We start from the raw sequence: 52065 nt of genomic DNA on the forward strand, positions 1-52065 counted from the left end.
GAAATTTACTTTCACAAGAAAGCGTAGGGAAGACGGAGGGACTAAGAAGGAAGGTAGGGAGATCGAATAATCGATGATCAGATAGTTGAGAATCATGAGAATACGACATCTCTACATGTCTATTCATCTTTATCTGAAATTTATCGGCGGTAGGCATCTTATAACTTTAATGCAGCCAGATTGCCTTCACTATAGACAAATTCTCATCAGAGTCATGAAGGCTAAAAGCAGACATGAAGATGCTGATTACAAGCTTGCACATTTATAGATTTGATTTTTTTTTTCATTTTATTTGTTGTAACCGGAAATGCAATTAATGCTTCAATTGAAAAAATATATATTACACACTTTAAAAAAAAATATTCTATAAAAACACCATGATTAAGTTTTGGTTTTGAAAAATGTCAGATGTAATTAAAAAAAATTATTTCTCTACGTGTCAGTTATTAGTATATTAAAAATCATGAAATTTAAAATTTAAATTAAAAAAAACTAATAAAACGAATATAAATAAAAGTATAACTACACGTATCACTTCTACTCCTTGCATAAATCATGTTTAAACATATTTTTCTTGTAACATCATCCATCTCTCATTTAGAGAGTAGTGTCTTCCTGATCAATCTTAGTAATCTATCAATTATTTGTCTTACTTTTGACTTTCGTTCCTCCTCCCCAGATTCTCAGCGTTGCTTCCATTCATGAAAAGCCTTTATATACATATGGAGATCATCTGCAGAATTCCTTGCAGAAAGCGGAAAAAGAGAGAGAATTTCTGCTTTTCTCTAATGGCTGCTTCTTGTGGCTTTCCCGATATATTTTGCTGGGTTCAGAACCTTCCGCCAATCTCTAGAAAAAACTCCATGTCTCTATGCATATTTTCTTCAAGTCCATCCCAACCTTCTCTCAATCTCTCCATAACAAAAAATAACCAATATTCTCCAAACCTCTCTTTAGCTATCATTGCAGATTTCAGTCCCCCCATCTCTCTTTGGACTTCAAAACCTTTCAAGCTCAGCTCCAACTCCATAAAACTGGTAGATGAGGAAACCATGTTCGACCTCTTGGTCAATTTTATTGAAGATGTCCTTCGTTATGGCTCAAACAAGAACAGCTCCTTCCTCGATTTCCTTAAACTGGACTCTGTCTCCAACTTTGAAGACATATTCAATTTCACGTTTCTCACTCTATTATTCCTCGTTTGCATCTATGAAGCACCTGCGGATCTACGTTCCGAATGTCTAAATACTCTTAAGAATCACCTAGCAAATTGTCGGTCAAGACAGGCAACAAAGTTGCTCATGAAACTCTTGGGCTCTAATCTAGAAGAGCAATGGATGCGGTCCATAAACCTTGCAATTACTAGTTGGAATACAGAACTCCAAGCCACCCACCACTCACTCAAAGCACCATCACCTCTGTTTTCTTATGCACTTTCAACCTTCGGGCTGTGGAAGGTTCAATTATACTGTCCAGTCAAAGCCATGGATATCGAAAATTCGAGCAACCCTTCTGCCGATGAGCGATTGCAATTTTCTCTGACTTTCCACCAACTTGAAGGCGTTGTCCAGTTCAATTACAAAGTAGTGATTCAAGAGATGTGGGTCGACGTTATGGTGAACACTGATAACATACGGTACGATAAATTCTATTGTCTATTTCAATTATTATTGTCAGAAAAAAAAGACGGTAGAACAGCTAGATATCATGCTTCTTAATTCATCGAGATCAAGCTCTAATTAAGTTTTTTATTTTTCGTTTTTTTTTTTTACAAGCTCAAAATCTCTTTCTTTTCTGACAGGTGTGACGTTATTAGACTTGTGAATGAAACCCTCATGAATGAACGGGGAGTTGGAGCTTCCGAAAAACACTTTCCCTCGCGAATTTCTTTGCAACTTACTCCAATTCGTCAAACCAAGATACTGAGCCTTTCAGTGAGTAAGTCATCTGAGAATCCAGCAATAGAGTTCGGCTACGAAAGAGGTATAGAAGCCGGATTCGAACCGCAAAACACATACTTGGGGCTCAAGGTATCAGCTGGAGAGACCACGACTATGAATCTGAAGCCATGGAAGTTCGAAGAATCCGTTGATGGCTATAGTGCAAACTTGAATTGGTTTCTCCATGATCCCATGGATGGAAGAGAAGTATTCTCTTCCAAGCCTTCAAAGCTTGCATTACTCAATCCCAAGGCTTGGTTTAGAGACCGATACTCGAGCGCATACCGGCCATTCAATAGGCAAGGAGGAGTAATTTTTGCTGGGGATGAGTATGGGAATAGAGTGTGCTGGAAGGTGGACAAAAGTGCCGTAGGAAGGAGCATGGAGTGGGAACTAAGAGGGTGGATTTGGTTAACTTACTGGCCTAACAAATATAAAACATTTTATAACGAGACCAGGAGGCTGGAATTTAGAGAAATCCTTGATCTTACCATTGCTTAATTAGCTAAGAAAAACTACAAGAAATTGGCCAACTTAATTTCTAGCTTTCGGGCTTCTAGCTACTTGGCAAATGGAACTCATGATATCTTGCCATATTTTGGATCGCTTTCTATCTTGTAGTGCTTATATTTAGCCCGCCAAGACTTCCCAAGGGTCCATTAATTGCGTCATTTTGTCAAAAAAATTGGCTCCAAAGTTCATTTAGGACCGTTTGAATGGTAAAATGAATGAAATGGTTGTGAATGAAAGTTAAAAATTGAATAAAATGTTGTTAGAATATTATTTTTTAATAGTATTATTATTTTGAGATTTGAAAATGTTGAATTGTATTATATTTTGTGTGTAAATTTAAAAAAATTATAATAATGAAAAAAGATGAGATGAAATCATTTCTATATTTAAACGAACCCTTATTAAGAAAATGCGACTCCTCGTTTGTATTCACAACTCATCTCAACTCATGTCACTACTATTTACTATTATTCAGTAACTTTAACTCACAAATCTCACTACTATTCACAATCTATTTCAACTCATCTTTGTATGGATATTCTATTATGGAAACTTATCATGAATCTCCCTACTAATTTAGAAAAATTTCCTTCTTTATTTTAGGGGGTTAAAATTTATGACACATTTCAAATGACTGTATATTTAATTGATTAAGATATAAATTCATTTAAAATATACATTATCAACGTGTGTAATTCAAAAGATCAAAATGTATGTCAAATTTCAAGGCCTCGACTTTATTGATTTTGACATAATAAAAAATATTGGAAGATATATTTTTAAGTTCCAACCAAAATAATAAAACAAAGTAGTTTACTCCTTCCTAGAAGTGTTTCTCTTTCATAAATACCCCTATTTGAAAAAATGTTTAGGTGTCGTTTAGATTTAAAGATGAATTAAGATGAGTTATGAATAATAATAAAATATATTATAAATAATAATAAAATTTTTAAATTAAAATTAATAAATAATAATAAAATAAATTAAAATAAATTAAAAATATAAATCTCTCTATTTACGATGGCCCGCTTCGTAGCCATAAAACGCCGTAAAATCTTGTTGTAAAGCCCAGAGGATAATGTCTAGCCAACGTAGCCCTACAGGTGTACCCAACAAAACCTCCACGCAAAGACCGACAAATCATAAGAGCCACGTAAGACGACGGTATAATACAAGAATAATATTAGAGAAAAGTTATTGTAATAATATATATTTTGCACTCATTGTATAATTATTTCTAATTGATCGTTCACGATATTCATTTAGAGATATGTGATTCAGATGATATCACATTATGTATGTAAAATAAATATTTTTAATAGTAATTTTTATCTATATTTATTCGTACAGTAAACCCCGCGTACGTTAGCGAGTACGAGCACCAGAACGTGGAGGGTGGTGTGGGGGCGGACATTTCGAAGCTCAACCTCTGCCAAGTTCCAACTGCACTAAACCAACCAACCTATCTCACAATAAAACGCCATTTCCGTCTTCTCGATTTTGCCCCCATAATTCCCTATATATCCCCCTCTTTTGTTTCGATTCCTTCATTTCCTTCTTCGTTTTCGTTTCCTCCTCTCGTTTTCGATTCCCTTCGTTTTGATTCGGTTTCTCTTCCATGGAGTCTGCCGCTCTTCTCCGATCCTTTCACTGTAACTCTCTCTCTCTCTCTCTCTCTCTGTGCGCGCATGTGCGTGGGTGTGTGAGGTTTGCTTGATTTGAGCTTGGACTTGGTTTTCTTGTTCGATTTCGACTCTGTTTGGTTCGTTGGCAAAATGAGAGTAAGCGGAATTGGATAATATTGTCAATTTTGAGAGAAAAAGTATTGATTTCAAAGCATATGTCTGTGCTAATTTTCTTGAAACTTTTCTCGCAATCATTATATTTGTTCATAAAATGAGAGTAAGCGGAATTGAATAATTTCTTGCATTGCTTTATTTATTATTACTGGTCGTATGAGCTTAGCCATGTTTATATGTTAGATACAGAGTTTTTTTTTTTTTGGTCCGAGGGATTTGTTCCATTTATTTCAATACAACACATCTCATCTTATCTAATCATTACAACTTTCCAAAACTTCTACACAAAATAAAATAATTAATTCAACTTTTTTAAATCCCAAAATAATAATAATATTAAAAAATATATTTTAATAATATTTTATTCAAATTTTATCTTTTATATCAACTCATTTAATCTCATTTACGAAAACAAACAATGTTAGTGTAATTTTTTAGGATCTTTGACGTTGGAATTTGTCTCAATTTTGAATCTAACAGTGAATTATTTGTTTTTTCTTGAGCTAAGTGGATCGGAATTAACAAAAAGTCCTTTTAAAAAAACTGAGGTAAAATAGGTTTACGTTACTGCGATTAGATGAATTTATTGGCACCCTTGCGGTTATGATTTTTAACCTGTGAATTGATGGAGGGGTTCTGGTTGCAAAGTTAAACATCATAACAGGACGAGAGATGGGATACAGGTACACTCGTAGTGAGTAGTTGTAGAGTTGTTCTGAATCAGAAGCAAATGTCTGATTTAGGTGACAAACTGTGGGCGTATTTTGCAGCTGCATTTAGTGATGAAAGAAATTGCTTTCATGTTTATTTTGAAGGGATTGGGCACCTATGAATTTCTTAGATCCCACGGTGGAGTTTTTGAGATACTAACCATTTTTTTAATTAAATTGTTCAGAATTTTCCTATTTAAGAACTTTTTTTGGAGAACTTGATACAGAAGACTTTCTTCATATGTTCTATTAAGAAGATTGAGTGCCACCTTGACATAGGTAACGGGCTATGTTTGAATGATGAGATGATCTTAGGTGATCTATGAATAATAGTGAAAAAGTAATGAATAGTAGTAAAAAAGTAGTGAATAGTTTGTAAATAGTAGTGAAGTAGTCTGAGGTGATCTCAAATCACCTCACTAACCAACATAGCTAATTGGTAACTTTCTCCAAACACTCTTAGGTGTGGCTCTTGTACATGTCCCTTGTATGTGCACTTGCGGAAAACTCTTTGCCGAGGCCTGTGCACCCTCGGGATTAATTGGGATGCTGTTCCCGAATACCTGGTGCCAATAAAAAAAATGTCCCTTGTACTTGGTTTTGCCTATTTTCAATAAAATTCTTATTTATTGATAAAAATTAAAAAAAAAAAAATCTCCAAACGTAATATAAATAATATGAATAAATCCTTTAGAATTAGGTACCATTAGGCATTAGCTATTCTAAATAATAGGAATGAATCCTTTAGAATTACGTACTATTAGGCATTAGTTGCAAACTTTTAAGAGTAATGTTAAATACAAATCTCAAATCTAGGATGCGCAAGTCTCGTGCAATCTCTTTGAAAAAAAGGGGGACCCACCATAAAAAGTGGATTTTCAGGTGAGTCCTACTTTTTTTGCAAATGGTCTGTATGAGGTTTGCAAGCCCTAGGCTTGCACAAATCATTTTCCTTTCAGAAAAGTATCTTTTGGTGCCTGAAATGTGACTTGTCTCAAACAAGGCTGAAAATATTATTTTATTTTATTATTTTTTTCTGCACTCAAATGCTTATAGGGTTCTGTTGAATTCCAGGTTCTGTTGTTGGAACTACTTCACACGTGTGCTCTTCACTTGAGAAGCCTAGTCTGCTACGCATATATAATGCTAGCTGGCCTATTTCAAGTAAATCATGCATTCAAGGATCAACAATTAGTGGGAAGCCCTTTGTTTCATCAACGAAGCGGAAGGGAATGGTTGTATCATCTGTGAAGACATCTGAAGCTACAGAAACATCTAAGTCCGATGGTGAGATCACTTCTCATGCCAGAAATACTGTAGAGTGAATCAGTAGCCTTGAAATATATATATTTTTTTTCCCTGGTTGTTGCAGACATGAGACATGAGATGAAGTTAAGTTTTAGCAGTTGCATTTTCAGATACAGAAATCATGCTTGTTTCTTGGTTTATACATGGCACGACAAATATATAGTGCTTCCTCATTGGTGTTTGTTGTTAAGCTTTGAAGAAGGGAGAGAAAAATTAGAGAATGAGTGCCAATATGTTCGTTTTTTAATTTGGATTTTGGCAAATGCTTGGTTGAGAGAACCATATGTCATTTTTTATCATCTCAATTCATTCATTATACATTCTGCTTTGCATGAATATTTGTTATTGTCTGAACGTAATTGCACTGTGTTACTACTAAGAGAATCTATCATCGAGAAATGTAGTTGCATTTGGGATTTTATTCTTCTTCAAACACGATGCTGCAGTTCTGCATATTGATATTCATAAAATTTGTGAAACGAGATGATTTCAATATTGTTTTGTACATGCATATGGGTTTCTAATATATAAATTTTTTATCTAAGTTTACCTTTTGTCTTTGCATACTAAAACTGAGTGGCTATGATGCGACAGTTTCTTCACATAGTGTTATTCAAGGCTCATTGGAGAAGAAGGCTCCACTCAGTGCTACTTTTCCTAATGGATTTGAGGTGAGAATATCTCTTTGAATCTTACAACTTTTTTGCTCCATATGTTTATCTGTGATGTGGTACTGTTGGCTAATGACAGATCTTCTGAAACTAGCTATTTTCGTTGGGAAAACATGTTTTTTCATTATTTCTAAGCTGACCAAAAGATTTGGAAAAGGTCACTTTCCTTAATTGCTATATGATGACCTCCTATATTGTGATCTCTATTCTTGCACATACCATGATAGTCTGAAAAGCAACGGTACTCTTCATCCTAAATCTTGTTGCCCTCAGTTATATGGCACATGAAGAATAACATTTCTCTGGTCTAAATCTCCTACTTATGATTTTTTCCATGGCCGAGTTCTGACTCATGCAAATCTTTGACACTCAGAAAACACATACGCTCAGGGCTCACCCTATTTTGATTTTACTCAAACTATGTTCATGGGTTTTTCCCTTAGTATGTATCTCTTGGTTGGGCCTGGCATTATTCTGGTTAATGTTGCTTTGGAATCTTGCTACCTTCATGTTTTGCATTCTTTCCTTCTGTTTGAATATATATCAGTTGTATACTGTTTTAAAACTATCAGGCACTGGTACTAGAAGTCTGTGATGAGACAGAAGTTGCTGAGCTGAAACTAAAGGTGAAATTTAATACCCTTGTTTAAATAGCTGACATTTCTTTCTTTCTTCCTTCTTCTTCTTAATATTTTTTGGGCGATGCTGTAGTTGAAAAGTACATTAAACCGGTAAGTGTCAGAAAGGTGGTGGCAACTCAATATCCTATGAGGAAGTTTTATAGGCTCCTTTAAACAAGCAATGGGCATTGTGCATGAAGCTTGTGTGGGAGGGCAATATAATTAATGCATCTATGATTTTACGTCAAATCCTTTTACTGATACATCAGAGTCAAGTTGGAAATCAGTTACCCGCTTGTCTGTTACATACTTCGATGAATTGGAACTAAAGCCCGCTTATTGAACAGTACTTTGACTTGTGCCCATTGGCCTCATATTTGGCATAAATCACAATTCATTTTGATGGCTCTTTGTCCTTTATATATGGAAATGAGTGCTAAATGTAAAGATAACTATAACAACAAGATCATGATTCAATCTCCTGGTAAAATATTAAAAAAAAAAAAAAAAAAAATCTCCTGGTAAATTTGAACAAATTACAAATGACCCTCTAATATGACCACAGAACATCGGCGGTTGCATGAATGTTTAAGATGTTTACTGCATTATCTAATTAGAAAAATTGGATATATGTTGATGTTTGATAGGTTGGAGATTTTGAAATGCATCTGAAGCGGAACATTGGAGCCACAGCAGCTCCTATGTCCGGAATGTCACCAATTACACCACCACCTGTTCCAACTAAACCCATGGTTGAATCAGCACCTGTAGCCCCACCACCATCACCATCAAAGGCTCCTAGTCCATTTACAAATGTGCCCGTGGAGAAGTCTTCAAAGTTACTAGCATTGGAGGCTTCTGGATCAAGTGGATATGTCCTAGTATCATCCCCAACAGTATGTGGTGTGCATATGCTGTGTGGACCACTTTTAATGTTTTCATTTTTGGGATAACTTATCTGCCATCACTTTTTCCTGTTAGGTTGGCTCATTTAGAAGGGGCAGAACGGTGAAAGGGAAGAAGCAACCTCCTATATGTAAAGAGGTAGTTATGCATGCATGGATTTTGTCTGCCAAACATTTCTGTATACGTCCTTTTCAAATTTATATGTAGCCACTAGTGTAAGAAACACCACATTGGCTTCGAAACCTAAATTGTTTCTCTTAATTCTGGGATTTACAGGGTGATGTAATAAAGGAAGGACAAGTAATTGGATATTTGGATCAGTTTGGCACTGAACTTCCTGTGAAGGTGAATACTCTTTTCATTTTTAATTTTGGTGATTTCTTCTTGATGAGTTCTTATAATGGTGATTTCTTACTGGCATGTTGAGCAGTCAGATAAGGCTGGAGAAATCTTAAAGCTCCTCTTTGATGATGGAGGTAAAAAAATGTCTCTGTTCTTGCTATTTATGACTCGATTTATTTTTCTCTTGAATTGCTTCATGTAAAAGGGGAACCGCTTAGGTAGCCCAGCCGGATATGAGCATGTTCACTGCAAGATAAATTTCTTCTAATTTATAGTCTCTAATTACTCTGAAAATTATAGATGATTGTGAACAACGAAGATGAAAGTTATATCTGTTGAAAATGATTCATATGGTATTAAAATCCCAAGGGGTTGGCCCAAGTGGTGAAAGCCTTGGTCTTGAGATATCACTCCCTTCAAGGTCTAATGTTCAACACCTCATAGCTGCAAACAATTCTTTAGGGCCACACCCCCTGGTGAAAAATCAGCGATTTAACTAGTTCCGTGTAGGAAAACTTCCGAGGGTGCGGTGCATGGGACCGGGGCTTACTCTGCAGGGTTGGGTCCGAAGGGCCCTGCCTTGGAGAGGTTCCCTGACATTAAAAAAAAAAAAAAAATATATATATATATATATATAGTGTTAATCTTTCTAGGATATATCCCATCATGATAAATTCCTTCTTTCCTTTCTCGGCTAACTTGTGCATCTTTTGTCCATGCTTAATATGTGAATCAATACCATTCTCAGTGCAGCCATAGAGGTTTTGCAAGGTTCAATGCAATTCTTGAGTAATAATGTCCATTAAAGTTACTTACCCATAAATAATGGACATTAACTCAGTCAGTGGTGTATAATTTTTTCATGTCATTCCGATCAAAAATATCTTTAGGCCAGCCAAGCCCCTTGTTGCAGTCTCATCATACAGTTAGGGTCAGAGAAATGAAAATAGAACTTCTATCATTTAGGATCTGAAATAGCTGTCTTAAAAAAGAAGTGAAGACTGTTTTGAACTAAGAAGTTCGTACTTGGGTTCTAGTTGATGGGGGAGTTTGTAACATGAGCAGCAGCTATAATGACTTTCTTAGTGAGTGTGAATTTTGGCCTATGAAGTTCATTCTTAAGTTATGGTACATTGATTGATGGATGTGGTCTGTAAGGGCCGTTTGGATCCCAAACCCATCTCAACTTATCTTATCTAATCATTATAACTTTCTCAAATTCCAACACAAAATATAATAAACAATTCAATTTTTTTAAATTTTTAAATAATAATAATATTAAAAAATAATATTCTAACAATATTTTATTCAACTTTCAACTTTCATCTCAACCTAACTCAACTCGTCTTATCTAATCATAACTTGAGCTAGCTATAATGATTTTCTTCAAGAGTTTGATTTCAACTGTGTATGGTTTGCAGAAGCTGTTGGCTACGGAGACCCTCTAATTGCTCTTTTACCGTCGTTTCATGGTATCCAGTGAGCTCTCCCCAATCCGTGGCTATTCCCAGATAATCATTGTTGTTGGAGAGATGTGAGGATTGAAGTTTTTTTTTTTTTTTGGTTGTCCTGGAGTCATGTTATTCTTTCCATCTTTTGCGTCTTTACCTCGACTGAAGTAGGGGACTCTAGTGTAGTAGGTGCTGTGTTCTTGATATTTCTTGCAGTTGAATTGGCTGTAGATTCGGGAACAATTATTTTAAGCATTAGGTATTGAGAAATGGTTTGTTCTGTCAGGACAATATTCCACACACCGTTTAAGGTGTAGTTGTTTGTTGGTTATGGTTAAGCTGGAGATGTTTGTTGCATATTGAGGCAGATCGGACAGCTTATAAACCATGAGGATGTTTGATTAAGAGCAGATTTGGACCCTGTGACGAGGAACCCGAACCAACACGAGGGTCAAAGACCTAAACAGATGAAACCATCTATCTCTATTTCCAACGTGCCTGCCAACAGCATTATCTGCTAGGGAAATTGCCCATAAATATTCAAGATGCCAATGTTAGCTTAGCTAATGGTGGAGATCACATTTAAATTGAAAAGGGCCGAACGGACTATATATGAGTTGTATAGAATGGGAGTGAAGCATTCAACGTATGTAAGGATATTGATGACAATCAAGCAAACCACTGGCAAGTATAACGCAATGAAGTGTTATTGAACTCAATGATGCAAATATGATACAAACGACACTTTTTATGTGATAGTTAGTCGTCACACGTTAGGAAACACCAGCCATTCAATACCGTGACGGTATAAAGTCTCATCTTATCAAGACCAATACACACAAATATATATATATATATATTAATTAATAAGATTCACACGTATTTTACCAATTTATGTGACCAAGAATTTTACAAATAGGCAGGCCACTGCGCACTTCCAAGACTCCAACCAGAAATAAGAATAAATAAAAGAATTTTATATATTATATTATCATCTTATTAAATATAATGTGATATATTTATTATTATTAAATAATTATTTATTATATATTTTATTATTATTTAATAACGATAAATATATCACGTATTATTTAATATAATTAAAATAAGCTGTGAGCGTGATTTATAGTATTACTCGTAAATAAATAACACTTTTAACACTTTGTCCGAGGTTGATCAATCTCTCTCTCTCTCTCTCTCGTAATTTTTTCAGCGAAATGAAGCCCCACGCTCACAGAGGCTTGGGCACTCCACCATCGCCACTACATAAAAGCTCTAGTCTCCGCCCCTCATGTGCTCCGCCTCTCGAACTTCTTCGCCACCGAGTTTTCCGCCAATATCCAACCGAGAAACGCCGCCACTTAATACTCTCAGTTACAGACCCCCAATATTCATGTACCGCACCCGCCCGGCGCCACGTCTTACTCGCTCCCTTTCTAACCGCCGGCGGTTGGGTTCTGCGGGCGGCGCTCGCGCGTGCGGAAGACAAGCCTCAGGACTCCTCCACACCGGAGAAATCACCCGTGTCTCCGACGGTTGTGGAGAAGAAGGAGGATATCATTGTTTCGAGGATTTACGATGCGACGGTGATCGGAGAACCTACAGCCGTGGGGAAGGATAAGAGTAAGGTGTGGGAGAAGTTGATGAATGCGAGGATTGTGTATTTGGGAGAAGCAGAGCACGTGCCGATCCGAGACGACAAGGACTTGGAGCTTGATATTGTGAGGAATTTGACAAAACGGTGCACAGAGTCTGATAGGCCCATATCTTTAGCTCTGGAGGCATTTCCCTGTGATATGCAGGAGCAGCTTAATCAGTATATGGATAAAAGGTCTTCTTAAAACCATATTCTATGCATACATACACACGCACGTAAATACGTATATTTTTCTCTATTAATCAATGACTCTACATATCAGTCATGCTCGCTTTCATGGTTTGTGGTTCTTAACCACGTTTAGCGGTCTTATGTTTGAGCAATTTTGATGAATTGTTGGAGTAATTTCCATATCGAATCATGCATGAATGTGATGAGGCCTGTACTTGATGGCAGGATAGATGGAGAAACATTGAAGTCTTATACATCACACTGGCCACCTCAAAGCTGGCAGGAGTATCAGCCTCTTCTAAGCTACTGTCGTGATAATGGAATACGCCTCGTTGCTTGCGGTACTCCGCTCAAGGTACTCCTACATCTTTTCACATAATTCAATTGGCACCTTGCTAAGTCGTTCCTTCTACTCTATAGGTAGGGAACATGTATCATATGTAATAGGAAATAAAGTAATCTAGTGTCAACTCAATGCAAGTTAACTCCGTATGACCCTTTTTCAGTACAGTATCATGGAATGGTGCACTTTCCTGTGGTGGATCCAATGATCTAATTTTTAGATACATATCTTTTGCAATTGAAGGAGTAGACTGTTTGCTCATCTTTCTTTACTATAGTAATTTTCTTCCACCAGTTTCAATTTCTATCATTTTATTATTTCAACTTATGCATTAGTTTATGTAGTAACTGTGGAGCACACGCACATTATTCTGATATTAACAGGTTTTAAGAATTGTCCAAGCGGATGGAATTCGCAGGCTTTCTAAGGCTGATCGTAGATTATATACTCCTCCAGCTGGCTCGGGCTTTGTTTCGGGCTTCACTTCCGTCTCACGCAGATCACCAATTGATATGAATTCACCAAGTCTATCTGTCCCTTTTGGGCCAAGTTCGTACCTATCTGCACAAGCAAGAGTAGTTGAGGAATATACAATGGCCCAGATAATTTTACAGAACATAGTGGATGGAGGAGCCACTGGGATGCTAGTGGTCATAACAGGTGCAAGCCACATTATGTTTGGATCTAGGGGAACGGGGGTGCCAGCAAGAATTTCAAAAAAGATGCAAAAGAAAAATCAAGTGGTTATATTACTTGATCCTGAAAGGCAACAAATACGGAGAGAGGGGGAGGTTCCTGTTGCTGATTTCTTGTGGTATTCTGCTGCTAGACCCTGCAGTAGAAATTGTTTTGATCGTGCTGAGATTGCTCGAGTAATGAATGCAGCAGGCAGGAGGCGAGATGCCCTTCCTCAGGTTAGCTGTTTTCATCATAATATTTGCGTTCTTTTTGGATGTATTGCAAAACTTAAAATCTAAGTCCTGGAATTTGAACTGTTTTTTCTAGTGGACTGGTCAGTTGATGAATTTTGTATCTCTTTAAAGATTTCTTAAGTTTCTGAAGAATTTGAACCCCGTTCTCTAAAGAGTTGCGGGTTTTAATCAGTCTCCTTGTGGACATATTGATCTGGATATAACAATCCTGTGTATCTTTACATTCATCTATGGTGGATGGAATTTGAAAATGCAGTGGGTTTGTTGCTTGAAAATTAGGAATGGTTTTATGTAAGGATCATCTCCCTAAATAATCTTTCTTTGTCTCATAGATGATAATGTTGACATGCTTTTCAGGACCTTCAAAAGGGACTTGATCTTGGTTTAGTATCACCAGAGGTACTACAGAACTTCTTTGATATGGAGAAATATCCCCTGATTTCAGAACTTACTCACCGTTTCCAGGTATTTGAGTTTGTGAAATGAAACCGTTTTTGGTATTTTGTCATGAATTTACTTTCCATGTTATATTGTAGAACTATGGATATCATAGGAACATACAATTGTTTATTATCACTGTGGAGAAAAAAAAAATGTTGGTAGAAGGAAGACATCCATATAGACACTCAGGTTGACCATGGCTCATCCTGGATGCAGGGTTTCAGGGAAAGATTGTTGGCAGATCCCAAGTTCTTGCATAGATTAGCTATAGAGGAAGCTATATCTATAACAACTACTCTCCTAGCACAGTATGAGAGGCGCAAAGAAAATTTCTTTGAAGAGCTTGACTATGTCATCACGGATACTGTACGAGGATCTGTTGTCGATTTCTTTACAGTTTGGCTTCCTGCTCCAACTCTATCGTTCCTTTCATATGCTGATGAGATGAAGGTGCCTGACAGCATGGACACTTTGCAAGGTCTCCTTGGCTACATCCCTGATAATGCATTTCAAAAGAATATTGTCGGGAAGGACTGGAATCTCAGTCATAGAGTTGCATCAGTGCTTTTTGGTGGTTTGAAACTTGCTAGTGTTGGGTTTATTTCCAGTATTGGAGCTGTAGCTGCCTCAAATGTGTTGTTTGTGTTTCGTAGATTTCTTAATCCAGCTCTGATTGCTAATCAGGGCAACAAAAGATCCCCAGTACTCAAAACAGCTGTTGTATATGGATGCTTTCTTGGAACATCAGCAAATCTTCGTTATCAGGTAGAGAGAGTACTCATTTTAGATTCTTGTACTCATCAATCATATTTTAGCATTGTTATTGCAAATCTCGTGCTGATTTAAAGACTATATAGTAGTAATGATATATCTTCATTTATCTTCTTTTTAAATACTAAATGTAACCTAGAGTATAGTTCCTTAGCAACGATAGCTTTTGTAAAGGCATTTAAAGACATTGCTTCCTTTTGATTGGCCTGATACATCGTCCTTACATTAGATATGTTTTCTTAAAAAATAACTGAGATAATTTTTTTCAAATCAATCATGAATTCAGTAAAGATGAGTAAAATGCATATGGTTGACTTTTTCATTAGGACGTAGGAGGGACTTATCTAATTATAATCTGGCTTTTGGCATGTATCTCTTTTAAACCCCAACGGAAGGCCCAAGCCACATGGCTTATAGTCCAAAATGACTAGTCAATGATACAATTAGAACCCCATTAGAACATTATAAAGAACGGGAACTCTCCTTCTTAAACAATGTGGGTATCACAATCTCTCAATCTCACATTTCTGGTTGAGATAGATTTTGATACCATTTATAACGCTCCAATAGAAGGCTCAAGCCATATAACCTATACTCTATTGGTTATATGACCTATACTTCCTTGGAACTCCATTGGAATATTATAAAAAGTAAAAACTTCTCATTCCCAATTAATGTGGGATCTCATACACTATCTACCCTTATCACTTATCAGAATGGGGTTATCACAATCTCTCCCCCTTATATTCCCGACATCTTTGTCAAGCTAGTCCATCGTAGGTGGCACGGCTCAAGTCTCACACTTATGGTTGTGATAGGATCTAATATTATTTGTAACGCCCTCAATGTAAAGCTGAAGGCACATGACCTATACTCCAAAATGACTAGTCAATAATACAATTGAAGTTCTATTGGAACATTATAAAGAGCAATAACTTTTTCTTCCTGAGCAATGTGGGTCATACACCATCTACTCTCACTTATCAGAATGGGGTATCACAGGTTTCATGCTTTGTCATGTATGTTCTCTGCAGTAACTTAACACCTTTTTTGTTAACAATGACCATTGTCAAGAATAGACTACCTTTTAAAATTAATTCATGCTAGCTTGTACGTGTATTCTTTGCTTTCCCTCTCTCCCTCCTCTGAATCCTTTCTTTTGATTTATTATTTCAAAAATTGTTAAAGCCTAAATGTGCACCATTGGCCATGGGTTGTGTGTGCCATTACATCCTCTTAACTGGCTCCTTGGTATTTCAAGTTTCAACCGATGCTGTGAATGCCCAATATTTATGCCACAACATTAAAAGATGTGACTGTTGTATCTTATTGTTTATCAGTTTTCTTGATGCAGATTATTGCTGGAATAGTGGAGCATAGAATTTCTGATGAATTTTCTTCTCATATTTTACTTGTGAATATGCTATCTTTTGTTGCTCGGACAATCAACTCTTACTGGGGAACTCAGGTTAGAATCATCTAAATATTTTATACAGTCTAGTGTTTGTTTTTACCATTCGTTTCATTTATTTCTCCAAATTTTGGATGGATCATATGAAGTTAAAACAACTTCATAATTCTTTATGAGAACCAATAAAAAAAACTTCATTACGGTACTTGTCACAAGAGAGGAAAGCCTGCTATGAAATTTTTCATGTTTGGTTCATGTAAAATTTTGTTTAATAAGTGAATTTATTTTTGGGTTTTGATGCATGCGCAATGAGCTTGGTTTTTGTTTGCTTTGGTGCTCATGCCTCCTACTCTGATACTGCACAGTGCACTGTTATTTTAGTCGTTATATCTTTCCTGCCAGACCCTCACCCACCAATACCACAAGTACCGTAATCTAATTGAGTAAATTTTGTGTCTAGTATAGGGTTGACGTTGTCTCTTAATTTCATTCTGCAGCAATGGGTTGATCTTGCACGGTTTACTGGACTGCAAGCTCGGAAGAGTGGAGCACCCGCTTTTGAAATATCAGATTCTCCTAATCATGCTGCATTGGGATGTGGCATCACGGAAGACGCCACTGTTGATGAAATTAAGAATCAATAAGGTGAAAAATCTGACTTCAAAATTTCATTTTAATTTCCATTCCATTCTTTAAAAGCGGTGAAGGTAGATCTGAGAGAGAGAGAATTATGGTCTTTAGGCTAAATCGGTCAACATCGTTCTTTCAATTTTGGTGAATACAAGGGCAGGATTTTTAATTCTGTTTAGGGGAAAATCTCAGTTTGGACCGAACAAATACACTTGGACGAGTTGAATAAGTGTTCTATGATAACAATGATCAATTCAAAATTTCAATAGATGCAAATTTAACAGAGCAAACATGATCAAACAAATAAAAAATATAAAGTAACAAATAAACAGTTTTTATTGCGATTATGCAGTGATTGGTGTATTATTGACTCAACGGCATTTCAAACTAAGCTTTCTATGTATCTTTTTGGTGGAACGAAAAAAAGAAAATAAAAAGAAAAAGAAAGTCCTCTCACGAGCGTTTAGACTTTTAAAACAATATATTTGAAACGTTAAAACATCGTTAATACGTCACAAATCTGCGACGAGAGTAGTTCTCATGAGCGTTTAGAATCATTCAATCCTGTTCCTCCTCCCCCATCTTCTCTAGCAGCTTCTGTTTGACTTTATTGAGAGCGAGTTCAAGGTTTTGAAGCTGCATGATTAGGAGATTCTTGGTCAAATCTACTAATGATAGTGAAGGATTGATTGTATCAAAAATCATTTAAAAAAAAAAAAAATAGGCAAGAATGGTCCATACCTCTTGTTGGGCAAACCGATTATGTACGAATAACCCGCTAAACAGATCAAAACTATCTCTCACGGTGCTTTCTTTCTGCATATAGCATAATGTTAGTGTGTTTCTGCGTATAGTAGAACTAGAAGCGATTGAACATACCTTACCAGTTGAACAAGTGCCTCGAAGCCCTTTGTGTCTATGCTTGTAGACTGGATCTCCATTTCTGACAGAATCCTGTCAAATTGGAAAGCTTCATGACAGCCTATTTTATTTACCAGGAAGTTGAGAAATGCGATTAGTTGGGCTCTTTTACCTGCCAATGGTGTGAGTTATAAACTGGCTCCTAGCGGCCACTTTATCATGTTCTTGGCAAGACATCTCCAGCATTCTGCAACCCTGATGTGTAGTCATGTTGTTACACAATGTTCAATGGGGTTCAAGAGTCAACAACGGCCGTGAAAGAAAAAGATTTGAAACAAGAATTTTCATATCCTAGAGTATTTAGTAGTGTGAGAGAGATAAATACATGATATTCGATTAGAAAGTTGCTGGGGATAGAGAAAGTTGCAGCAGTCATCAGAGAATGAAGCAAACATTAAAAAGATGCTGGAGTTGGCATATGTATTTGGATGATGAATCAATTGGGACGGCAAAATTATATGGTGGAGAATATATAATAAATTACTTGTTCATGTTTTGTATTGTTGAAATCGAAGGACAAGCTTATGTTGGTGGTCCATTTAATATATACAAAATAAAATGAAAAAAGAAAAGCTGATGGTGACCGATATGCCTTTAATTTCTTATGTTGGTGGACCATTTAATATATACAAAATAAAATGAAAAAATAAAAGCTGATGGTAACAGATATGCCTTCAATTTCTCATGTGGGGTCTTTAAACTTTAGTCAGGTGTCGCTGGGGTGATTATTTTTCTGCCCATCAAAGGAAGTACTTGGAGCTAATTAATCTGGATTAACTTCGTGATCAGATATATGTATGTATATGCGTGTGAATAATATTCATGCATGCATGTATATATAGAGAATAATAATGATGGTATGAATCTGTATAATTCTATTAATTTCAGTTGGATAATAAATTATAAACGTTTGAGAGAGGAAGGATAAATAGTAAATACTTATAGAATAGAGAGTAGTAGCGTTACCTCGCTTTGAAAAATATGGAGAAAGCTTGAGCAGATACCTTCATCTCTGATTCGAACTCTGTCGTACATGAAGTTTAGGCCTTTCCAACCATCTTTCCCGCTCTGCGGACCAAACATTGGGTGAGTGCAAAGCACGTCCGACTCCTCTGGCACTACCTATTAAATTATGCATATAGAACATACTTGTTTGTATTAACGTTGGGAAATATTTAAAGAAGAAATTAACGAGTTTGATAATTAAAAAAAGAAAGAAAGGAAGAAAGAAATCGGGGTCCGGGGTATTAATTAATTAATAGATGTATGTACTCGCAATAGAACGTTTCTTGGGTGCTCTTTGACCGAGAGTACATCGGCGAAAAGTGTTGGCCGTTTCATACGATCTAGAGGCATTGACCGGACAACCTCTGTTAGAGAGAGGATCGAGGTGCAAATCAGGACTACGTCGTTTTCTGCTTCAAAAAACGCACCTATGTCCCTGATGAGGAAGTGCTTAGAATATTTAGCATACCAAAACATTACGCCTATCAAGTATCAATACTTAACTTATTAATCGATCTGTGTACTAGTTTGGATGTACACTTGTATTTACCTGAAGAAGGAGATACCCATATGGGCACAGAGCTGAGAGTAATCAGTACGAGAAGTTGCCCGTAGAAGGTGGCCTTGTCTGATCATGGTCTTTCCCAGAAACTGCCCGAACGGTCCGAAGCCTACTATGCCTATTCTCAGAGTCCTTGAAGCCACATCAGAGTGCTCAGATGAAACAGACATAAGTGGAATGTGAGAGAGAGAGAGAGAGAGAGAGAGACAGAGACAGAGACAGAGATGCCCCCCTTGGAAGAGAGATGTGGGTTTATGTACTTTAACTTTGGGTCCCTCCAGCATTTTGTCATTGCATCCCTTTTTAAATTGGAAGTCATTCGTAGTAATCTGGATCACTGACTCCCAGCTGAAACTTTTAGCCATTCGTTTTTGGGGGCCCATTTGGAAGCTCCTCAACCCTTTTATGCTACTTACTCGGAAAAAAATTAAAAAAAAAAAAAAGAGAGAAAAGGAAACAACAAAAAAAAGAGTTATAAAGAGTTATAACTCCATTTTCAATGATACTGGTAAAGGAGGGGAAAAAAGAGAGTCTGAATTCTCCTCCAATCTACTAATTTCTTCTAGCTAATTGCGTGGGCGTTGGCAATGAAAATTTAATAAATCTTAATTGTGACTTTACACATGAAACTTGCATGGCATTTGTTTTCAGGTCATTTATTGTGGGCAGATTTTTTCAGAGGCAAGTATGTTAAGAGCAATCATTTATCTCTTTTGGCGCCAAATAAGGGTTCTCGTTTTTGGAGGTCTATTGTTAAGAGTATTCTTAATTTTCTTAATAACTCTAAGTGGCGTGTGGGAGAGGGTAATCTCTCTTTTTGGTATGATAATTGGGAGGAGGGTGGTCCGTTCAATATCCAATTTATAGTGATTGAGCAACCTTTTATAAAAGTTAAAGAGTTGTACATTGATAATGGTTGGAATGTTCCTCTCCTGGAAAGGTTTGTGGGTCAACAAAAAGCTACGGAATTGCTTCAGTTCTTGGCGAGGCGTAAAGAGGGACAAGATGTGTTAATCTGGAGGAAGGAGAATGATAGTAATTTTAGTACTAAAAGTGACTAGGATTGTATTAGGGTTCAGACGACCCCTTTACCCTGGGCCTATTGGATTTGGCACAATAACCTTTCTAGGAAAATCTCTATTATGATGTGGAAGGCTTCTAATAATTGCTTGAATGTGAATGAAAAGATTAAAATGGCAGGGATCCTTTTGGTGTCTAAATGTAATTGTTGTTCTTTGGGTCAGATTGAGGATCTTAATCATGTTCTTTGTTCTGGTAATTTTGCTAGACAGATTTGGCACATGGCTTCTGTTCAGTTAAGTGTGCATATGGGTGAGTTCGGAACTTGGAAGGAGTAAATTAATTTTTGGTTTTGCCGTGTTGGTAAATCGTCTCAAGTTCGGACCATTTTTGGCCTCCTTCCCTCTATTATCTCTTGGAAGTTGTGGAAAAGGCGTTGCAAAACCAAGTATGAAGATAAGTTTGCTACAATTGAGTCTGTTTGGCATGTTATTAATTGTTGGATCCGTAGAATTATGCAATTAAATATGAAAGCTTTGAGGCTTCCTAGCCAAGATGTCACCATTCTTAAGAGACTAGATATTTTGATTTCGATTCCTAAAGTAAAGAAGGTTTCTGTGGTGAATTGGATCCCGCCCCAACAGAACTGGGTTAAACTTAATATTGATGGGAGCAGTTTGGAAAATCCTGGTCCGGCTGGGGTAGGGGGTGTCATTCGTGATGTTAGAGGTAAGATGCATGCTACTTTTTCCACCTCCTTAGGACAGGGTTCCAATAATTTCGCTGAATTAAAGAGTTTGCTGGAAGGTGTCAGGAGGTGTTGTCATCTGGGTTTTCGTCGGGTTTAGATTGAGACAGATTCTCAAATTCTTGTTAACTGGATTAAAAATGGAGAGTGTAATATCTGGTATCTTGAGGATTATTGGGATGAAATTCAAGTTTGTCTTGGTTGTTTGGAGTATAGTGTGAGTCATGTTTTTCGTGAAGGTAATGCGGTGGCAGATTTTCTTGCTAAACAGGGAGCTGGGGGTCTGAATATGGATTGGACTGAAGATAGAGTTTCTCTACCCAGCAAGTTAAGAGGTCTTCTTCGGATGGATAGACTTGGTCTTCCTTATTTGAGGATATCTTAGTGAGGTATGTTTTATTTGCTTTTGTTTTCATTGTTATTTCACTAGCTATCTGCTTGCGCTGGTGTTTTTTTGCAGGTTGTTTATATTTTTTTATAGGCTTATTTTTTTTCTGGTCTTTATGTTGTTTTTGGCACCTTGTAATTTTGGTTTCATGTCTATGATTTTTTAGGCTTGGGTTTTGGTCTTTCTTGCATATCTGTAAACTCCCAGATTTCTAGTTGTAACCATGGTTTTTCTCCGCTATAAGTGAGGATTATCAATAAAATTGTGGTACCGTCCTCTTTCCAAAAAAATAAAAAAACCTTCCATAATTCATTTACAAGGAAATTCTTGTATATATGTCAAACTACAGTAAAAAAAATTAATCAAAAAAGAAAAATAGTAAAAAGAGGACTAGTAATATATAGACGTTAAACGACAGCTCGATCGATGGAGGATCTATCCATGGTAATTCTCCATGACCCTCTTTCTGGTTCATCAAGTGGAACGTCATGAATTAGTAATTGGTTTCTATCAGTACCGATGGAATGTTGCATCAACTTCCCAGTCCCCATTCTTTGCTGTTGTATCACCAAGACTGATGATGTGCACCTAAGATCCGGCGAAGCAAGCATATCGCCGATGATCCCAAGCTCGGGGCACTCACACCACTCACCAAGTGCTGTGATAAGAGGGGACGGTTGATGGTTCCTCCCCACTAGTATTAAATCAAAGCAATCTACCATCTCTTTTATTGATACAGAAAGGGCTAACCCATCTCTCACCACTTCTTCTACAACCACAAATCGTTCGTTCCCCACATTAGCTTGACGGTATTCATCGATCAAGTCAGTTTCGAGTTTTCTTTCTTTAGTGTTTTCGGCTCCAAAGAGAAGGAACCGGACGACTGTTAGATCAACGCTCTCACTTTGGGCCATGCGAGCACCATAGGCTAGTGACTCCGCGTCATCCGCACCGCCAATGTAGATTACAGCCACATGGTATAATGGACGACCTGTACTTACAAATGGCATCGAACCCCTTAGGATGCCCCGGTCGACGAGGATTCCAACAGAGCATGGTGCGCTGTCGAGGATATTGATGTTCATGCCCTGGATGGCTCGGTTAACTGAGCCAATGGAGCCATCTATGGCCCATTGCTTATGAAAAGGCACTATCACAATGGTTGCTCTCTTATCCACTCCTACCCGGCAAACGTCGTTGTGCATTGTTACATAAGGTGAGATGGAAGTGAAAGATTGAACAGTGACAAAGCCTTCATTTTGGTCCTCGTACTGTCTTAAGGCGTTAATGATTTGGCTGGTTGAAGTTGTGCTTGTTTGCAGGGAACCATAGGGCTGGTGGGCCACAAGAACCGGGGTGGCTCTCCCCACAAGCTCAACGAGGACAATTGCTATGACTGCAATTTTGCTCTCTTCGGAAGCATGTGATACTTCAAGGAGATTTACGATTGCAGGAACATTATCGTGGTTGTGGATGCCGACTAAGATTCGGAGGTCCGCCTCACGCTTGGCATGTTGGATGGTACTTCTCTTGATTGCAGTATATTGCCAGGAAGGATCGTAGAGGTACTTTATCAGTGGCGTTACGATTGCTGTTACCACTATCACTGACAGCACTGACAAAGCAAATTCTTCATCTGACAGAACCTGCCATTGGGGAATTAGATCAGCCCCATACAATTTCATGGTTAGGGACTTGATAATATTCGGTATTAATTGCAATATATACTAATCGTGAACACAGCCAGCCACAACAAAGAAACTGATCATCGAGTGATTTTGCTCATACGTACTTACGTACCTTGCTTTCCTTCCAAAGGTTGTAAAGGTTAAGCTCCACGATGCCTTTTGCGTTCATGATAAGCCCGAGCACGAAAGCTTCTCGTACAGGCATATCACCATACATGGCAGGAGCCATAACGGCAGCAAGCTTGGCAGTGCAAGAAAGGATAACAACAGATGACACAATCCACGAAGCCTGGGCACCAACTTTGAAGATGTTCGTTCGCAGGCCACTAATGGATAGATAGGTGGGGTAGAACACCAGTGAAGTGAGAGCCTCCGTTTTTGAGATCAAAGCTACTCCCAGAGGTGGTCCGTCCGGCACAACCAAACCTAGGACTAATGGCCCGAAAACATAGTGCTGGCCGATGGTCTCGCTCAATAATCCGATCACAAGAACCAAAAGAAAAATGGAACGTATAAACGACTCGCTAATGGGTTTGTCTTTTGGTGCACGGTTTAGCGCCCACAGTATTGCTGGCTTGACGATAAATACAATACCAATTACAAGCGCAATAGAAGATAAAATTGCCATCGCCGGTCTTAGTCCTCCGCCCTTATTTCCCATTACTGCTAAAGCAACCGCTGTCAAGGAAATACCAAGTAAATCGCAGAACATTGCGGAGGAGAGGGCTAGACGGCCAATGTTAGTGTTTAGCATGTTGAGCTCAGTCAGGAGGCAAGCAATGACGGGAAATCCTGTTAATGTCTGTGACTCGGCTATTGAGAAGAGCGATTCTTTAAGGCTGGTTTCCTTGGCAACATATCTTGCAAAAAAGAAGGCTGACAAACCGGCGGTTAGCGTTGTGAAGAAGAAAACTGATAATCCGATGGTCATGGCTTGTTTTCCTGGCCGCACCATACTGGTCAGATCCATCCTCACACTTACTCCGAACAGGAAGAACATGAGCCCAAATGTAGCCATGGTTTCAATCAACATGGCACCTCTTGTCGGGAATAATTTTGATGTTATCAACCCTTTATGTCCTAGAAGGGATGGGCCAAATACCATACCACTCTGCATCCATGCATGTTGTCAAATTACTACATTAACGCGCGAAGATCATAAGTACATAATAATTATGAGATCATTTTACGTTAATTATATATATATATATATATATATATATATATATATATATACACACACACATGCACTACTTTAAAAGAAATTTTATTTCCAGTCTTGAGTGGAGATTGTGTGTAGTCTCATTGATGAATGTGAGAAAAGAAAAAAAAATTATTTTAAAAAAGATACTATTGTAATTTTAAAATTTTTGTTAAACATAACTGTATGGCCGCTTGCCTGAGCACTTCCCACTTGGAGACTGTATGTAGACTAACTCTATATTCTTGGGTAATTTTTTGAGCTAGCTGCTAAAATGCATCAATTGAGCAATTGGTTTTGCTATTATATATATATCTAAAAGAACAAAACACGAGATATATCGATCTTGGAAGACAATTTTTTTCTAGGCCAGGGGCGGAATATAAATATATAACTGATCTAGACTAAAATTTAAGAAATAATTCAACAATATTAAAAAATTACCTAGTAACAGTACTAGTTGATGCGTCTGATCTATTCCTGATTTGTGGACAAAAACATGCTTCTTATAGCATCACTATGCGGCCAATTTATAAACATAACTTAAAATGTAAATAAAAAATATCAATCGATCGAGATGCAACATGCAGTAAAATGTTGTGAGATCCCTATGGTATATTTATCTCTCTTTCAAAAAAGACGGTTAAAATATAGCATGCAACATGTATAATTAATTGAGAATAGATGAAAACAGAAACCTTACAAAAATCTGAGATACAATACTTGACTGTCCGAGGGGCTTTAGACCGACATCGATTAGCTGAGAAACAAGTGAAATCGCAGAGAGCTGCAGCAGTAGAAGGGCTGTAGGGGATTTCAAAGGGTTTCCATGATACCAAATAAGCTTGTTTGTTTTGCTGCGGGGATCGTGGCAAACCAGAGACATGTTCGCCATTACCATGGTCATTTCATGGATCACAATAGATGGTTCTGTCTTCATTGTAATTACTTATTAGATATGATTCGCTTTACTTCAAAGGATTGAGGATCGAGATGGAAGAATCTAGTTTCAAGTATCAGAAAAAATGAGAAGAAGAAGAAAGAAGAAGAAAACAGTACGAGCCAGAGAGAGAGAGAGAGAGAGAGAGAGCGCAATGGGAGAGGTCAACCTCTTGTTTAGGTTTCCTATATATATGCAGGGCGGTTGAACTGCAAAGTTGGTTATGAGTAAGTGGTCAACAAGCACAGGCGTCACTGATTTGAAGAATGAAGTTTTAATATGTATGCAGCTCTTGTCTTTTTCAGAAAATACAAGAGAGGTACGTACATGTGTCTCGTGGATAACTCTTCATCTATATCCTCCTCCCTATTCATCAGTTACTATTAACAGGTGGCTCCACAATTTCCTACTGGCAGCGGCATCCCAGGTGAGGTGACGTCAGTCTCTCCTATGGTGTTTATTTATTAGAAAAAAATATATTCATTATTTATTTTCTTACCGTCATTTCATCGTACATAATCAGAACTGAGATGATGAGTAAAATTATTTCATTCATTATCCATCTATGTATTTCCTTTCGCTTTCTAATTGTCAAGTGTTGTGAGCTGGGCTTTTATTTAATTTGTCCATTTCACGTGAATAAACTTGGCATTCGGCCTCTCCATTAAGTAAAAAGATAATTTCTTTCCTTAATTTACGGCATTGTGAGAGTGAATATTTTTCAAAGAAAATGATTAACTCACAATAATTTTATAACTATTTTATAATTTCATATAAATTCGAGGTTGATCTGTAAAATTGAAACTTATTTTTTTTGTTGTTGGGTTTATAATATTAGTTTTATTATAGATTAAAATCTGAAAGATATTGATATTTTTTATTAGTAGATAGTCTTAATCCATATTTGTTTTTTGTTGAGATATTGTAATTACTAATATTTAACTTTTATACGAAGTTATGTTAATAAGATCAAATAAGTTATATGGATTAGTTCAACTCATTTATATAAAATGAATAATGTTAATTACAAATTTTAAATGAACAAATCTTGAACGAGCCTATCGTAAAAATGTAGACTCCATAAAAAATAAAAAATAAAAAGTTTTATATATATATATTTTTTTATGATAAGATCTATTCTTTTACATAAGATTTGTGTGAAGCAACTTGTATATATTATTTATAAAAAGAGTATTTGAATAAGGACCAAAGAGTGTGACGTTCGGCTTAGGCGAAGCTCTAGAATAAACATATTGTTCTGCAGTGACTCTGGAACAAAACCATGTGCAGTTGCAGCTTGTTTTTGGTACCCACCAGTATACACCACCATACCTTGGACCACTTCTTGCATTCGTCTCCACTTGTTTGTTCTGGCTTTCTTCTTTTTTCCGATACTGCCCTCCTCGATTGTCGCAAATTACATCATTGTCAGCATGAAAGCATCCATACATATCATTCTACATGATTTGCAGTAAGGGAAAAAATAATAATTCAAAGAATAAAAACGTGGCATAATTATTTAAAAAAAAATAAATGAGATTTATTATTAAAAAATTAATTTTTTTTTATAAAATTTTATATTTTTTTTATTTTTTTTAAAGTGATTATTCGTATAATTCATAATTATAAATATCTTTTATAAAAAAAAAAAAAAAAAACAAAACAAAACAAAAACAAAAACTTAGCTGATGACTCTCTGGACATCATCATACATACATACATACGTTCACTTGAATTTAATTTTAAACGAGTGATGGAATCGATCATATCTGTAGGAAAACCAAAATATCTGTAGGAAAACCAAAATGTCATTTCCGTGATAACATCCCAAGTCAATGTCCTTTTATTGGGACCTATCAATATATAACTTTAGGTTCACAATCCCAAAATAGTCGCTACTCCTTCCTTAATCCTTATCCACTTTCGCTCAACCTTCACGGCTTCGGTTCAGATTTGACAGTTGCGATGGACGTTCTTTCTCAGAGAAATTCATCTACAACTTTGAATCCAAACGCTCCGTCGTTCGTTCCTTGGGCATATCGGACGGTGGAGGACTTCTCCAACCAATGGTGGGCTCTGATCCAATCCTCCCCTTGGTTCCGCGACTACTGGCTCCAAGAGCGCTTCCAGGATCCCCAAATTGACGCGCAGTTTCCCGATTTTGACGATCTACCCGACGTCGACGCCATCTTCGACGACTACTACTTAGACGACGACAAGAGTAAGTTGAATCATCCCCGAGGGTAACACTCTACCATGGCTTTAATTGTGTTTGGATATTGAGAAAAGCCAAGTCAACTCCTCGATCCGGCTTGCCGATCCATCTCGCTAACTAAAAATTTCCCTTTTGTTTTTGGCAGATGAGGAAGAAGAAAAAGACTATTACAGGGACTTGGTTTCAACGGGGACGTTGAAATGGCAGAAAGCGCGAGCTATAGCAGAAGTGCCGAGGTATAGGGAGAAAGCCCCCAAGATTGTTAATGTGAAAGTGAGTCCACGCACGATTCAGCAACCGAGGTAGACTGAAAGACCCAATTGGGTTCTCCCGACCCGGTAGATGAGCATGCATCTGGATTCTCTACTCTCTTGTTGTTCCCTTCCCAGTTTGGATAGTTTTTGTACATAATCGACCCTCGCCGTCGCGTCAATCCTCAACTCTAGTGTGCTTTGCGTTTTGTACATTTATTTCTTTGTGCTTTATTTGGTTTTATAATTCTCTGCAAGTTTTAATGGAAATTAACATCCAGACTTATGATCTCTTACACTTTTTTTAATTTAATCTGTTATTATTCGTATTTAGGATGTTCCAATAATACATATAGAGAGAAAATTCAACACCATGACCCAAAAAAAGAAAAGAAAAAGAGGATAGAATACAGCCCTCAAAATACTAACTAGTACAGCAAACCGGGATAGTCAAGTAATGACACGTTTAACAAACATGTAGTAGGATCAACCATAAATCTCGTCTCCCTCCCAATTTCTTGCCGTTTTGCCAATCTTTCGAAGGACTCGGATGACTTCTTCTGTTGTAACGTTACCTGTCACCGTGACCTTGTTCAGTTGCGTATCCACATTATACGTTTCAATATCTGCTCCCCAAAATGACCAAAAACTTCAATATGTAGTAAACGGGAATTAAAGTATTGAAAGTATGAAGATAGAAGACATTATAGAGTAAGGTATTTTGTACGAGAAATTCATGGACCTTCCATCTTCTTGATGGCCTTCAATATTTTCTTTATACATTCCTCGCAATGCAAGCCCACCTTAACTTCCACCACCTGAATGAAATGCAAATGAAAATTAGAATTGCAAATATAAGTGAAAGGAAAACATAATAATAATAATAATAAAATTATATATTCACAAACACAGACACACCCCCTACATGCTGATGCAGAAAGAGTTATGATAGATTGCGCTACTTACATTACCCATTCTAATTGCAGTACTGTTTCTGGAACTGGGGAGTTAATACTTCAATGACCTTTTGACAGCTTAATTGGAGGAAAAAAAAGGGGCGAATGGAATCAATGAGGAAAGGAAGAAGAAAGCTGTGCCTTTTTTTTTTTTCTGTTTGGTTAGCATCCCAAACATATAATAAACACGTAGGTGGAGAGCGCGAGGCATTGGATTCTTTACGTGATTGATGGGAATTTTCACTTTGATAAAGCTTTCCATATTCCTATCAATGCCGACTTTCGAGGGACTAGCCTCCACATATAGGGAGGGCAAAATTCAAACACTTACACCCGTTAGTTGAGACAAAAGTGAGAATAAAGTAAAAAAATATAATAACTCATGCCTGCATCTCCAACTGAGGACCCAAACTTGAATGGTAATTATTCAGTTCACAGATACATTAAAGGAATAAATGTATAAAATGTGGGGTTTGGGATGAGCAAAATGGAGTTGAGCAGAAAAAGAGAACCGTTGGATGTTCTTTCTGTGGCAGGCAGGCCGCCTTTACTTTTTCTTAATTAATGGGTATATACATCAATCAGGTCCACTACCCCCCATAACGTTGTGCAGTAAGAATAAGTTCTACTCTGTAGAAGAAAACAAAAAAAAGTGGTAAAGTTACGGGTCCCTTGAGAAATAACAATTGTCTGATGTAGGTGGACAACGGCGTGTCGAGTGAAAGCATCATCATGCTTTAAAATCAGCCACTATTCTCACCCTTCATACAAAAAGTTCAATTCGTCTACTCTCATTTACACTTGCTATATAGTTTTTCTTTTTCTTTTTTTTAATATTCGGCTGTGTTTGTATTGTTTCATGGGGTTTGTCATTTGTGGAGGAGAGACTTATCTATCGTTTTACAGATCGATTGGGTCAATACAAATTTGGACTTTGGATACTGCATACTTATAGATGGATTGGTTACATTTACGAGTCTAGATTTTGAAGTTTGAACTGCAGCCCCATTTTTTGGGTTGGGTTGGCTTTGAATCATCTCCATTTTTTTACGATGTCCTTATTTTTTACGATGACATTAAATAATTTAAAAATTATTTGTTCTTAATTTTTTTTTTTTTTTTTCATCTATCTCCCAATTATTCACGAGTATGTCGCTTCAAAAAGTGGTGAACGACTAATGGTACTTTTCAATGATCAATCACGATGTCTTAAATTACATTTTAATTAATTTAATCTCGATAATCTTAATAAGCTTGTCTGTTTTCATAATTTTTTTCAATTCATCTCGTCTTATCTCATCTAATAATTATAATTTTTTTAAATTCCAACACAAAATAAAATAAACAACTCAACTTTTTTAAATTCTAAAATAAAAATAATATTAAAAAATATATATTATAACAATATTTTATTCAATATTTTATTTTAATCTTAACTCGTATCATCCCATTTTCGAAAACAAACGTAAACCAAAAGTTGTGCATAAAGATTTAGTCCTGGTTTGAATAGCAATAGCCTTTTATCACATCTCATCTCATTTCAATATTTAAGTACTACAAACAAACATTTTTCAATTTCAAATTTTTAACTTTTTCATCTAAGCATTACTTAGTGCATCTTTGGGATTGCAATAGAAAATATAGCTTATAGTTTTAAAGCTTATAACTTATAGCTTGAGTAATAAGTTTTATTATTAAAAAGTTATTTACTATTAGGTAATCATATGTTTAAAATACTTTCAAACATGTTACATTTGTATGAAAATAAATTTAAAAAGTGCTTTCTTAGGTAGAAATGACGATTGTTTGATTTTTTTTATTTTAAAGATTATAATCATTTCCTTTAAAGTTCAAAAATTGTAATTGTCTGAAAGTTATATGAGTATTTTTGCCCATGAACAGTCTTTTTAAGATTCAAATTACGTATCGCGTTATCCAAAAAAGCGAGTTTGAGGAAAAGTATCAAAATTATGTTTTTTATCAAACGTACTTTTTAGCTTATTAGAAATTAAAAAGTAATTTAGTATGTAATACCAAACTGACCTAATTTTTCTATTAAAGAGCTTTGAAAGCTATTTGAACACTTTTTAAGACTCCTAATGCACCCCAAACAAACCCTTAATCATTACAACTTTTTCAAATTTTCAAATAAAATGTAAAAAGTAATTTAATTTTTTCAAATTTTAAAATAAAAATAATATTAAAAAATTAAATTTTAACAATATTTTAATTTTATAATATTTTTATTTAAATTTTCTCTCACATTTCCTAAAACTCCATAAAACGTCATAACTCAAATCATTTTACCATTATTCACAAACCATTTCACTACTATTCACAGATCATCTTATCTCACTATCCAAATTAGGCATTGGTTGTCTTTGGTAAGTGATAAGACAATTTTATTACTATTTACAAATAGTTAACTGCCATTAATAAATTATTCATTATTTTGTTACTATAATTTATTTTTTTTTACTACTATTTATAAATCATTTGAAATCATCTTAGTATCCAAATGCTCCATTTCAAGTGTGGCCATCATGTAATTCGAGATATAGAATGATATTTTCAAATTTTAATAAAAATAAATCTAAAACTCAAGTAAAAAAATATTGCATACCACTGAAGGTGGTAGCTCAGTGGTCCATGAGTTTGACAGTGGGCACTAGGTCCTGGGATTGAATCTCGCAACGGGAAGTGCTTAGGATTTTTCGTGATCCATTGGCTCATGGACCATTGATGCCCTTGTGGAGGGTCATGCTATAGCTCAAGTCTGACTTGTAAGGATCATCTGTGGTTCTCGCCATCTAGGTCTCTCTTATCTGACTCCCCAGCGAGTTGGGTGCTACTATGGTCACGTCCTGGTGGGAAAACTATCTCTGGCCACCCCCTCTAACCATTTTTTGAGTAAAAAAAGTAAAAAATATTGCATTACTGGTTCCAAATTCATATAACCCCATTGTTTTATTTTATTTTTTGCCAAAAGGAGGGCAGCACCTCCGACACTTTATTGAAGAATCCTCACTTGTGGCGGAGAGAAACCCTTGTTACAATATCAACCAATCTAAATTCCATAAAACTCATCTAAACAGGCCTAAAAATAACCAAAACAGACGCTATCTCTGAGTATAACAACCCACGTTAAAGACTAATACAAACCCCCACAACTTCTCTATCAAGTTTTCCTCAATTTTCAAATATAAGGTAGACCCCATTTATCCAATCTAATAATTCCTCTAATAAAAGAAGGGAGGTCTGACACCGAGAACCATGCTTCAGTGCAACCTTGGGTTCCTCTTTTTGCTAGGCCATCTGCCGCGACATTTACTTCTCTATAAGCATGAGATAAAGAAAAACTGAGACCAACTAACCTTTGTTTTATTTCCTCCCAATAGTCCTCTATATACCAAAGACCACATCGATGCTTCTTCAACCATTGAATCACAAGCAATGAATCCAGCTCAATCTCAACTCTCGTCCAGCCCAAGATATTAATATGTCAAAGGCCATGAAGTAAACCCATCACCTCTACATAATTGTTAGAGTTATAGCCTGTTGAAACAAAAAAAAAAAAAAAAACAACATAACAACTCCCCTCTATCATTCCGAATCACCCCTCCCACACCTGAAGGACCTGCGTTTCCCAGATAACAACCATCCGCATTTAACTTTACCCATCCCGCTTTCGGTTGTCTCCACTGAACCATATTGACAGCAAATTCTCTAGTTTTTTGTGATAGGCAGATTGAAGCATTCTAAAATCTCTTCATCCCGTCTACTGATAGCATTTACTTCCTTTAATTTAACAGCAGCCCATGACAACCAGTATTTTATTGAAGCCCATATCTGCTGAACTGATTCTTCCACCCCCTCCATCCTCGCCTTACATCTTCTGTGCCAGAGCCTCCATGTGATTATTGATGGTAAAATGCCTAGCAACTGACCAGATTTCGAAGAGCTTCGATGCCAACTTTCCACCCTCTGTTTCCAGTTTCTACCAACCAAACTCGGCATGCTGATAGCATGAGAACCTATGCACCATATTTCTTCTGCAAATTCGCCCTTCACAATATACCCGCCTCCTACGAGGCGGGGGCACCCCTCCCCCGCCCCCCCGCATGGGCGGGGGATTGATATTTTTCCCCGTACCCCACCCCCGCCCATGCAGGGGTGAGGTACCCCGTCCGTTTGATGGGGGGAGGGGTAAACCCCCATCCGTCTGCCCCCCCCTCTCGCCCCAATCCATTAAATATATTAATCACAAAAAAAATTAAATTTTGAATTTAGGTTTCTTACCTTTGGACCTTCGGTGACGGAGATGAAGAGAGAGGGACCGGGTGCGAGTCGTGTGATGGGGACGGTGATGTAGAGAGAGGGACTGGGTGTAGGACGCCGGGAACTCAGAGAGAGGGAGAGACTGAGAGTGAGAAAAACCCAGGCATGAAACGACATCGTTTCATGCTTGGGTTTTTTTTTTTTATATATATAAATATATATATAAATTGTGCGGGGCGGGGTGGGGGTCACCCCCATCCCGCCCCCACCCCCGCCCTCGAAGTAGACCCAGATGCGGGCGAGTGGCCCCGCCCCCCGCATCTGCTAGACAAGGTGACCTGCCCCGCCTCACGGGGGCGGGGCGTAAGTGGGGCGGTGCTCGCTGCCCAGCTACTTCGCAAAAACATGATTGAATTCTTCATCTCCGCGTACTAAGCAGCAGTCGAAATAGGAATACCCACCCTTCTAATCCTGTCATTAAGCGGCAAACACTCATGCATGGTCTTCCACATCACTATTGAAATTTTCTTTGGTAAAGCAGTGTGCCACACCCATTTTGTCCAAGGACAATCAAGACCTGTAGTTCTTATGCAATTCCATGCACTTTGTGTCGAGAAATGTCCATCCGAGTTTGGTAGCCACATCAGCACATCCTTTCCTGCTTTTATCCTTCCTAGTTTTTCAATCATCTCTTCTGTTTTATCCTGCCCCACAAGCCAAATAAACAAATTCACATTCCAGCCCATGCCAGCCTTACAATCCTCCAATGTTAGCTACGGAATTTCCGTTATCTACTGTTGATCACAAAGGGCTATATTACCAAACCAATGATCTTGCCAAAAAGAAATTTTCCCTTCTCGCACTTTCCATTTCGAGTTCTCATACACCAATTGAATATTTTTCAATACTATCTTCCAAAAATCCGTGCCTTTGTGAGGAGAGATAGCCGTTATATGTTTATTGTCCACATATTTACCCAGAAAGAACTTAGATCATAGGGAATAGCCTTGTAGTAGATTCCAAGCCAATTTCATGTGTAGAGACTTTTGCACCTCATGCAATTCACGCAGCCCCAATCCACCTTCAGAGACCGGCTTGCAAAGCTTCTTCCAAGCATGCCATTTTTTCTTTTATTTACCATCCTTCACTCCTTAGAAAAATGTACTCATAAGTCTTTTAAGCTTCACAAAAATAGCTTTAGGCGGCTGCAAAATTGATAGGGAATGCACCGGTATACTCTGCAATGCATGCTTTAAAAGTAGAAGCCGAGCTTCACTAGATAAAAGTCTAGCCTGCCAACCCTCTAGGCGAGACAGAATTTTATTCAACATGTTTTCAAAATGTACATTCAACAATCTTCCAGAAACAATTGGGACGCCCAAGTAAGAGAAAGGAAAACAACCTTCTGTGAAACCAGTGGTACGGAGTAATATACGTCGTCGAGCTACGGGAATATGTTTCGAGAAAAATATGGATGACTTCCTTTTATTCACCACTTGTCCCGACCATTCGTCATAGACCTTTAGCACCTTCATGATAGTCCTCAAAGACGCCTTACTTCCATTAAAAAACAATACAATATCATCAACATATGGCATGTGTGAGATAATCGGAGTACCTCTTGGATGATAAAAGGGCACAATTTTTCCCAATTCCATCTGTTTTTTAATCATTCTAGTAATAATTTATTCTACTAAAATAAATAAGTAAGGCAAGGTAGGGTCCCCCTGTTGCAAGCCTTTACCACCTTTAAAAAAACCTTATGGATGCAATTCATGACCACTAAGAACTATGGAGAAGTAGTGCATTGCCTAATAAGTGAACAAAAAATTTAGAAAACCCAAACAACCTCAAAATATGCAAAAGAAAATTCTAATCATCATTGTCATACACCTTGACCATATCAATTTTCATAACTCCCACCATAGGATGGCTTATTGATAGCGTGAATCATCTCTTGAGTCAAACTGATATTTTCAAAAATACTTCGGCCCTAGAGGAAAGCTCCTTGTTCATGAGAAATAATTTTGGTTAACAATGGTGAATGTTGATCAACCAAAATCTTAGAACAAACTTTATAAAACACTATACATAAGCTAATCGGGCGAATTTTATCAAAACTAGTCGGGTTTTTCACTTTGGGAATAAGGACAAGAAAAGTGGCATTAAAAAATCGGGGAAGAGCCGTACCTCTAAAGAACTCATCCACTGCCTCAACAATATCAACACTCACAATGTGCCAACATGACTGATAAAACCCAGAACCGTAGCCATCCGATCCTGAGCTACTATCTATCGGAATGGACGTAACAACATCATAAACTTCTTGTGATGTCGGAACTTTACATATCCTCTCATTATCCTTTTGTTGAATTACCTCTTGAATCAAACCTTGCAAATTCAGTTCTACCCGTCTGTCACCAGCATCCAAAAATTTATTAAAATATCTGATGGCCCCTTCATGAATTTGCTCAGGCGAATAAAGAATGGAACCATCATCAAGCTTCATTTCCGTAACTTCCTTCTTGTTTCGTCGGCACAGATGTGACGGAAAAAAGCAGAACTTGCTTCACCTTTTTTTAACCAACCTTGTTTCACCTGATGTGCTAACTGCTGCTCTTCTTTATCAAGCCAAACAGAGAGCTCGACTTGAGAGACCCCTAAATCAATCTCCACATCCTCCGAGTAATTAACTTGTAAACTCTCATCCAATCTCTTTATACGAGTTTCTAACACCGTAATATTAGTCTCAGTCCATTCGAATACTTGCTTATTCCTTGCTTTCAGTGCCACTTTTAGCCGTTTAAATTTCATCACCAGACTGGACAACCTTGAGTCCTTTATCTCGATTCCATTCCAAGCCTGTGAGACACAATCAAAAGATTGTGCATGGAACACCCATATTTGCTGAAATTTGAAGGAAGGGAAGCCATAAAGCTCCATCTTCTTCTGCAACATAATATGCATAGGTGAATGATCTGAGAAAGTCCATGGCAAATAATTCATGTGAGCATCAGGGAAAATATCAAAGGTTGCAACATTGAGAAAGCTACGGTCCAGACGTGCCCAGCTTCTAGAAAGCCCATCATGTCCATTACACCAAAATGCTTGAGGGACGGATAAACTTGCCCCTTAATAGACCGATACATGTTTTATTTTTATTATTTCATAGTTAATGAAGTAATTTCTAGTTAGTTTGTATTTTTTTTTATTTAAAAAAGTTTAAAAGAAAAAAAAATGAAATATGTGATCGGTCGGAATCATTAGTTCCAGCAGCACCATCCTTTTTGACATGACCATTCACTGAGGGTCGGTAATCTGGTTGCAACCCAGGGCCATGACCTCCTTTCAACATTATTTGTGCGAGCAGAAATGTTATGGACAACCGGCCTGTGCCCTCACCGCGACATTGCATCTGACGTGGCTAAAATGGAAACTACCTTGTTTCGCAAAAATTGAAAACAGAAGGGCTCTGGTCTCCATCCCCATTTCGCATCTCCATTTCGATTTCCCTCGTCATTTGGAAGACAGAAGCTGCTCTGGTCTCCACCCCATTTCTAATCCACAGTTTCTCCATCTTCTTCTTCCTCCATCCCCACGATTACTTTTCGAATTCAAGAAAGCCACATACCTCTCTCCGTCTTTATTTCGCCCCCATTTTCTCTTTCTATTTTCTCCATCTTCTTCTTCTTCATCCCCACGATTACCTTTCGTAGACCTCTCTTCGTCTTCTCCACGTCACAGTCGAACCCACGATGGTATTTTGGGTCTTTTCTCTTCGTCCTATCCCCTGCTCACACTCGCAAGTTCCATCGGGCTCCATGGACACTCGTCACAATTTCTCTCTCTCTGTGGGTGTTTGGTTGTTGAGAAAACAGAGAAAAATAAATGTGAAAGGAAATTTATAACTTCGGGTCTCGATTTGAGCTCTAATTTTGTGTGATTATCTTTTTTGGTTGCAGAGAAAACATATAGAAGTAAATGAAAAGAGATTCATGATTTTTCTCAAACAGTTTATAACTTTTTCTAGATCTGTGTATTCGTGTTTTCATAAGGGGCGTTTCCATAGCAAGCTTCAATGATGGCTCTTTGTCTCCAGATTCGGTCCCTGTTCAACTGCCCAGTCCATAGTAGCACATTAAGCTAAGTTAGTTCTTATTGATGCGCTTCAACTGCCCAGTTCTACCCCTATTCAACCAGTTCAGCTCTCGAAGACAATAGGATAGGGGTCGCATGGGAGAAGACGAAGACGATGGGGAGAGGACGATGGCTTCTGTGTTCGTGTGGATGGGGGTTTCGATGGGTCGAAGACGAAGGGCTGCTGTGTTCGTGGGGATGGGGGTTTCGATAGATTGAAGACGAAGGGTTGCTATGTTCATGGGGATGGGATTTCGATGGGTTTCGAGAACTGTTTCTGTTATTTTTTTAAAAATAATGCCACGTCAGCCGCGATGTCGCGGCGGGGTCGCAGGCCGGTTGCCTATAGAGTTTCTCTTGTGGAGTGGAAGTTCGTCAACTACACCTATTATAAGGACGACATCGTTTTGGGAAAGGCCAAGCTCGGGGTTCTCTTCTAACTTCTGAGGAATCATACGAATGATACGGTAGTTAGTTTGAGTACAATGCACGTGCACATACAGAGCTTGGGGCAAAGCATGCAACTGTCTAGTAACACGATATTTGCACTTAAGTTCTCATTTGATTATACAAATAAAATAAGAAAAGATAAAATGAAATGAGATATGATTAAAATTAAAAATTGAATAAAATATTATTATAATATTATATTATAATATTATTTTTATTTTGAAATTTAAAAAAGTTGAATTGTTTATTATAATTTATATGAGAATGTTATAATAATTAGAGTAATTCTACATATAACTGTAAAGTGCAGAAACGAAGCGTAATCACTTTGAAAAAGAGTGGGGTCGACTATTAAAAAATTAAATTGTATTTTCATGTAGGTCTCATGTTTTATTCACTTTTTTCAAAGTGATTATGCGACGGTTGCACAATTCACGGTTGCAAATATCTTTTCTATAATAATTATATGAGATGAGATGATTTAGTTTGTGTAACCAAACTAGGCATTAGAGTATGCAAACGCCGCACACCTATTTTGAAAAAAAGTGAGTAAATATGAAATTTACATAAAAAATTAATTTTTTAAAAGTGTATTTTACTTTTTTTCAAAATGACTGTGTAATGCTTACACAATCCATGATTGTATATAGCATTATTCTAGTAATAGCTTGTTGAGTCTTAAAAAGTGTTTAAATAATTTTAAAAACTCTTTAATGAAAAAATTAGATTATTTGGATGTTATATATTAAAATACTTTTTAGTCTCAAATAAGTTAAAAAGTACAATTATTTCCTCAAACGTGCTTTTTCGAATAATGTAAAACGTAATTCGAATTTTAAAAAAGACTCAATGGACAAAAATATTTATAGAACTTTAAGATAATTACAATTTTTAAATTTTTAAGGATGTGGATAATCTTTAAAAAAAATCAAATGATTGGCTTTTCAACGTCAAAAAGTACGTTTTTTATTTGTTTTCAAATAAATATAATATGTTTAAAAGTGTTTTAAACATATAGTTATAAAATAGTAAATAAATTTTTAATAATTAAATTATTATTTAAGTTATAAGATATAAACCTTAAAATTAGAAGTTACATTTTTTACTGCAATTACAAAAAATAAAAGTAAAAACTATTGATCTTTTGCTCTTCTTGTGAGGTACGGTAAGTGACCCACAAATGAAATTAAGGGGTCGTTAGGAGATTGGATGATTTATTAATCTCATCACATCTTATCTTACTTTCTTTCCAAATAATATTTTTATATAAATGATTTTTAATTTTTAATTTTTAATCTTTCATCTCATAATTATTTAATTATTATAATTTTTTTAAATTTCTAAACAAAACATAAAAATTAATTCAAATTTTTTAAATATTAAAACAAAAATTATATTAAAAAATTATATTCTAACAATATTTTAATTTTATAATATTTTTATTTAATTTTTTCACTCATTTTTCAAAATCATATAAAACATTATAATTCAAACTATTTTTTTAATATTCACAAATTATTTTATTATTCTTCACAAATTTTTTTGATTTCATTTCCCAATCATTGACAGCACGCGACCCCAAGTTCACAACAGCGGCTCACGTACGTATAAAGTTACATCCTTTTAAATAGCCCCGGACAAACCAAAATGCACCACGTGTCTTTCTTCTCCCTTATTGGCTGTTTCATGTTTGCGTCCCTGCCCTCCTTCCTGTTCTTAATCCTAAAGATTCCATGCGGAAAGCCTTAGATCACGACTCAACAACTCAAAAAAAGGGTCTTCATTTCAGATTCGCTGTTTGAAACCCATCACCACCTACCCTACCTCATTCAGATTTCGGCAAATCGAAAATGGGAAACGCCTTAAGGTTCCTCTATCAATGTTGCAAGCCCACCGCAGCTGGGGACTCTGAATCGCTTGGGCATCATGGTGTATCTGCTGCCACCGTCGGCGTATCGGCTCTCGCCCACGATCTCTTCCACTTCGAGATCACCTCCCAGGTCTATTCTAGTTTACTTGCTTGATCTCCAACTATCGCACCTTTATTTTCAGGTCTAACATCGCTGTTTTTTTTTTTCTTTTTTTTTTTTAAACCAAAATTATAGTTTTGCTTGAATATAGTCTCTTTTCCCTGGGGACTCGTAGGAAATTGAATATATCTTTGTAATTCCTTGTTTTTTGTTAAAAGAAAGAGTTGTCAAGAAAGTAAAGGAAAAAGCTATTTCTTCAGGTGGGCTAGCGCTGGTTTTTTTTTTTTTTTTTTTTTTTGGTTTAATTTTTTTTTTAATTTAATGATTAAGTAAGTATTTTTAATAATATTATGATTTTATTTTTTTTAAAAAAAATTAAAATGTTATAAAAATACATATTAAAAAAAAAAAATCAAAATCAACTAGGGGTGCGTACAAAATCAACTAGCGGGAGTAACCAACAGCAACTCCCGGTGGGAGTAGAGCTGCCCGAAAGTTAAATAGCACCGATAATGTGTATTGTACTCTGTTTTTTTAATGGAAGAAGACGGTACAACTGAGTACAAAGCTTTGGACAAAAATTATAAAACCGGCCATTAAGCTGATTTTAGATGTTAAGTTGAACTAAATTCTTTATAAATAAAAGTGAGTTGAATATGTGAAGTGAGTTATATAGGATTTATTTAAAATGAATTCATATGTATTTATATGTTAAGATAAGTTTAATACTATTTATAAAAAATTGAAAAAGGTTGTGGATCCTACGTATAAAAATGTGTTGAGTTGAAAAAAGTTATAGGTCCCACGCGTAAAGAGGTTTTTAGTTGAGATAAGTTTGGTAATTTAAGAGTTGTGTATTTAAAAATTAAAATCAGTTTAAAATTAGATTGATTTAAGTTGATCTCAGTTAAATCATGCGGTCAAATAATGCCTAAAAGACTAAGCATGAAACCTACACTAGTTACGAACAAAACTGAAACTATAAAAATAGAACTATCGTCCATGTACTCAAAGTGGGAGAAAGTTATAGATTGCGTTTGGATATTGAGTTGAGCTGAATTAAGTTCTTTATAAGTAGTAATGAGTTGAAATGGTAGAGTGAGTTTTGTGGAGTCTACTTAAAATGAGTTTAAATGTATTTGAGATTTTAAGATGAGTTTAGATATATTTATGAGAAGTTGAAAAAAAATTGTAGATCCTGCTTGTAAGCAAGTGTAATATTGAAAAATATTGTGAGTCTCACTTATAAAAAAAGTTTTAAATTGAGATAAATTTAATAATTTAAAAATTAAATATTTAGATATTAGATTTAATTTAAAATTAAATTAAATTGAATTGATCGTTATTGAATCTAGAAAACATACCGGGCCTGTGTTAAAAACTTGGGTTGCCAGCTCTGTCTAGAGGGTAAATGCCTATCATATGCCTGGGAAGCAGAGAAAGGGAACAAAAACATACGGTGTTATCGAATAAAGGCAAGGGGCAAGTAGGCTTGGAATTGTAGGATGTCATCCCAAATGTCAATACTTTCAAGGGATCAGTGCAATTTGAGTTCAATGCAATGATGTACTCCTGAACAATCAGCTGGTGGCATGATAGCAGACCCATTTTCAGAGCTGATAGTTCAGCAAAAATTAGTGCCCACTCCCAAATGACAGTAGAATCTATCAAAGAAGGAATCTGTTTTAGATTAAGAGCATTCACAATTGTTTTTATAAAATATAAAGAAAGTTATCCAAAAGTTCATTTCAATAGACTTTATATTTTGTCTTTATTATATATTTTGCTACAGTAATCTCGCTAGATGTAGAGAATACTTTTCACAACTCTAAAACATTTTAAAATAATTTTCATCTCTTCTAATTTTTTTTTCCCACTACTCGAAAGTTATCATGTTTTAATTTTAAGCCTTCTATCTCATGGCATTACTTAACATTTCATAGTATCATTGTAAAAAAAAATAAAATAAAATCCTACACCTTCGAGTATAGCTACATTCTATGACTAGCCTTTTTTTCTTATTTGGATGAGGGTGGACACAATAAAAGGGTTGTTTTGTGAATTGTCTTTCCTGTTTTCATAATATACTTTGAAAATATTATCATAAATATGATCCATTTTTTTTAATCAATTTATATTTTGATTTAGCTTATAAATTTAGATTAATTTAAAATAAAACATAATTATATGACATTGTATATAGAAAAATATTGCAAATATCAAATGATATGAACATATTATTGATAGTTAGAGAAAATATTTGAAATTAATAAAAAATATTAAAAAGTATAATATTAAATGATATAAAGAAAAAATAGATAAGCTAATGATGTGTATGGTATATTGTAAAAGGTAATATATATAAAAAAAAAAAAAAAAAAAAAAGTAGGTTTTGGTAATATATTTTAAAGGATGGGATGAAGAAGTCATTGGGAATGCTCAAAACACCATCTAAATTTACTTCTCAAGAGTCAAAACGCCATCTAAATTTAGTTTAAGTTTGCCGATGGGAGGAGGAAGCCATCTGACTAGGAGGGGTTTATGGATTCTGGTTGCTACATTAGGAATGTGTATTGTACTTCATTAGCTCTATCAGGTCGAAATGAATAATCTCCTTGAATTTTCAAGGTAGCATGGAGCTAGAACGCGAATTAGTCAACTGTGCTTTCATTTTGCGTTTTCGCTTCCATGGTTGAAGCATGTTGCACTTTTTTGTTGCCTTTTATTTCTCAATTATTCGCAGAAATGCTGAATTATCAAGACAATGTATAATTTGGCAAATGGATTATTCAATTGTGAAGTTTTTGGGCAAATTGGGTACCTGTGCAGCTTGAATTTCCAGTTTTTTAATCAAATTATTCTTACTGTATTGATTGAAGGTTCCGGAAGGACTCAGCAAGCATGTTGTCTCGTCCAAGAAAGCGCAAGCTAATTGGTAACTAGCACGCAGTCTGTCCCCAACTCTGTTATTGCAAATGAATCTAGTCTTCCTGATGCAACCGCATTCCATTTTATTACCCGAAATTCCTAAATGTTATGCCAGAATTAGAAACAAGGAGTGATGTATAGGCTTGATCATATACTTTAATTTCTCTTTAACGGTCTTTATCTTGACAAATATATGAAGGTACAGAAAGTTAGTAGAGGCATGGAGAGAATCAAAACCCCCTCCAAAAACACCTGAAGATACTGCTAGGCTCGTCATTGAGACTCTGAAAAGACACAAGAAAGCAGATGTGGAGGTACAATAAAAACAGAATTGTCACATGGAACATACTGTATAACGCATAGAACGACGAATGGAAGAAAATAACAAACTTTAACAAATCACCCATTTGTAGGGCTTATTGGCTTTCTATGGTCTTCCACTCCCTCATCCCCTAGTCGAACTTGCTGCTGAGGCCCCAACATCATTGCCGGAAGGAGTAGAGTATGAATTTCAGACATTACCAGTAAGAGCTATATTTAAGAGCTATATTCTTTTCAGATTCTATGTCGCGATAATTGAGTCATGCTACAAGCCGGCAGTTGGGTTTGATTTAGTGAATCATCTGCTGAAACTAGGTTGATGCAAAAGCTGTAGCAGATGGAGATACTGTGACTGTGTATGTCAGTACGACAGACCCCCGGGAGTCATCTTGCGTGCCAAGTGATGTACAACTAGCGGCGGTCCACAGATCACAAGCGCGCTCTGAGAGGAATTATACAAAGGCAGATGCACTTTATGACAGAATTGTAAATGCTGGATATCGGTTAGTTGGAACTCAGGCTTTAGTTTGAAAGTTAGTGGATTTGGTTTCGAAATTGAATTGATATTAATTATACGTTCCTAATTGTTTCCTCCAACCAGGGTATTCAATTTTCAGAACGAGGAGATCCTCGCTCGTAAGTATCGAATTCGGCTAAGGTAAAAAACTATATGGCTCATAGGACTTGAGTAGCTAAACCTTTTGCTTCATCTAGTAGCAATGGTTAATAAGTCATGAACAGGGGAATAGATGCACCTGAGAGTGCAATGCCATATGGGGAAGAAGCAAAGGAAGAGCTGACTAAGATTGTTCAGGGAAAGTGTTTGAGAGTCCTTGTGTATGGACAAGATCGTTATGGCCGCAGCGTAGGCGATATATATTGCAACGGGAAATTTGTACAGGTAATTTCTTCGCTCTCAACATTGTTCTCTGTTGGACCTTTTTTCAAGGAACTAAGTTATCTTCTTCTTGTTCTCTCTTGTCCTACACTCGAAAAGGAACTAATGCTTAAGAAAGGACTTGCATGGCATTACACAGCCTACGACAAACGCTCAGAATTTACGACAGTAAGAAATGATCTTTTGCTCCATTATTGTAGGTTCCAGTCTTTAAGTTTCTATCCTAAGGCTCCATGTTTATTGTAACAGTGGGAAAAGCAGGCTCGAGCCAAGCGCGTTGGGCTGTGGGCTTCACCAAATCCTGAGAAGCCATGGGACTGGAGAAAGGACAGGCGAGAAGGGAAATGATATTGTCCTGATTGGACGACGCCTCCTTGTGTCTATTCGAGGCAAGGTAAAACTTATCATACAAATGGACTTAATCCAACACCAGGGGTTGCTACCAACGATGTAAAGAAGTTGCTACCGTTATAAAAAAGTGTTTTTATTTTATTTTTTTCCATTTGTACTACCATGCGTTGGAGCTTATCAATAGCTTTTATAACTAAAATATTTGGATTATTCCCAAATGGTTTTTGTTATTCGAATATTTGAATTTCAAAATCCAAGCACGTCACAAAAGAGAGATTAAGATAGAATAGTAAAAAATAACAAATCCCTTGTTTCATTGGGAGGAGGCGTGTGGTATAACTTATAACTTTCGTGTAGAATGTCTACATGTTAGAAGGTTCATAAAACAAATCTGATTCTTATAATCATCACCATGTAGAATCTTCTTACATCCATGAGGTAAAACAACGATTCAAGTAATCCATATATGAGTTGTTGATATACGGTACAACGTGAGAGGCTCTTTATTTAAGCAGTCTTGTCGATTTGTCCAATGCAAATGCACACGGAGCACAACCATTCAAAATTGGCGCTCCCAACAACATATCATCTCAATACAGTCGTCAATATCCCCAATAACTTTGACATTGCAACAAAAAATAAGGCAGGAGGGTGAAAATGCTTGAAAAATCAACCTATAAACTGTCCAGGAAACCACGTCTGCTTTGAACTTATCACAGCCCAGGATCCACAGCAAAATAATAGCTATATATCATAACATTGTAATTAGCAGATCATGCTGGTTAAAAAGCAGAACAGTAATCATTTCTAAGATGGCTTGATTATTCAAGTTAAAAGTCAATAACTTTAGACGCTTCCTTTCTATCCTTTTCCCTGACACTGAGAAAAAAGGCAACCATGTACCTTCAAGAACCTCCTATTGTCCTACCAAGTTCCAAAGGAACACTAACAACGTAATCTGTTACTGCTAGGTATGCTTTCTCCTATGTACATGAGCCGCTTTTATCTAATTATCTGATTGCAGCATGCTCTGCATATTTCCTCAAGTTCTTTTGTTATTATCTTGAGGTAGGAAGAAATAACAACATGATAATTTATGTTTCTTGTACATATTGTAGCTCAAATAATTTTTACATCACGCAGTCAGATCAAGAACCATGCAGGAAAATCAATAAGATTACGAAACAACAATAATATGCTTTATAATGCATAAAAAAATTGAATTTTGGCAACTTAAAGTGGGCAAAGGGCCCAACAAAAACACAAAACTCGTAAAAGTACAAAACAGCTGGCGATACATGAAGAATGCACAAAGAAATGAGAAGGGAAATTAAAAGAGAGATGAAGTGAGAAAAATAAATGCAGCTCTGTTATGCACCGAGTAAAAATCACAATCCTTAGATTAAGTCGCAGACAGGAGCTCCCAACCTTTGATATAAAAAGGGGCACAACTGACTGCCAGAAAAGGTTGACAAATTCAGTCTTATTGAGAGTAACAGGGTTCAGCAGTTCATGCATAAGAAGATAATTGTGTTAGTTTACCCCTAAAAAATTTTTGCAAGCAATGTATCTTTTACCCACACATGTATATCTGAAATATCGAATCTAGAGATATGTGGGAAACAATAACTCTTTTTCAATGGATTAAGAATATGAAAAACTAGTCATGCATCCGTGCGATGCACAAGAAAATTATCAATTATTAATTTTGTTTGTAACATGATTTTGGACTTTCCTAATTGTGGCATTCTTCAATTAATAACAGTAAAAAATTAGTCAGAGAGAAAGAAAAGGAAGCGCACAAAGTGTTATTCTTCTATATTATCTAATATTTATTTATATGACCTTTCAAATTCTTCTAAACTTAAATAAAATTTACATGACCCGATTCTTGATCATTTTAATGCAGGAACGAAACATCTGTTTCAAAAATTATATAGGTCATAGACAATTTTTATAATGCTTGAAAATAGGGAACAGCAGAGTAATAACTTACCTTTTCAGTTTCCACTGATGTTGAGGTTATGGCTTTGAGCCAAATGCACATTTTAGAGGGGGGGTTGAACAAGTGTTAATAACAAATTACACCCATTATTTGATCACCAACTTTGGCCAACACTGAAAAACTTCAACAAATACAATCAACAGAAAATCACATTTGACCTTATTTTTCATCGCCCTTCGAGTCGTCTGAATCCGAGTCACTTGCATTGTAACCTAAAGGAAACGAAATACTCATCAACTAAAGAAAGCAAGGCTGCAACAATAACCAACCAGAGAGAGAATACAGAATACCTGGATGTTTGTTGCTTACTTTCCAAACTAAAACCCGGTTTTTTGAAGCTCTGGTAATCCAAGTGCGTCCCTTAATAACAGATGATTAAAATATTGATTCAGTAATCACAAGTTAACAACGACTAATACAATGTGTTGAGAGAGTAAAAAATAACAGCTATGGAAATGTCAAGGCAATCAATTCTTGGAGTGATATATGGAGAAATATCAACATCTACCACATGCAAGTTGTAAAGAATATAGATTGTTGTAGAGCTAGTATTACGGTGTAGGATTTGTTTGTAAGTCATAGCTAGTTATTTGCACCTACTCTATACTTGTAAAGAATTCTATATAATAAAGACTCCTACACCACATGCATGTCGCAGTGGCTATTCACCAAAATATTTGTCTAAATCTTTTCGTGGTATCAGAGCAGGGAACGTTCCCATAGCTCTCTGCTTCTTTTATTCTTTCCTTTGCCTTTCCGTTGCTCATAGTCATGTCAACTGAGCATCCTTCGATTGAAGACAAGCACGATGTCACCAATCCTTATTTACTCCATCGTTCCGACCATCCCGGAATGGTTCTTGTTTCCAAGCCCCTCAATGGGGATAATTACTTGACCTGGTGCAAAGCCATGGTCATCTCTTTTGAGTGCCAAATCCAAGTTGGATTTCATAGATGGAACCACCACAATGCCTTCTGTCATTGCCAAACCAGACGAGAATGCATCATGGAAAAAATGCAACGATATGGTTCTTTCTTGGATCTTCAATTCACTTACTCCGGATATAGAGGACAACATTGTTTTTTCAACTACTGCCAAGGAGGTATGGGAAGACCTTCAGCCTCGTTTCTCTCAAAGCAATGCTCCTAGCATTTTCCAGCTTGAGAGGGACATTGATTCTCTTGCTCAAGATCAGATGATTGTTGCGGGTTACTACACGAGGCTTAAAAAATTATGGGATGAACTGGGATCCTATAATGAAGCCGCTTGCACTTGCGGGGTAGGAAGTAAGAGACGTCAATTGATGCAATTTCTCATGGGACTCAATCAATCCTGCAACGCAATTCGAGGACAGATCCTTTCAATGAACCCTCTCCCTGATGTTGCACAGGCTTCCTCTTCCATTATACAGGAAGAAAAACAGTGGAGTCTAGGCGTTGCACATGAGACAATGAAGACTTCAACCATGGCAGTTCAACAGGATGAACCAGTAGCCTTGGCTGTTCGACATGGACAAGGTTTTTCTTCTCGCTCTAACTCTAATCAGAAACCTTTACATTGCTCTTACTGTGATCGAGATCACCATGTGTGAGAGACATGCTAGAAGTTAAATGGATATTCACCGGGACACCCAAAACATGCTTCAAACAAATCCTACACCATAATACTAGCTCTACAATAATCTATATTCTTTACAACTTGCATGTGGTAGATGTTGACATTTCTCCATATATCACTCCAAGAATTGATTGCCTTGACATTTCCATAACTGTTATTTTTTACTCTCTCAACAAATGTCCATAGTTGTTATTTTTGACTCTCTCAACACTCCCCCTCAAGTTGGAGAGTGAATGTCAAGAACTCCCAACTTGCGTATCATGGTCGAGAAAGCTTCCTTTCCCAATGGCTTGGTGAATACATCCGCAAGTTGATTTGCCGAAGTAACATACTTGGTCACAATCGAACAATCTTGTATCTTGTCACAAATAAAATGACAATCCATCTCTATATGTCTGGTTCTTTCATGAAAAAGGGGATTGGCTGCTATGTGGAGAGCTGCTTTGTTGTTGCAATACAACAATGTTAGCTTCGGATGTAATATTTGCAAATCCTTCAATAATGATCGTAGCCAAGATAACTCACAGCATGCACTTGTCATGGCTCTATATTCGGCTTCTGCTGAGGAGAGAGATACGGTTTTTTGTCTCTTTGTTTGCAAGAAAATAAGAGAAGATCCCAAAAAGACACAATAACCTGAGGTGGATTTACGAGATGTTGGGCAACCTGCCCAATCAGAATCACAAAAGGCTCGCAAAGATAAATCATTTTGAGAAGGAAAAAAATAAACCTTGTCCTGGATTATTTTTCAAGTACCGCAACACACGCAAGGCAGCTTCCATGTGTGGTTTGTGCGGCCTATGCATGAATAAGCTCAACACATGTAATAAGTGATATCTGGCCGGGTAATGTTAAAAAATTAGGCATCCAACGACCCGCCTATATTGAGATGGATCTCTAAGTAATTCACCTTCATTTGAAAGTTTCATGTTTTGCTCCATGGGAAACTTCATGGGTTTAGCCCCCAAAAAACCACCATCTTTCAGAATTTCCAGAGAGTATTTCTGTTGTGAGATAAAGATACATTTCTTTGATCAAGAGACTTCAATGCCCAGAAAGTAATTCAAATCGTCCAAATCTTTAATCCCGAAATGACCATGCAAAAACTGTTTAAGAGCAGATATGGCAGTGAGATCATTACTCGTAATAATAATGTCATCGACATATATCAACAAAGCTGTAAATGATTTGCCTTTCCGACACACAAACAATGAGTAGTCTGCTTTGGATTGAACAAAACCAACTGCTTGGATAGCTGTAGAGAATTTGGCAAACCATAAACGAGAGGCTTGCTTTAAGCCATACAACAATTTGTTGAGGTGACACACCAGGTTCTTCCCTTGTCGCTGAAGACCAAGAGGTGGAGACATATAAATTTCTTCATGGAGATCACCCTGAAGAAAGGCATTATGGACGTCAAGTTGGTGAAGAGACTAATTCTGGGTAGCGGCCAAGGCTAATAAACAACGAACAATAATCATTTTAGCAGTAGGGGAAAAGGTGTCATGATAGTCGATACTTTCCAGTTGTGTGTAGCCTTTGGCAACCAAACGAGCTTTGTAACACTCAATAGTACCATCTGAGTGGTGCTTGATTTTATAAACCCAACGACAACCAATAGCCTTCTTGCCGGGAGGAAGAGAAGTGAGGGAACAAGTATGGTTGGCCTCCAAAGCAGCCAATTCAGATTGTATCGCTGTTTGCCAGTGGGAATGAGAAGCTTTCTCGACCATGATACACAAGTTGGGAGTTCTTGACATTCACTTTCCAACTTGAGGGGGAGTGTTGAGAGAGTAAAAAATAACAGCTATGAAAATGTCAAGGCAATCAATTCTTGGAGTGATATATGGAGAAATGTCAACATCTACCACATGCAAGTTGTAAAGAATATAGATTGTTGTAGAGCTAGTATTACGGTGTAGGATTTGTTTGCAAGTCATAGCTAGTTATTTGCACCTACTCTATACTTGTAAAGAATTCTCTATAATAAAGACTCCTACACCACATGCATGTCGCAGTGGCTATTCACCAAAATATTTCTGGCTAAATCTTTTCACAATGAACAACAGCTACGAGAAATGATAGCAAATGCAAGGATTATTAACAAAAAAAAAAAAAAAAAAAAAAAAAGGATTAAAAGTAGACCTTTTGAGGATCTCTGGGGACACCATAGCCACTGTAGTACATCTGGCCGACAAGGACCTGCATAGCGCTATCGCCGGCCTTGGCCTCCTTGAGCGCGTCTTGGAACCACCGCTTGGCGCAGTCCGAGACCACCTGGGCCAACGGCACCCGGATTTGGTCCTGCTGCCCCTCCAAGCTTTTCATCAAGCTTTGCTGCTTTAATCGATCGGAGTCGAGTCGGGAAACCCCGAGTTTCCTTGTTTCCGGGGATGAAACCCGGATTCGCGATATGGGTTTGTCGCGTTTGGGAGTTTGGAGTCTGGCCGGTGTGATAATTTTGGTGAATTCTTGAAGCTTCGCCGTGAAAGGAAGTGATTTTCCCATTTAACAAACAGAGAGACAAACGGAAGTGTTTAATATCTCGAAGGGGGGGATGTGGAAAAAGAAAGTGTGGATTGGTTTTCTTTTTGGGGCTGTTGGGTTGGCAAACCTTATACGGGTTTCAATTCATGGAAGGGTTCCGAGATCTTTGAGCAAAAAGCCTTAATAAGTAAGAACAGAAAAAAAGAAGAAAAAAGGATTTTACATTTCAGATATACTGGTTTTTGTCTTATGTTTTTCTCCACAGCGATCTACTGCTTTCCGGCATTCTCCGACCAGCACGCGCCTTTCTATTTTGCATCCCTAGTCTTTCAGTTTGCGAAAGACTTCCGCTCTTTTGCTAGGCACGTTTGACGCACGTGCGATTTATGCCGTGCGCTTCATCGATGTGCCACCGTATCCTAGAGTTGCTTCTGTCGACGCGTGTGGCCCCTGACATCAGAGGCCTTAGATCTTTCGGATCTGAACCTCATTTCCACTCTAATGACGGCGCGTGATCTGCACCCGCCGTCACAATCAGTATTAATCGTTTGCTGGCGACTCGTTTTTGTTTCGGACTACTATCATATGTTCTAGCTTTTCCAAACTGAGGATTTAGGCAAAATGGACGTGATAGTTTCTTCCAATTAGTCCAAACAAACAAGATGCTTTGCTGTAACTTTTAGTTATCATAGTATAATTTATTTTATCAAATTATATAAAAATTATTTCAAACGGCGTTTCCTAGTGAGACATGAGTGTGAGCCATTTACTTGGTTTCAAAATCCTCTTTTTTTTATTTTTTTGTGACGTATCTACTAATTTTGGAATGATTATAAAAGACTTTCATCTCATTAAAATTTATATCTTATAATCTTTTAGTTAATCTAAAATAAAAAAATAAAAAAAAGGAATATACGCCAACTTGGCAGTCTAGAGTACAGAGTACTTTGCCTATTTTTAAGTCTGGGACAGGGATGATAGGCCAACCAGCCAGCAAGGCTAGTAAAATAGGAAACAGAGCAATATCTTCGAAGATGGCCCAGAAGTACCCAGATAATTGCTCCACACAAGATTTTAGACCCATTTTTTAATCAGGCATATGGTATGGGCCTCGTTTTTGTATAGGTTTGGATGATACCGGAACTTGTCAAGAAGACTTTTTCAAGGTAGTTTGTTTTTGTTTTTGTTCTCTCATCTAATTCAAATATCAAACTTGGTATAGCAGAGTGAGCTATATTAAATATGGCCGCAATGGCATTTTTTGTGCTAGCTTTTTCAAACTTTCCCTACCAATTCTGTCAGTCTCTACCTCATACACACCATTTTTGGTAGAAAATAGTCAGAATAATTAATAGAGGCCGTCTTACACTTGAGCATTTATGTGTTTGACTGGAGGATATGGTAGAGATTCCAACCTCTTTTAGCCAACAAAAGGATGTTGCCTTTTCACATCTTGGAAGGTCTCATAGTGTTAGGGCAAATGTAAAAGTACAACCCAAGCGAACACATGACATTGGTGATTTTTCTGTCACTCAATCAACACGACTTGAAAAGAAAAATCTATAATAGTAAATTGAAATAGTCTCCCAGCTAGCTATTAGAATTGCTAATGTACTTATCAATCAGTTTCGTGGATGTCGTTTAGATAATAGACATGGTAGAACTGCTGATCTGGCCACACCATGAAATTGAAAAAGGACAGTTTTTGGATATCCCTTCAAATCACCAACACCAACTTTTCAAAAAGCAATCTACTTTTATTATTATTATTATTATTATAGCAAATGTGGTAGAACCTATTCAGGAGTTGGTTTTAGCATAAGAAATATCCTCCAACAATTCAATTAACTTTATTGCAGATAGGCCAGGTATGGTATCTGTCCATACACTGCTGCATGCTGCTCTTCTTATCATACTCAAAATAAAACAAACAACACACGTTCAGGGGAGCTATGTATATTTTTGAAACAGGGGAGCTATGTATAAAGCATATATATATATATATATATATAGCATTTTTTTTTAATGAGCAAGTTGTCTTATGCATGGGGATTTTGTATACATGACATAATCGTAGACAAAAAATTTTGGACTCGTATTATAACTATTGTT

General features: G+C 36.8%; 9 protein-coding genes across 15 annotated transcripts; 5 read left to right on the forward strand and 4 right to left on the reverse strand.

The window, feature by feature from the left end:
* Positions 1 to 594: 594 nt before the first annotated feature.
* On the forward strand, positions 595 to 2682 carry LOC121233927. The gene is made up of 2 exons (XM_041145647.1): positions 595 to 1636; positions 1802 to 2682. The coding sequence occupies exons 1-2, from the start codon at positions 702 to 704 to the stop codon at positions 2439 to 2441; spliced, it is 1575 nt and encodes a 524-aa protein (XP_041001581.1). The 5' UTR covers positions 595 to 701; the 3' UTR covers positions 2442 to 2682.
* A 1116-nt stretch (positions 2683 to 3798) lies between these two features.
* Positions 3799 to 10545, forward strand: LOC121266985 (biotin carboxyl carrier protein of acetyl-CoA carboxylase-like). Of its 4 annotated transcripts, XM_041170873.1 has the most exons (10): positions 3805 to 4105; positions 4854 to 4946; positions 6037 to 6249; positions 6865 to 6941; positions 7514 to 7567; positions 8209 to 8457; positions 8543 to 8605; positions 8744 to 8812; positions 8898 to 8943; positions 10231 to 10545. In XM_041170873.1, exons 2-10 carry the CDS (start codon positions 4925 to 4927, stop codon positions 10290 to 10292), a joined length of 855 nt encoding a protein of 284 aa, XP_041026807.1. In that variant the 5' UTR covers positions 3805 to 4105; positions 4854 to 4924; the 3' UTR covers positions 10293 to 10545. The 4 variants fall into 4 exon arrangements, 3 of the variants coding, with proteins under 3 accessions (XP_041026799.1, XP_041026807.1, XP_041026818.1); XM_041170865.1 differs by lacking the exon at positions 4854 to 4946 and having other exon boundaries at positions 3799 to 4105; XR_005940958.1 differs by lacking the exon at positions 4854 to 4946 and having other exon boundaries at positions 8543 to 8645; positions 10231 to 10344.
* Positions 10546 to 11421: 876 nt separating this feature from the next.
* On the forward strand, positions 11422 to 17751 carry LOC121266874 (protein RETICULATA-RELATED 5, chloroplastic-like). Of its 2 annotated transcripts, XM_041170727.1 has the most exons (8): positions 11422 to 12091; positions 12314 to 12443; positions 12815 to 13345; positions 13721 to 13828; positions 14021 to 14569; positions 15930 to 16043; positions 16484 to 16631; positions 17615 to 17751. In XM_041170727.1, exons 1-7 carry the CDS (start codon positions 11478 to 11480, stop codon positions 16628 to 16630), a joined length of 2193 nt encoding a protein of 730 aa, XP_041026661.1. In that variant the 5' UTR covers positions 11422 to 11477; the 3' UTR covers position 16631; positions 17615 to 17751. The 2 variants fall into 2 exon arrangements, with proteins under 2 accessions (XP_041026661.1, XP_041026655.1); XM_041170721.1 differs by lacking the exon at positions 17615 to 17751 and having other exon boundaries at positions 16484 to 16785.
* Positions 17099 to 19386, reverse strand: LOC121266890 (arogenate dehydrogenase 1, chloroplastic-like). Its single transcript, XM_041170738.1, has 7 exons — positions 19093 to 19386; positions 18810 to 18978; positions 18504 to 18659; positions 17650 to 17732; positions 17501 to 17570; positions 17358 to 17432; positions 17099 to 17252 (listed from the first exon to the last, which is right to left on the reverse strand). The coding sequence occupies exons 1-7, from the start codon at positions 19272 to 19274 to the stop codon at positions 17175 to 17177; spliced, it is 813 nt and encodes a 270-aa protein (XP_041026672.1). The 5' UTR covers positions 19275 to 19386; the 3' UTR covers positions 17099 to 17174.
* Positions 19387 to 21611: 2225 nt separating this feature from the next.
* LOC121251400 (cation/H(+) antiporter 15-like) lies at positions 21612 to 25052 on the reverse strand. The gene is made up of 3 exons (XM_041150656.1): positions 24853 to 25052; positions 23061 to 24059; positions 21612 to 22906 (listed from the first exon to the last, which is right to left on the reverse strand). The coding sequence occupies exons 1-3, from the start codon at positions 25048 to 25050 to the stop codon at positions 21668 to 21670; spliced, it is 2436 nt and encodes an 811-aa protein (XP_041006590.1). The 5' UTR covers positions 25051 to 25052; the 3' UTR covers positions 21612 to 21667.
* A 1914-nt stretch (positions 25053 to 26966) lies between these two features.
* Positions 26967 to 27841, forward strand: LOC121236404 (protein EARLY RESPONSIVE TO DEHYDRATION 15-like). The gene is made up of 2 exons (XM_041132833.1): positions 26967 to 27310; positions 27450 to 27841. The coding sequence occupies exons 1-2, from the start codon at positions 27055 to 27057 to the stop codon at positions 27608 to 27610; spliced, it is 417 nt and encodes a 138-aa protein (XP_040988767.1). The 5' UTR covers positions 26967 to 27054; the 3' UTR covers positions 27611 to 27841.
* On the reverse strand, positions 27703 to 28834 carry LOC121236415 (heavy metal-associated isoprenylated plant protein 45). Its single transcript, XM_041132842.1, has 3 exons — positions 28522 to 28834; positions 28298 to 28373; positions 27703 to 28181 (listed from the first exon to the last, which is right to left on the reverse strand). The coding sequence occupies exons 1-3, from the start codon at positions 28528 to 28530 to the stop codon at positions 28042 to 28044; spliced, it is 225 nt and encodes a 74-aa protein (XP_040988776.1). The 5' UTR covers positions 28531 to 28834; the 3' UTR covers positions 27703 to 28041.
* Positions 28835 to 39035: 10201 nt separating this feature from the next.
* Positions 39036 to 44062, forward strand: LOC121242632 (staphylococcal-like nuclease CAN2). The gene is made up of 9 exons (XM_041140549.1): positions 39036 to 39376; positions 42226 to 42281; positions 42474 to 42588; positions 42688 to 42798; positions 42911 to 43098; positions 43197 to 43253; positions 43337 to 43496; positions 43593 to 43661; positions 43743 to 44062. Exons 1-9 carry the CDS (start codon positions 39227 to 39229, stop codon positions 43839 to 43841), a joined length of 1005 nt encoding a protein of 334 aa, XP_040996483.1. The 5' UTR covers positions 39036 to 39226; the 3' UTR covers positions 43842 to 44062.
* Positions 44063 to 44225: 163 nt separating this feature from the next.
* On the reverse strand, positions 44226 to 50183 carry LOC121242657. 3 transcript variants are annotated; one of them, XR_005935941.1, is made up of 4 exons: positions 49612 to 50183; positions 46140 to 46209; positions 45841 to 46061; positions 44226 to 44588 (listed from the first exon to the last, which is right to left on the reverse strand). XR_005935941.1 is itself a non-coding variant. In XM_041140573.1 (4 exons), the coding sequence occupies exons 1-3, from the start codon at positions 49972 to 49974 to the stop codon at positions 46009 to 46011; spliced, it is 486 nt and encodes a 161-aa protein (XP_040996507.1). In that variant the 5' UTR covers positions 49975 to 50183; the 3' UTR covers positions 44226 to 44588; position 46008. The 3 variants fall into 3 exon arrangements, 2 of the variants coding, with proteins under 2 accessions (XP_040996507.1, XP_040996514.1); XM_041140573.1 differs by having other exon boundaries at positions 46008 to 46061; XM_041140580.1 differs by lacking the exons at positions 44226 to 44588; positions 45841 to 46061; positions 46140 to 46209 and adding an exon at positions 48331 to 48551.
* Positions 50184 to 52065: the final 1882 nt, after the last annotated feature.

Source organism: Juglans microcarpa x Juglans regia, chromosome 1D (assembly GCF_004785595.1).
Source record: "Juglans microcarpa x Juglans regia isolate MS1-56 chromosome 1D, Jm3101_v1.0, whole genome shotgun sequence".
In the NCBI taxonomy this organism is placed as follows: Eukaryota; Viridiplantae; Streptophyta; class Magnoliopsida; order Fagales; family Juglandaceae; genus Juglans; species Juglans microcarpa x Juglans regia.

Coding starts and splice junctions, on each gene's coding strand:
- LOC121233927 (XM_041145647.1), top strand. CDS start 702: ATGAAAAGCCTTTATATACATATGGAGATCATCTGCAGAATTCCTTGC. Junction 1,637..1,801: donor GTGAACACTGATAACATACG/GTACGATAAATT, acceptor CTTTTCTGACAG/GTGTGACGTTATTAGACTTG.
- LOC121266985 (XM_041170865.1), top strand. CDS start 4,072: ATGGAGTCTGCCGCTCTTCTCCGATCCTTTCACT. Junction 4,106..6,036: donor TCTTCTCCGATCCTTTCACT/GTAACTCTCTCT, acceptor GTTGAATTCCAG/GTTCTGTTGTTGGAACTACT. Junction 8,606..8,743: donor AACCTCCTATATGTAAAGAG/GTAGTTATGCAT, acceptor TGGGATTTACAG/GGTGATGTAATAAAGGAAGG.
- LOC121266874 (XM_041170727.1), top strand. CDS start 11,478: ATGAAGCCCCACGCTCACAGAGGCTTGGGCACTCCACCATCGCCACTA. Junction 13,829..14,020: donor AACTTACTCACCGTTTCCAG/GTATTTGAGTTT, acceptor TCCTGGATGCAG/GGTTTCAGGGAAAGATTGTT. Junction 16,044..16,483: donor ACTCTTACTGGGGAACTCAG/GTTAGAATCATC, acceptor TTCATTCTGCAG/CAATGGGTTGATCTTGCACG.
- LOC121266890 (XM_041170738.1), bottom strand. CDS start 19,274: ATGTCTGTTTCATCTGAGCACTCTGATGTGGCTTCAAGGACTCTGAGA. Junction 18,979..19,092: donor ATGGGTATCTCCTTCTTCAG/GTAAATACAAGT, acceptor CTTCCTCATCAG/GGACATAGGTGCGTTTTTTG. Junction 17,433..17,500: donor TCGAGGCACTTGTTCAACTG/GTAAGGTATGTT, acceptor TGCTATATGCAG/AAAGAAAGCACCGTGAGAGA.
- LOC121251400 (XM_041150656.1), bottom strand. CDS start 25,050: ATGGTAATGGCGAACATGTCTCTGGTTTGCCACGATCCCCGCAGCAAA. Junction 24,060..24,852: donor GTATTGTATCTCAGATTTTT/GTAAGGTTTCTG, acceptor GCATGGATGCAG/AGTGGTATGGTATTTGGCCC. Junction 22,907..23,060: donor ACCTTTGGAAGGAAAGCAAG/GTACGTAAGTAC, acceptor CCCCAATGGCAG/GTTCTGTCAGATGAAGAATT.
- LOC121236404 (XM_041132833.1), top strand. CDS start 27,055: ATGGACGTTCTTTCTCAGAGAAATTCATCTACAACTTTGAATCCAAAC. Junction 27,311..27,449: donor CTACTTAGACGACGACAAGA/GTAAGTTGAATC, acceptor TGTTTTTGGCAG/ATGAGGAAGAAGAAAAAGAC.
- LOC121236415 (XM_041132842.1), bottom strand. Junction 28,182..28,297: donor GGCCATCAAGAAGATGGAAG/GTCCATGAATTT, acceptor TTTGGGGAGCAG/ATATTGAAACGTATAATGTG.
- LOC121242632 (XM_041140549.1), top strand. CDS start 39,227: ATGGGAAACGCCTTAAGGTTCCTCTATCAATGTTGCAAGCCCACCGCA. Junction 39,377..42,225: donor ACTTCGAGATCACCTCCCAG/GTCTATTCTAGT, acceptor TATTGATTGAAG/GTTCCGGAAGGACTCAGCAA. Junction 43,254..43,336: donor AAGTATCGAATTCGGCTAAG/GTAAAAAACTAT, acceptor AGTCATGAACAG/GGGAATAGATGCACCTGAGA.
- LOC121242657 (XM_041140573.1), bottom strand. CDS start 49,974: ATGGGAAAATCACTTCCTTTCACGGCGAAGCTTCAAGAATTCACCAAA. Junction 46,210..49,611: donor TCCCCAGAGATCCTCAAAAG/GTCTACTTTTAA, acceptor TCTGTTATTAAG/GGACGCACTTGGATTACCAG. Junction 46,062..46,139: donor AGTAAGCAACAAACATCCAG/GTATTCTGTATT, acceptor CGTTTCCTTTAG/GTTACAATGCAAGTGACTCG.